Genomic DNA, 72,089 nt, shown 5'->3' on the forward strand with positions numbered 1-72,089 from the left:
AACATTTGGCGTCGTCGTGGGAACGACAATCTAAGTCATCCCAATTCTTTTAAACCAACACGCGAGCGACCATGGTTCAACCAGCGAACTCGACCAATACGACAGATCGAAGGACTCTAGCTGCCAGCGATGCCCACCAGAGGGAGGTCGGAGCAGCAGCGGTAGAGGGGCAAGGTCACGACGGCCTAGCAACGGAACCCCTCCGCAGGTCGGCACGGATCACCGCGCCTGCCCTACCGCCTGCGCACCCGAGGACGTCCAAGGCCACCCGTGGCCGAGGTGGGACCTCTAAGAAGGGCGCCCGGGGTCCAGCCCCAGCTCCAACAAGCGAGAACTTTGATGCGCTCCAGAGAGAAATGGAGGCAATGCGCACACAAATGCGCACCATGGAGGAAATGTATAACGAAATGATGCTAACTGCAGGCGCAGGGTCCCGATCTGAAAATCGAGTGACGCGTGTGGACGTACGCGAGCAAAGGGGTTCCCACCTCAGCCCAGCCGAGGGGGAACGTCCCAAAGACAACGAGAGCGAGGGATACACTCGCCAGAGGGGAGACCTCCGTGAGCATCTCAACAGAAAGAGAGGCTCGTCTCTCCGAAAAGGGCAGTCACCATCCCGCTCACACAGGAGCTCCAACCAGCAGGCTGAATCCTCTCACAATCCCGCAGGGATAATCACAAGGGAGGAGTTCGACCAGCTGAGGGGGGAGCTCGATGCTCAGGTGGAGGCCTTAAAGGCCAAATGTGAGCAGAAAGACGATTCACTGAACGATGGCGACTTGGGAGAATCGCCTTTCACCTCGGACGTTTTGGAAGTACCAATCCCTCCGAAGTTCAAAGCTCCTACCGTGAAGCCTTATGATGGGACGAAAGACCCCAAGGACTATGTTGAGGTCTTTGAAGGCCTCATGGACTTCCAAGCGGCATCAGACGCAATCAAATGCCGCGCCTTTCAGATCGCGCTTACTGGCAGCGCGCGATTGTGGTATCGGAGACTGCCAGCCAGGTCGATCTCGACCTACTCTCAGCTGAGAAGGGAGTTCCTCGCCCAGTTCTCTTCTCGGCACTATGACAAAAAGACAGCGACCCATCTCGCCACCATCAGGCAGAAGGAGGGTGAGACGCTGCGGGAATATGTCACCAGATTCCAGGAGGAGCAGTTGAAGGTTGCACACTGCTCCGATGACTCGGCCATGTGCTATTTTCTCACCGGTCTAGCCGACGAAGCCCTCACGGTGAAACTTGGAGAGGAGGCCCGGCCACCTTCGCCGAGGTGCTTCAGAAGGCGAAGAAAGTCATCGATGGACAGGAGCTCCTCCGAACCAAAACCGGCCGACCTGAACGAAAGATCGGCCGGGGCAGAAGTGGAAAAGATGAAAGGGCAGATCCCAAGTCCAAGGACAAGGGATCCTTTTCCAGCGGCCGAGCTGAGTGTCGAAGGGCGGAGAGCGGACCTACCAGGAGCCGACCTTACGAACACTTCACCCCGACCACGATTCCAATTTCCGAGATCCTAACAAACATCGAGGAATCTGGAATGGAAAAACTACTCAAGCGTCCTGAGAAGCTTCGGGGAGCCCCGGAGAGGCGCAGCAAGGACAAGTATTGCCGCTTCCATCGGGAGCACGGCCACAACACGTCGGACTGCTGGGAGTTGAAGCGCCAAATTGAGGATCTAATTCAAGATGGCTACTTCAAGAAGTTTGAGGGAAAGCCCAGGACCAGCTCAGCAGAAAAAAAGGAGGAGCGAAAGCGTTCAAGGACGCCACCCCGGCGCACCGACCGACCTGCGGTCATCAATACCATTTTTGGAGGGCCAAGCGGGGGTCAGTCCGGACATAAAAGAAAGGAGTTAGCCCGTGCAGCCAGGCGCGAGGAGTGCATCATCAGGGAGTAGGGGCCGACCTGCCTAATCACCTTCGACGGTGCAGACTTGGAGGAGGTCCACCTGCCCCACAATGATGCACTTGTGATTGCTCCCTTGATTGATCATGTGGTGGTCAGGAGAGTGCTGGTAGACGGGGGTGCATCGGCTAACATCCTGTCCTTACCGACCTACCTCGCCTTGGGATGGACGAGGTCACAATTGAAGAGAAGCCCGACACCGCTGGTTGGGTTCTCTAGAGAATCGGTATCCCAGAGGGTTGCATCGACTTGCCGGTCACGCTGGGGCAGGACCGAACTCGGGTCACTCAAATGGCCGAGTTCGTGGTAATTGACGGTAGATCGGCCTATAACGCCATCTTTGGGAGACCCATCATCCACTCATTTCGGGCCATTCCCTCAACACTGCATCAAGTTTTGAAGTATCCCACCCCCAATGGCATGGGCACGGTCCGAGGAGAACAGACCGCTTCGAGGGAGTGTTATGCCTCCGCACTCAAGGGCTCATCGATCTGCGCCCTCGAAACGCTCGCCGGTAGGGATGGGGCGCTCGAGTTCGAGGCCGACCTGCCGAGGAAGGAGTTTGCCGCACCCACTGAGGAGCTCGAGCTTGTTCCTCTGCTTAGTCCCGAGAAGCAGGTAAGCATAGGAACCAAGCTGGGGGCCACCGACAGAGAGAAGCTAATCCACTTCCTCAGATCCAACTCGGACGTCTTTGCGTGGTCCCATGAGGACATGCCTGGCATTGACCCGCGAATTATGACGCATCGCCTCAGCATAGATCCATCATTCCGACCTGTGAAACAAAAGAGAAGACCTATAAACAAGGAAAGGAGTGATGTAATTGTTGAGGAAGTTAACAAACTTTTGAAAGCTGAATACATAAGAGAAATTTCGTATCCCGAGTGGCTCTCCAATGTTGTATTAGTTAAAAAATCTAACGGCAAGTGGAGAATGTGCGTAGATTTTACGAACTTAAATAAGGCATGCCCGAAAGATTGCTTCCCACTGCCGAGGATTGATCAGCTCGTGGACGCCACAGCCGGGCACGAATTGCTCACCTTCTTGGACGCCTACTCTGGGTACAACCAAATCAAGATGCATGTCCCAGATGAAGGTCATACCGCTTTCATAACAGACCAAGGTCTGTACTGCTACAAGGTCATGCCCTTCGGATTAAAGAACGCAGGAGCGACCTACCAGAGAATGGTGAACAAAATGTTCGCCAAGCAGATCGGCGGGAATATGGAAGTGTATGTAGACGACATGCTTGTCAAGAGCAAGCAGTCTAAGTCACATCTCTCCGATCTGACCGAAGCCTTTGAGGTTCTGAGGGCATATCGAATGAAGCTCAACCCCGCTAAGTGTGCCTTTGGCGTCTCTTCGGGAAAATTCCTCGGCTTCATGGTGAATAACCGGGGAATCGAGGCCAATCCCGAAAAGATTAAAGCCGTGACCGAGATGGAGGCACCGAAGACGCTGAATCAGCTTCAGTGTCTCAATGGCAGGATTGCGGCCCTGAGCCGGTTTGTTTCAAGATCGACAGATAAATGCCTTCCTTTCTTCAAAATCCTACGAAAGAAAGGGCCGTTTGAATGGACAGCGGAGTGCGAGCAAGCGTTTCAGCAATTGAAGAGCTACCTCTGTTCGGCACCTTTGCTCGCCAAGCCCATGCTGGGAGACAAGCTCCAATTGTACTTAGCAGTATCTGACAGTGCCGTCAGCTCGGTCCTAATCAGGCAAGAGGAAGCGCGGCAAAACCCGGTCTACTACACAAGCAAGGCTATGACCGAAGCCGAGACTAGATACCCTCAGATGGAGAAGTTGGCTCTCGCTTTGGTCATCTCGGCCCGACGGCTTAGACCATACTTCCAAGCCCATACGGTGGTGGTGCTCACTAACTTGCCCCTAAAAAGCATCTTCCGTAAGCCGGAAGCTTCTGGACGCCTAATGAAGTGGGCAATAGAGCTAAGTGAGTATGACATCCAGTTCGAACCCAGAACTGCGTTGAAAGGACAAGCAGCAGCAGATTTCATAGCCGAGCTCACACCACCTTCCGAGCTGAGCGAGTCCGACCTACCTTGGACAGTCTATGTCGACGGATCCTCCAATGAGAAAGGGTGTGGAGCCGGTGTCCTCTTGCTTGGACCAGGGGGCGAGCGATTTAAGTATGCCTCGCGGTTCGGCTTCCGGACTTCTAACAACGAGGCTGAGTATGAAGCATTTATTGCCGGCCTACGAATCGCTAGAGCATTAGGGGCCTCTTGTGTTAAGGTCTTCAGCGACTCCCAGCTGGTTGTGATCCAGATCAAGGACGAGTACCAAGCCAAAGACACCCGAATGGAGAAATATTTGGGCAAGGTCAGATCATACCTCACCCAGTTTCGAACTTACGAAGTAAGCCGGATTCCGCGAGCAGAAAATTCTAATGCTGACGCCTTGGCCAAGTTAGCATCGACGTACGAGACCGACCTGGCCAGGTCGGTCCCCGTCGAGATCCTAGACAATCCCTCGATCTTAAAGCCAGATTTGATGGAGATCGACGCTCCAGAATCTTCATGGATGGACCCGATCGCGGACTTCATTAGGGGCAACTCACCACAAGACCCAAGGAGCGCAGAAAGTTGGCAAGGCGGGCAGCTCGGTTCGTGGTCCGAGATGGGACATTGTACCGACGTGGCTTTTCCCTGCCTCTATTGAGATCGGCATGCCATCTGACAGAGTAGAGCATTTCGAACCTACGACAAATGAGGAAGAGCTGCTCCTCAACCTCGACTTGTTGGAAGAAAGAAGAGCAATGGCCCAGCTACGCCTGGCGGAATATCAGGGCAGAATGGCCAGACATTACAATGCCCGCGTTCGACCTCGGGCCTTTCAGGTCGGACATCTGGTCTTAAGAAGGGTCCAAACGCATGTAGGTGCCTTTGATCCGGCCTGGGAGGGCCCGTTTGAGATCAAGGGCATAGTCCGACCTGGGACGTACATATTGGCCGATCTGAAAGGAGACGTCCTCGCGCACCCGTGGAACGCGGAGCACCTGAAGCGCTATTATCCCTGAAATGCCAAAAGGATTTTCAATGAATCTGTAAAGACTATTCCAAAAGAATTATGATCGGAATAAATGTGATGATTTAATTTCATGCTTCCGAGTTCGACCAGAAATTAAATGGGGGCCACGGACTCCCACGCGATCACATTCCAGCAGTTGGTTCAAATTCAATCCTCTGAAGCCTAAGGGTACGAGGTGCGATGCCAAAACCACTGACGAACTTAAAACTCAAACCTTCAAGGCTCAAGGCAAAAGGGCAATGTGAAAAGTTCAAAATGATCAAGCCTCCGAACTTGAGGGTACGAGGTGCGATATGAAGAATAGCTACGGACTTAGGATTTTAGCCTTTTAACCTTTTTTAAGTTAAGGGTGCGATGTTAAAAAACCCAGAGTTGGTGCAATGCATTGAACATTAAGAGATTCAAACTCAAACTTACAACTATTTTAATTGAAGGCGCGACCTCAAAGGTAAGAGGTGCGAGGTGACATTGGCTGCAGTTCAAGGAAAAAGCGAAGAAATGAACGATGTTGCCGACACCAAGGTAAAATCGAACAAAGCTTCTTCATTAATGGAGAGCAGAGCCAAGGCTTATAGACCTTGCAGCTCTGCCCTGACACTTACAAACAAAAAAGGAAGAGAAGAGAGACAGAGAAAAGCCTCATGAAGGATGATCGCCTAAGAGTCCGCCTGAGGAGCGCCCTCCTGTGTGGTGCCGACCTGGTCCTCTTCGAGATCGGAGTAGTCAGAGTCCAGATCTCTGACATACTGATCCACCAACGCTTGGGGGCCAGGGGTGCCGCCAGCTCGGAAGCAATGTCCTTCATGAGGAATTTGAAGCCCGCGTCAGAAAAGTCTTTGGCAAATCCATCGAAGTCAGGATGTTGCCTAAACGATTCCTCCAATAGGACTCCATTGCTGAGGCGCTCCTTCGCCGTCTCCAGCTCGGCAGTCGCATGCTCCAGCTCCTTATCCTTCGCATCAAGCGCCTGGAGCATGTCGTCCTTCTCCTTCAGGAGCTGGAACTTCTCCTTCTCCAAGCCCCTGGTGATAGTGTGGGCAGCTCGGAGTTGGGCCTTGTGCCTGTCCTCTTCCTTCTTCAGCAGCTCGGCCTGGGACTCCACCTCGGCCTTTAAAATCTCCACCTCAGAGTGAGCCTTCAGCAGCTCATCCTTCATGGTGGAGGAAGCAGCCTCCAAGGCAGCAGAGAACTCCTCTTTCTCCCTTGCTGCCAAAACTTCCCTCCCATCCAGCTCGGCCTTTACAGCCAGAGCCGATTGAATGAAAGCAACGAACGCCTGAGAAACGGTACAAGGAAAAGGTTAGACCGAGCTACCTGTTAGGCGAAATTAAGCAAAAATGGGGACGCTAGTCTTACCTCGGCGGCGTAGTCGATGGTCCTCTGCAGAACGGACCCAGGGTCGCTCACAAATTTGGACGCCCTCCTTAGGCAGCGGTCCAAACTTGCAGCTCAAATGCGGGACACCTGGTCCCTCACCCCGGAACTTGACGGCTCAACTCTGAACCGTGCCGTCACGTCGGACGTCCCGCCCATCCTGGTCGCAGGATCGTCCACCCGATCTGCGAAACTTGCAAGCAAGACCCTGCAAGCTCCGACCTCCGAGGGGGAGATCGCCTTCTTTTTCTTCCTTCTTCGCTTCAGAGGGGCTTCCTCCCTCACCTCCTCGCCCAAAGGCGGGGGGTCCACCGCCTCGGTCTGATCCCTGGGGCGCTTCTCCCTCGAGGGACCCCCAGAAGACTCCAGCTCGATCACTGAGGCTGGATCTTCCGAGGCAGGCCCTGCCACGGCAGGGGTGGTAAGTTTCAAACTCTGGGCGGCCTCAAGAGCATTGGCTCGGCCCTTGGACTTGCGCTTCACGCTGCTTGCAAATCCGCAAACCATGGCTGCAAAATAAAAACAGGGGTCATCACAAGGTTAGATGAAAAAGGGGGGAGGCAAGCTCGGCATACCAAGTTCAGAGTTCGGCCTTGACGTTTCGATGGGACGAACTGCAGGGTTGTAATCTAGCAGCCCAGACTCAAGCAGCAGCTCGTCGGTCACCAGGGTTCCGACCTTCCTACCCCTCGGAAAGCGCTCCTTGTAGTATTTCAGCGTGTCGAAGGAGGCTTGCGTAAGCTCAGGGACTGGTCGGATTGAAACTGCACAAAGACCAAATTTGAGTTAGACCTGAATGACAGAAAAGAAAATTACAAAAAGCAAGAACTACTCCGTACCCAGGTTCCCAAACCTAGTGGGGACGTCGAAGAAGGAACAACCTGACTCATCCTTTGTGAGTCATTCCCCAGAAGCGTAGAACCACTTCCTCACCCATCCCTTGATGGAGGTCGGCCCTTTAACTATACCGCCTGCACCTTTCCTTGCACACATATAGAACCGACCAGGCTTCTTAGCTATCCTTTTCGCTTCGAAGCACGCGAGGAGCTGGTCTACGTCCAACAGCTCGGCCTCCTCACTATCCCGAGCTCGTAGCCAAAAAAGGATGGCCAAAGCGAAAATGACACCCCACCCATTGGGGGCCACTTGAGCCGGAGCCAACCCCGTCCGGAAGAGAAATTCTTGGACGAAAGGGTGAAGGGGAAGTCTGAGGCCGTACTCAAACATTTTGAAGTAGAGAGTGACCCATCCCTCTGAAGGATTGTCAGCTCTCTCCCCCTCCTCCGGAAGCCTGAGGAGGATGTTCTCAGGGATAGCGAACCCCCTACGAAGGGATCCGAGGTAGTGCTCAGGTATCCTAGAAGGGTATTCCAAACCCTGACCTGAAGTGGAGGCGTCACTATCCTCCCCGTCATCGGAGAATCTAAAGTTTTCTATCTCCTCGAGCTCGGACTCTAACCTACGAGCTAGGTCCTCATCGGATCCTAAGTTGCTGCTAAAAGAGGACGACATGACAACTACGTTCGAAAGAGAAAGTGAGGGAAGGGACCGACCTACCAAGGGTTCGAGCTGCCTTCAGATCGAACTCCAAGAATTCAGGGAACGTAAGGTATGACCTGAAGGATTGGGGGCATTTATAGCCCGTCGGAAAAATTTCCCCGCCGTACACGTGTAATCAACGAGCGGCTAGGATCCTCCCTAAGATCCGAAGCGTCGGAATATTTGAATTTTCCGACGATAAATCTTCCGCAGCGGTTATGTTTTCCCACGAATAGGAAGTCGCCACGCGTCCAAAGCAAATCGAATGAACTTCTCTACCAGGTCGAGATCGGACCAGACAGAGAGGGGGCCAATGTTTGGGGAAGAAAATACCCTGGACACGTGGAGGACCCCTATTGGTGCTCCAAGATGACTCATGAGTCATCCCAGCTCGGATAGCCGAGATGGCCGCCACTAACGTCGACAAATGCTAAGTATGAATGTCGAGGTGAACTTGGCCCAGGTCCGACCTACCGGGGAGCTCGGTAGGGGCCAATGTGAGCAACTGTTAGCGGCGTGATTATCGGGCGTAACCGTCGGTCCCGAGATTACCGGGTGTAACCGTCGCGAGATTAGCGGGACTACCACCCATAAGTAGAAGGCCTCACTCCACGATCAGGTACGATGATTTCTGACCTCGAACTAAACTGAGAATCCGACTTATACTGACTTGATCGTCGGAGTGCTCACCTTTTTGTGCAGGTCCGCGCAAGTGTTCAGATCGGCCCGGAAGCCGAGTTCGAGTTGCAATCTGAAATACGTTGTTGTGCATATTCTTGCATAAACAGTTAGGATACATTGTATTATCCCAATGTTTTTTAAAAAACATTGGGAGAAATATTTAAAAACTTTGATGAATGTGGCAGCCATTTTCAAAGTTTTATTTTTTTTAATTATTACTATTTTCAAAACTAATTTTTAAAATGTTGTAACTTTCAAATTTATTTTAAAATAATGCCCCACATTTTTAGATACATTATGTTATCTCAACCTTTTTATAAAAAGGTTGGGATAAGGTTATTTCTCTTAACCTTTTTAATAAAGAGTTGGGATATATTATATTATCCCGACGTTTTTACAAAAACGTTGTGATAAATCTTTTAAAACGTTGATGAATGTGGCGGCCATTTTCAAGGTTTTATTTTTTTAAATATTACTATTTTCAAATCTAATTTTTAAAATATTATAACTTTTAAATTTATTTTAAAATAATACCCCCGATATTTTTATAAAACGTTGGGATAAAGTTATATCTCTCGACGTTTTTAACAAAACATGAGGATACTTCAACATATCCCAACAATTTTAAAATAATGTTGGAAAAAATTATCATATCTCCCAACTTTTTAAAAAAGATAAGTTATCATCTTCCCACATTTTTTAAAATCATGTTGGAAAGATAGAATATTGGAGATTTAAATCGTTTTAAAAGATTATCTAAAAAAAAAGTAATAAAAGATTATCCCAACATTTTTTAAAACGCTGGGATAAATTACCCCCTCCCTACGTTTTCTAACAAACGTTGGTATGCGAAAATCTCTCCCAACTTTTTATAATGAACATCGGTATCCAATAACCTCTCCCAACATTTTATAATAACGTTTGGAAAAGATGAGATTTAGTAATTTAAAAGATTTCTCCCCATGTTTTCTAAAATGGTTGGGATAAGTTATCTACCCAACGTTCTTAAACTAATGTTTACAAAAGATTGCTTTGCCCCCACAGTTTCTAAAAAATGTTGGGATAAATTATCTTTTCCCAATGTTTTTTTTAAAATGTCGACAAAAGTACAATTTGTGCAATATTAGTATGTTTTAATTTATTGAGCCATTATTGCAACGTTTTCTCTATGACGTCGGGAAAAATCAACTTTTTCTCGACAGGTTTCGAAAAACGTCGAAATATTTATTGTATAACTTTGGTGTGTTTGAATTTGTCCGTCCATATTCGCAACGTTTTTTGTAAAACGTCAAAAGAAATTAATTTTTTCCCAATGTTTTTGTAGAAAACGTCGGCAAAATTTATAATTGTTCATACGATTTTATTTTCGTCGAGAGAAAATTAAAAACGTGGGGATGAGTGATCTTCTTCCAACATTTTTGTAAAAACAATGGGAGGAGTGATCTTTGTCCCACGTTTTTATTCAAACGTCGGAATATTTAATACGTAATTTTGGCGTGTTTAAATTTATCCACCAATATTTACAACATTTTTTGTTAAACGTCAGGAAATCGAATATTTGCTGACATTCTGTAGAAAACGTCGGCAAATATAGACTTTTTCCCAACATTTTTGTGGAAACGGCAAAACTTATAATTGTCCTGTCTTGCTTTAAAACGGTCACGAAACACATGGATAGTCGATTCAGAAGCACATGATAGTCGATTCAGATTCAAGATGGCAAATAAGGCACAAGTCATTTATGCTTAAATGTCTTTTAAATATTTCAAGATTAGTCAAAATTTTATCATGCGCCACCATCCAAAGAAAGTATCTAATTCTATTTGGTCCTTCCCACTTCCAAATGACTTTCCATATCTGGTTTACCAAAGCTGTCAATTTTGCATTCAAACATATGAGACTAAATAATCGACACAGAATAATCCCCATTAGTTGACCCTACCCACACCGGATAATCTGGAGTATTAAAAGTTGCATCAGGTGGTTTTATACTAGCTATCAAAACTAGTGTAGCTTGGTTAATCCTTCCTTCAAACACCCTCCAATGCCACTCCCCACCCCAGAATCTAACACAATCTCTTTTCGAGCGATTTTAATCCAAAACTGGAATATCAACCAGTCCAAGATCCTTAGTCATACTTTTCCCATAGATCCAACGATCAATCCAAAATTTAGCTTGGCATCCATTACCAATACCCCATCCCATCCAATGTTTTATCTCATTCCAGGCCCCGACAATGGCTTTCCAAAGTCGAGAGTCCCCCATTTTGACCCCTAACGTCCAGTCATTCTCCTCTCTACCTTTATATTTGTTAATAAGGACTTGAGTCCAAAGCTCATTAGGCCTTTGAATAACACCCCACGTAATCTTCCCAATGAGGGCTGTATTTAACTCTTTAAATCTATGTAATCGAGTCCTTCATTTTTAGGTCTTGTAATAGTGTTGATTAGATGACTTCTACTATGTAAGCTTGTATGATTCCAAAGAAAATTTCAACATAATTGATCTAATTTGCCACAGGAAAACGGAAAATATGCATAGAATATGTGGGCATTACTTGAAGAACAGATTGTACCAATGTAGCCCGACCCGCAAATGACAAAGCCGTGGCAGACCAATTACTAACCCTCAAGCTGACTCTATTACTATATTATGAAATGAAGCTATACGGATCCTACCATGAACTATTGGGAGTCGTAGATATTTCCCAACATTTGATGTTACCTTAAAACCCCCAATATTTGTAACCCGATTTTGATCCTCAGGCTTAACATCCTTTGAGAAATAGATAATTGTCTTAGCACGATTTACAGTTTGACCAGAAGCATCACAAAATCTTTTCAAAACTGTACTTATTTCTCTAATTTGATCCACAGAGGCTTCAGCAAATAGGAGAATATCGTATGCAAACATAAGGTGGGATATAAGCGAACCGTGCCTTCCACCCTCATAGGCTTCCACTTACCCTCTTGGACCGAGTCAATTATGCAATTAAAAAGCCGATCTAAACAGAGAACAAAAAGATAGGGAGACAACGGACACCCTTGCCGAACTCCCCTTCGTATTTTAAATTCTGTAGTAGGTTCTTCATTCCATAAAACTTGCATGGTTGCCAATGTAACACAATCCATGATAACATTTTTAAGATTAACTGGAATACCGATCAAATCAAGGGTCTCCTCCAAGAATTTCCATGAAATACGATCATATGCTTTCTCTAAATCTACCTTAATCATCATAAACCTTTTGGTTCTCTTTAGTCTATCCATGGTATGAATTAATTATTGTGCAATGATAATATTATCTTGGATGTGCCTATAGGGACAAATAAACTAGCATGATTGGGACCAACTAAATTACCTATATAATCTCGAAGACGAAGAGCTATTAGTTTTGTAATGATCTCGTAGGAAACATTACATAAGCTGATGGGACGAAAATGTAGAATAGATTCAAGAAGCTCAATCTTTGGAATAAGAACCAAAAAAGTACTATTACTGTTAGCCACCGAAAAACCATTCTCCAAGATATTTTTCACAAACACGAGGAACCGACTATAGACCAATTTTGCTGATAAAAATTAAAACATCGTAAAACCCATCAGGGCCAGGAGCTTTGAATGCACCTATAGAGAATAAAGTCTTATGGACCTCCTCCCTCGACACATCTCTCTCTAAATGAGTTAACGCCTCTAAAGGAAGGGGTGGAAAAGAGCATCAAGTCACTAGACTCTCTCCTGCCTCTGTCTCCCCATATAGATTTTGAAAATGGTTAGTAGCTATCTCTCTTAGGGAAGCTTCATCCGTTAACCAAACGTCATTTTGATCCTTTAACGTCTCAATACTAATCCTCTTCCGATTAATTATGGCCTTTGTATGAAAAAAATTTGTATTCCTATCACCAAACCGAACCCACTCACAGCGAGCCCTCTTATACCAAGTAATCTCTTCCTGCAGAAGGATGGAATCTAGTTCTTTGCTTAATTCATTCTCTAGGTTAGAAAGGAATGGGTTATGATTCTGGGGATAATCTTTTGAATATCGATTAATCTAGCAAGGATGATTCTTTTCTTTTTAGAAGTACTTTGAAAGACTTCTTTGTTCCATTGAGTCAATTTACATTTGTGCAGTGGCTAAACAATTTTGGAGGGGCTCCAATGATGGCCAAGAATCCCTTAAAATTTTGAGAACAAACAATGAGTTTGCCATGCTGCCATAAAACAAAAGGGTCTTTGGATCCTAGAACTCCCACTAAAGGCAGCCGTGTCCAAGGTGATGATCAGACTTAATTCGTGGTAGCACTCGGATGTTTCTGAGAAAGCTAACTGCCAACTCACATTTACAATACCTTTGTCCAACCGTTCAAAATTTCTCCTATGGCCGTGAAAGAGGGGACCCCTCCAAGTAAACTTGGGCCCTGAACTTCCAAGGTCCATTAACTGGCATCTATTCATCCAAAAACAATGCTGCTGATCTTGGATTAAAGGGTGCCCTTCCTATTTTTTCCTCCTCTAAAAGAATGTCATTAAAGTCTCCTACAATTCCATGATAAAAAAAAATCATTAAACTAAAGTAGAAGAGTTAAAGACACTTCCCTGGAGGATAACCCCTACGGACTCCATTCCCAACTCTATCCTGCATTCCAATTGCTCTGAATCATAGGGTGCTTCTTGGTCCAACATATTCCTATCAACCGCTTCCGAATCACATGCCATTAGTTGCATACGTTGAGTCTCCAAATTTTCCTTATCCCTATTCCCAACCACCTCGAGTTGGATTGAAGAGAAAGTTCTCACCCCTGGTTCTTGGAAAACATCCCGATCTGAATTACTATCCCTAGGATCTAAATCTCCATCCAACCAATGGGGATGGCTACTGCCCCCGGATCATTGTTATTTCACTGAATCGGAGTATCGAAAGGGGATCCAAAAGCCTTAGAACCTAATTTCGTGCTCCGCTTATTGCTATTATTATTCCACACCCCAAACTTAGCTCTTGCCTCTCTGACTGACCCACCTTTGCGGGTCATCTCCCCATTTTCTGCATCATTAGGGAAATCCATAGCCTTCTTATTTTTCTCAAGCGAACCTGAAGGGTTCCTACAATTTCTGTTTGTCATGGTAGCTTCTGACCGACCCCTCCCTACTCTTGTGTGGGTAAATTTTCCCCCTTTGTTTGGAATTCTCCACTATAATCCACAGCCCATGGCCCGGTGAGGGATTAAGACCTCTATTTTTGGCTTGTCTCTTTTATGGCCTATTCCAGCGAAGTCATCCTCCAATGTAACATGGGCCGACTCTTCAATATTCGCCTCTGCATTTGACATCCCTTTATCCTCTGTCCTACTAGCACACTGAAGAGGGCAATCCTATACTTTATGACCATAAATCCCGCAATTGAAACAAACCAAATGAATCCCTTTATATTGGATTCTGAACCGTTCCCCCAAAACGGTAAAATCAGAGCACAATTTTTTGGTCAAATCCACCTCAACACAATCTTGAAAAATTCTCCATTCCCCAGCTTGAGTCTTTAAATCGATTTTCACGGTTTTGCCTATGAAATCTCCAATTCTCTTCATACCTTCTTCATTGTATAACTCCATCATGTAGTCTGGTATGTGTACCCACAAAGCTACTCGATCTATCGTTGCTTTTGAAGGTCTGAATTTTGGCGACCAACTTCGAACGACCAAATAATGGTCAAGAATTTTCCACAGGCCATCAAGAAGGATTCTGTTCGGGGGTAAAAATACCTAGGACACGTGGAGGACACTTATTCGTGTTTGAAGAATTAAATAAAAGGAATTACCCAGGTCCACCTCGGCCCTGCCGAGGAGACCGAGTTCGCCAATTGAAAAAAGGCTAAGTATAGATGCCAAGGTTCGACCTAGCTGGGACTCGATCTACTCGGAACCCGACAAGTTCGACATGAAAAAAAACATATAACCGCCGATCGCAAGTACTGTCGGATCCACCACCTATAAATAGAGGGTCTCATTTCACGCTCAGGTATGGAATCTCACCTCGAACTAAATACGGAGTCCGACCTATACTGACTTGAGCGTCGGAGTGTTTTACCCTCTTGTGCAGGTCCACTCTAGTGTTCAGGTCGAGACCGGAGACCGGGTTCGAACTTGGTTCGAGAAATATCGTTGTGCAGATCTTTGTATAAACATTTAGTGCAGTCTGTGGGAAGGGACGATATAAGTCATTCCAATCTAAAAACGTGAAAGAAAATGGTTCAGCCAGCAAACTCAACCAACACGGTAGACCGAAGAGCTCTGGCGGCCAATGATGGCCATCAGAGGGAGGTCGGAGCAGAGGTGGTAGAGGGACAGATTAATGAAGGCCTGGGGACAGAGCCTCTCCGCAGGTCGGCACGCATCACCACGCTCATTCTGCCACTAGCACATCCAAAGCCATCCAAGGCCAATCGCGGCCGAGGTGGGGCCTTGAAGAGAAACACTCGAGGACCAGCCCCAGCTCCTACACGGGAGAATTTTGACGCGCTCCAGAAAGAAATGGAGGCAATGCGTACTCAGATGCGCACCATGGAAGAGATGTACAACGAGATGGTGCAAGCTGCGGGCGCTGGGTCTCGGTCTGAAAACCGAGTGGCACGCGATGACGTGCACGAGCAGAGGGGTCATCACCTCGGTCCAGTCGAGGAAGAGCACCCTGAAGGAGGAGAGGATAAGGAGTACACTCACCAGAGGGGTGATCTCCGCGAGCATCTCAACAGAAAGAGAAGCTCGTCCCTTCGAAAGGGGCAATCTCCGTCCTGCTCAGGAACTCCAACCGGCAGGCATAGTCCTCCTACAATCCAATAACACCCGAAGGAGTGATCACAAGGGAGGAGTTCGATCAGCTAAAGAGCAAGTTTGATGCTTAGGTTGAGGCCTTGAAAGCCAAGTGCGAGAAAAAAGAAAGTCCGTTCGATGATGGTGACCTGGGAGAATCGCAATTTACCTCGGACATCCTGGAGGCTCCGATTCCTCCAAAATTCAAGACTCCCACCATGAAGCCTTATGACGGGTCTAAGGACCTAAAAGACTATGTTGAGGTCTTCGAAGGCCTCATGGACTTTCAAGCGGCGACAGACGCAATCAAGTGTCGCGTCTTCCAGATCGTGCTCACTGGCAGTGCGCGCTTGTGGTACCGAAGGCTACCGGCCAGGTCGATCTCGACCTACTCTCAGCTGAGGAAAGAGTTCATCACTCAGTTCTCTTCTCAGCACTATGATAGAAAGACAGCAACTCACCTCGCCACCATCAGACAGAAGGAAGGTGAGACGCTAAGAGAATATGTCACAAGGTTCCAAGATGAGCAGTTGAAGGTCGCGCACTGATCCGATGACTCGGCCATGTGCTACTTCCTCACCGGCTTGGCCGATGAGACCCTCACCGTGAAGCTCGGGGAGGAGGCTCCAGCCACCTTCACCGAAGTGTTACAGAAGGCAAAGAAAGTCATTGATGGACAAGAGCTCATCCGAATCAAAACTGGCCGACCAGAGAAAAAGATCGACAAGGGAAGAGCTGGCAAAGATAAGGAAAAGACTGATTCGAAGTCCAAAGACAAGGGACCATCCTCCTCTAGCAGTCGAGATGATTATCGAAGGTCGGATAGCACTCACAACCGAAGCCGACCTTATGAGCGTTATACTCCAACCACCATCCCCATCTCTGAGATACTTACAAATATCGAGGAAAGTGAGATGGAAAAGCTTCTCAAGCGACCTGAGAAGCTTCGAGGAGACCCAGAAAAGCGTAATAAAGACAAATATTGTCTTTTTCATCGCGATCACGGCCATAGTACATCAAATTGTTGGGAGTTGAAGCGCCAAATTGAAGACCTCATTCAAGATGACTACTTCAAAAAATTTGTAGGCAAACCGAGGTCCAACTCGGCAGAAAAGAAAGATGAGAGGAAGCGTTCGAGGTTGCCGCCTCGTCGAAAAGACCGACCCGCGGTCATCAATACCATCTTCGGAGGCCCAAGTGGGGGCCAGTCTGGGAACAAAAGGAAAGAGCTGGCTCGAGAAGCCAGGCGTGAGGTGTGCACCATTAAGGAGCAGCAACCAACCTGCTCCATTACCTTTGGTGACTCTAATTTAGAGGGGGTCCATCTGCCCCACAACGATGCACTTGTGATCGCGCCTCTCATCGATCATGTCCTGGTTCGTAGAGTATTGGTGGATGGTGGTGTGTCAGCCAATATTCTGTCCTCACAACGTATCTTGCCTTGGGATGGACCAGAGCACAATTGAAGAGAAGTCCAACGCCCTTGGTTGGATTTTCAGGGGAGTCAGTCTCCCCAGAAGGGTGTATTGACTTGTCGGTTACAATTGGGCAGGACAGTACACAAGTCACGCAGATGACCGAGTTCGTCGTTATAGATGGAAGGTCGGCCTTCAACGCCATCTTTGGGAGACCCATCATCCACTTATTCTGGGTCGTTCCTTCAACGCTTCATCAAGTCGTAAAATACTCAACTCTTAATGGAGTGGGCACGGTCCGAGGGGAGCAGAAGACTTCAAGGGAGTGTTATGCCTCCGCGCTTAAAGGGTCGTCAGTATGCGCCCTAGAAGAACAAACAATTTGGGACGAGCTGCAAGAGTCCGAGGCCGACCTACCTAGAGAAGCCAAAAGGCAGTTCTCTGCACCAACAGAGGAGCTCGAGCTTGTTCCCTTGCTTAGCCCTGAAAAACAAGTAAGCATAGGAACTAAGTTGGGGGCCACTGATAGGGAAGAGTTGATCAACTTTCTCAGGACCAACTCGGACGTCTTCGCATGGTCTCACGAGGACATGTCAGGCATCGACCCAAAGATCATGGTGCATCGCCTCAACATAGACCCATCATTCCGACCTGTAAAGCAAAAAAGAAGACCTGTAAATAAGGAGAGGAGTGATGTAATTGTTGAGGAAGTTAACAAGCTATTAAAAGCTGAATATATAAGAGAAATTATGTATCCCGAGTGGCTCTCTAATGTTGTATTAGTCAAAAAATCCAACGGGAAGTGGAGAATGTGCGTGGACTTCACGGTTTTAAACAAGGCGTGCCCAAAAGATTGCTTCCCCATACCGAGGATCGACCAGCTCGTGGACGTAACGGCCGAGCACGAGCTACTCACCTTCATAGATGCCTACTCCGGATACAACCAAATCAAAATGAACTTGCCAGACCAAGATCATACCGCGTTCATAACAGACCAAGGTCTGTACTGCTACAGGGTGATGCCCTTTGGCCTAAAGAATGCGGGTGCGACCTACCAAAGGATGGTGAACAAAATGTTTGCCAAGCAGATCGGTCAGAATATGGAAGTATATGTGGACGACATGCTTGTCAAGAGCAAGCAGTCAAAGTCGCATCTTTCCAATCTGACCGAAGCCTTTGGATACTGCGCAAGTACCAAATGAAGCTCAATCCGACCAAGTGTGCCTTTGGAGTCTCCTCGGGAAAGTTTCTGGGTTTTATGGTAAACAACCGTGGGATCGAAGCCAACCAAGAGAAGATAAAGGCCGTGCTCGAGATGGAAGCGCCCAAAACTCTGAAACAGCTTCAATGCCTCAATGGGAGGATTGCAGCTTTGAACAGGTTTGTTTCAAGGTCGACTGACAAATGCCTTCCTTTCTTCAAAGTCCTAAGAAAGAAGGGACCATTTGAATGGACGGCACAGTGCGAGCAGGCATTGGAACAATTGAAAAACTATCTCTGCTCGGCACCTCTGCTCGCAAAGCTGTTGCCAGGGGAGAAGCTCCACTTATACCTGGCAGTGTCTGACAGCGCTGTCAGCTCAGCCCTAGTCAAGCAGGAAGGAGTACGCCAAAGTCCCATTTATTACACAAGTAAAGCCATGACCGAGGCCAAGACCAGATACCCCCAAATGGAGAAGCTGGCCTTCGCTTTAGTCACCTCGGCCCGAAGACTTAAGCCGTACTTTCAAGCGCACACCGTCGTAGTACTTACCAACTTGCCCCTGAAGAACATCTTCCATAAGCCAGAAACATCAGGGCGCCTGATGAAGTGAGCATTGGAGTTGAGTGAATACGACATCCAGTTAGAACCCAGAACTGCGTTAAAAGGGCAAGCAGTGGCAGACTTCATCGCGGAGCTCACCTCACCACCTCAGTCGACCGAGTCAAACCTTCCGTGGACGATCTACGTCGATGGGTCTTCCAATAAGAGAAGGTGCGGAGCAAGAATCCTCTTGCTCGCACCAGGTGGCACGTGGTTCAAGTATGCCCTGCGGTTCAACTTTCGGACCTTAAATAATGAGGCTGAGTACGAAGCATTTCTGGCAGGGCTACGCGTAGCCAAAGGATTGGGGGCCGTCCACACCAAGGTCTTTAGTGACTCCCAGTTGATCGTAAATCAGATTAAGGAGGAGTATCAAACAAAAGACCCCCGAATGGAAAAATATCTAAGCAAAGTCAGATCGCACCTCGCCCAGTTCGAGACTTACGAGGTGAGTCAAGTTCCACGGTCAGAAAATTCCAATGTTGATGCCTTAGCCAAATTGGCATCAGCATATGAGACCGACCTGGCCAGATCGGTCCCAGTCGAGATCTTGGACAATCCCTCAATCCTGGACCCAGACGTGATGGAGATTGACACTCCATCACCCTCATGGATGGATCCAATCGTGGAGTTCATCCAAGGAAATCCGCCGCAAGAACTGAAGGAGCAAAAGAAGATGGCACGAAAAGCGGCTCGGTTCGTACTCCGAGATGGAGCGTTGTACCGACGTGGCTTCTCCCTGCCCCTGCTTAAGTGTGTAACTCCTGAAAAAGGCCTTTACATCCTTAGGGAAGTCCATGAAGGAGTGTGTGGAAACCACTCAGGCGCTAGGTCGTTGTCGGCTAAGGTGGTTCGACAAGGGTACTATTGGCCCACTGTTGAACAGAACGCAAAGCAGTTTGTAAAAACCTGCGACAATTGCCAGCGCTTCGCAAATATCATCCATCAGCCTCCCGAGCTTCTCACCCCCATCTCGGCCCCATGACCATTTGCGCAATGGGGAGTAGATATCATAGGTTCTTTTCCCCTAGGCAAAGGGCAAACCAAGTTCACCGTTGTCGCTGTGGACTGCTTCATCAAGTGGGCCGAGGCCAAGGTGCTATCCCACATCACGGAATCCAGAGTCACATCTTTTATATGGGCAAACATTGTATGCCGTTTCGGTATACCAAACGCCATTGTGACAGACAACGGAAGGCAATTTGACAATGCAAAGTTCAACAACTTTTGCAGTAACCTGGGAATAAGTCATCTCAGTTCGTCCCCTGCTCATCCGAAGGCCAATGGGCAGGTCGAAGCAATAAAAAAAAATTATAAAATGAGGACTTAAGCTGAGATTGGACTCCAGAAAGGGAAGATGGGCCGAGGAGCTACCCAAAGTGTTATGGTCATATCGGACCACCCCGAGAGAGTCAACGGGCGAAACTCCGTTCTCGCTAGCCTTTGGCTCCGAAGCTGTTGTACCAGTTGAGATCGGCATACCAACAGACAGGGTAAAGCAGTACGAGCCAACGGAGAACAAAGAAGAGCTACTCCTTAACCTTGACTTATTGGAAGGAAAAAGGGAAATGGCTCAGCTGCGCTTAGCAGAATATCAGAACAGAATGGCCAGACATTACAACGCCCGAGTTCGACCTCGAAGCTTTCAAGTTGGACATTTAGTCTTAAGAAAGATTTAGAGTCATGTGAGCACTTTTGACCCGAGTTGGGAAGGACCGTTCGAGGTTAAAGGCATAGTCCGACCTGGAACGTACATGCTGGCCGATATGGAAGGAAATGTGCTTGCGCATCTATGGAATGCAGAGCACCTAAAGCGCTATTACCCTTGAAATGTCAAAATCGTCCTAGAACGGACTTGTAAAAATTTTCAAGGGGAGGAACTTAATTGCTAATAAACAAGTTATTTAATTTCGTGACTCCGAGTTCAATCAGAAATTAAATGGGGGCCACAGACTCCCATAAGACTTACGGTTTACAAATGCAAAAATTGATCAAATTCAAACACTCGAAACCCACGGGTTCGAGGTGCGATGTGAATATTAATTAGGGACTCAAAATTCAACCCTTTGAACTTTTAAGTTAAAGGTGCGATGTAGAAAGTTCAAATTGTTTAATATGGATTTTTAGACTTCCGAGTTCGAGGAGAAATATTAAAGACCAATAAAAGAAACTCTCAAATTCAAACCTTAAGTAAAAGGTGCAATGTGAAAAGAGTTTATCCCACACTCAATCCTTTAAGACTTACGAGTTGGAGGTGCGAGATGAAATTATTCATATGATAGTTCAGAGTTACAAAAGCGAGTTCAAAGCTTAAGGAAAAAATAATGAAAGTAAGAGACAGAGCTAGATACACATAATTACAATCAACTTGAGGAATGAGAATTCATTAATTGAAGGACAGAGCCAAGGCTTATAGACCTTGCAGCTCTGCCCTGAAACTTACAAAAAAAAAAAACAATATACACAAAATAAGCAAGAAGCCTCAGCTACTCCCGAGGTGAGATGACAACTCACCTTGGGAGCCCAGAAGGTTCATCTCCCGAGATCCGCCCTGCTGTGAGGGGACTTCTTCTTGCGTGGTGCCGACATCAGCTAGCTCCTGACTCGGAGCATCTTCACCTTCCATGTTGGAGTAGTCAGAGTCCAGCTCCCTAACATACTTCTCCACCAGCGACTGGGGGCCTGGAGTATTGTTAGGTCCAGAGGCCCACTTTTCAGCGTACTTCCTCTTGAGATTGCTGAGATCGATCTGAAGATCAGGCATGTCGGCAGCAATGCCCTTCATCAAGAACTTGAAGCCCGCGTCACTGAAGTCCTTGGTGAACCCATCGAAGTCTGGGTGCTGCCTGAAGGCTTCTTCCAAAAGAGTTCCGTTGGTGAGGCATTCCTTCACCTCCTTGTGCTTGGCAGCAAGATGCCCTGCCACCGTGTCCCTCGCCTCGAGGGCCTGGAGCATGTCGTCCTTCTCCTTCAGGAGCTAGAATTTCTCCTTCTCCAGCCCTTTGGTGATGGCGTCGGCTGCTCGGAGGTGCGCCTTGTGTTTCTCACCCTCCTTCTTCAGAAGCTCATCCTTGGCCTCCACTTCGGCCCTCAAGATTTCCACCTCGCTCCGGGCCTACAGCAGCTCGCCCTTCAGCATGGTGGCAACCTCTAAGGCAGCAGAGGAGTTCTCCTTCTCCTTCACTGCCAAAGCCTCCCTTCCATCCAACTCGACTTTGATCATAACCTCTGAATGAATGGAAGCAACGAACGCCTGTAAAAAGAAAAGACACGCGAGGGTCAGACCGAGCTACAAGTTGAAAAAGTGAAAGAATAAAAAAAAAAGAGAGAGCAGGTCCTACCTCAGTGGCGTAATCGATGGTCCTCTACAGCACGGACCCTGGGTCACTCACGAATTTGGACGCCTTGCGGAGGCAGCGGTCCAAGCTCGAGGCCGAGATGTGAGACACCAGATCCTTCACCCCGGAGCTTGAAGGTTCAATTTGGAACCGCATGGGTATGTCGGACGTCCCCCATCCTCCCCTTAGGGTCGTCCACAAGTCGGCATGACTCGTGGGCAGCGGCCCACGAGGTCCAACCTCCAAGGAGGAGGTGGTTTTCTTCTTCTTTCTTCTCCTCTTCGAAGGAGAGTCTTCCCTCAACTCACACAGAGGCGACACGTCCAGCACCTCGGGCTCATTCCTCGAACGCTTTTCTTTGGAGCGCTCCCCGACAGAGTCCAACTCGATCACTGGAGTTGGAGCTTCAGAAGATGGTCCAGCCTTGTCTTGAACCGCAGGTCGACCACAGCAGGAGTTATTGGCTCCGAGCTTTGAACAACCTTAAGGGCGTGAGCACGGACCTTAGACTTGCGCTTCACACTGCCGGAGAATCCGCACACCATTGCTGGAAGGCAGACAAAGCAAAATGTCAGAAATAGAAATTGAAATACAAAATTGAAGTGAGGCCGAGCTAGACTTACCAAGCTCGGAGTTTGGTCTCGAAGCTTCAATCGGACGTACCAAGGGGTTGTAATCTAACAACCCAGACTCAAGGAGCAGCTTGTCGGTCACCAAGGTTCCGATCTTCCTGCCGCTTGGAAAGTGATCCTTGTAATACTTGAGGGTGTCGAAAGAAGCTTGTGTGAGCTCGGGAATCGGTTTGATCAACACTAGACAAGACAAATTTAAGGATGTGAACATAAGGGCCTCATACCTAGGTTCCCAAACCTAACAGGCACGTCATAGAAGGGACGACCTGATTCGTCCTTTGCCAGCCATTCACCTGAAGCAAAGAACCACTTACCTACCCATCCTTTGATGGAGGTCGGCCCCTTGACTATACCACCCGCGCCCTTCCTCGTGCACATATAATACCGACCTGGTTTTTTAGCTATCCTCTTGGCCTCAAAGCACCCAAGAAGTTGGTCAACACTTAGTAGCTCGGCTTCGTCCTTGTCCCGAGCTCACAACCAAAAAAGAATGGCCAAGGCAAAAATGACACCCCACCCATTGGGGGCCACTTGAGCAGGAGCCAATCCAGTTCGATTGAGAAACTCCTAGGCAAAAGGGTGAAGGGGAAGTCTCAGGCCGTACTCAAACATTTTCAAGTAAAGAGTGACCCACCCCTTCCTCCGGAATCCTAAGGAGGATGTCGTTTGGAGTTTTAAACCCCCTACGGAGGGGTCCGAGATAGTGCTCGGGCATTTTCGAAGGGTATTCCAAACCTTGGCCCGAGGTGGAAATGTCGTTATCCTCACCATCATCCGAAAACCTAAAGTTCTCTATCTCTTCCAGCTCGGACTCTAACCTAAGGGCTAAGTCCTCCCCAGAATCACTTGGTTTGGGGGACGAACTACTTACAGTCCGACCTGCGCTACCTAGCCTATCACTGCTGGAAGGGGAAGACAAGAAAACTACCATATTTGAAAAAGAAGAGTAAAACGAGAATGACTGACCTACAGAAGGTTCGAGCCGGTTTCAGATCGAACTCCAAGAATTCAGGGAACGTAAGGTTTGACCTGAAGACTCAGAACTCTTTATAGCTAATCGGAAAAACCTCTGCACCGTACACGTGTAATCAACGAGCGGCTAGGATCATCTCGAGATCCGTAACGACGGAATACTTGAAGTGTTCCGATAACCTGGCAGATCGAAACATCTTCCGCAAGGTCATATTCTCTCTACGAATTAAAAGTCGCCACGTGTCCAAAATGGAATCGGATAAACTTCTCTGCCAGGTCGAGATCGAACCTGACAGAGAGGGGGCCAATGTTTGGGGGTAAAAATACCTAGGACACGTGGATGACACTTATTGGTGTTTGAAGAATTAAATAAAAGGAATTACCCAGGTCCACCTCGGCCCTGCCGAGGAGACCGGGTTCGCCCATTGAAAAAAGGCTAAGTATAGATGCCAAGGTTCGACCTAGCTGGGGCTCGATCTGCTCGGAACCCGACAGGTTCGACATGCAAAAAACATATAACCGCTGGTCACAAGTACTGTCGGATCCACCATCTATAAATAGAGGGCCTCATTTCACGCTCAGGTATGGAATCTCACCTCGAACTAAATACGGAGTCTGACCTATTCTGACTTGAGCGTCGGAGTGTTTTACCCTCTTGTGCAGGTCCACTCTAGTGTTCAGGTCGAGATCGGAGACCGGGTTCGAACTTGGTTCGAGAAATATCGTTGTGCAGATCTTTGCATAAACAGATTCTTTCACGGTCCTCCATCAATTCCAGTTTGACAATGAAAAAATCATTGCTCAGACTAATCAATTTGATTCCCCCTTTTCGCTTCCAAATGGAGATCAATCTTCGAAGCAGAATTGATACCCAAATGGTCGCCCTAATTCCTTGATAATCAGGGCCGATCTTGTAAGGACACATTGCACATTGGTGTGTGTGTGTGACGTGTTTTTTTTTTTTTTTGAAAAAGAAAAGAACAGAAAAGGAAAGAAAAGAAAAGAAGAAAGAAAGAAAAGAGAAAGGAAAATAACACAGGGAGAGAAAACAAAGGAGAAGGGGAGAGAGAACAGGGAGAGGATTTGGAGCAGAAGGAAAGATTGAAAGGAAATCAACAGGGTGAAGAAGATTTAGCTTGATTCTGAGATTTTGGTTTAAACTTGGTAAGTAATTATGTTTTGAAATTATGGAAGTTGTGAGAAGAAACCTAGAAAGAATGGAAATTGAAATTTAGCTGAGTTTTTCTTAAATATCTTATATGTTCAAGAATCTTGTTAGAAGAGTTGTTGATAGCAGATTTGTGGCTTAAATAATCAAGTTTTCAGGAAGTTAAGTTTTATTTATAAGTTCTTTGGTAGAATTCTGAAGAAGAACTTGTTGGAGTCATGGATAATGAAAGATGAAAAATGACGTTTAAGCCTATCAGTTTTCAAAAGGAATTGAAGATGTATTAGAAATCAAGTGGAAAGGGGTTCATTGGTTTAGAAAAAGAAAGAAAACAGAGAGGAGGAAGGAAGAGGGAAGGGTAGAGAAACGGAGAAAATCGTGGTTTTGAAGTCTTGAGAAAGAAGAAGATTAATAGTTGTTGAAAGGAAGAGAGAGAAAGAAACTATAGGTTTAAAATTAAATAAGGAAAAGAAAAGAAATTGGATAACAAAAAAAATGGATAATCACGTGGTGTTGCCTGTTGGGAAGGATGAGAAATTGAGTAGGGTAATGGTGGGACCCACTTGTAAGATAATATGAGAGAGAAAAATGTCAGTTTTCAATGAAAAGAGAGAATAAGTTATAAAATTGGATATATGGGTAATTTGGATATAGTGTGATTTATGTTGAAAGTAAGGATAGGTTGAGTTGTATTGGATTAAAGCATGTATTAATTTGGTATTAAATCGATATTTTAGGTTGAGCAAAAATTGGAGCAAAGTATGACCGAATTTAAAGGATTTGTGAGCGATTAATTTACTAAATGTTTTAGATATTATTATTGGAATTTGTGAATGGTTTATTTCAGAAATGTTTTTAGAAATATATTATGATAGAATTTCAAGAAAGTATATATTATGTATGATTTAACATTTCTGCTAAGGATGAAAGAAAATGTGTTTGTTCGAGAATTTAGAAATGTTGATGAGGATTTAAAAATGCTTTATAATTTCGAAGAAATGTTTTAAGCTTATGAAAGGTATTTAGAAAGAGATTTAGAAAATGATTATAGAATTTCATGAAATGTCTTTAGCAAGAAAGATTTTAGAAATGATTTGAGAAAGTTAGAAAAGTTCTTGGAAAGAAGAAGAAAGAATTTTAGAACAGTTTATGAGAATAGTTTTCAAACCACCATGTATAGTATCCAAGTGATTACCCGTATGCTATATGAATGTGTTTCTATAGTGTACCCAGAAATAGAAGGTCTTTGGGATCATTTGACTCTGCGCGTTGAGAGAATTATTCTACTTGCGTATTAAGATTACTCTATGCTAGTAGTCCAGAATTATTCTGCTGTGTATATCGAGATTACTCTACCCCAGTAGACCAGAATAGAATATGGATACATGTGTGGTGTTCAGTTTTATCTATCTGTTTTATGTTTGAAAGAAAAATGTTTTATATGTTTGAAAGAAGAATGTTTTATATGTTTTAGAATGTATTTTATAGCAGGTTGAGAAGTTGGTGTAACTAGGTTACAGGGGACGCAGGGGAATGCCGGGGCGATTAGGGCCAAATATAGATTCCAAATCCTGGTCCGAATCCTGAACTTGGGAGCGTTGTCTTTTCAGTTTGCCTATAAAGAAAATTGTTGTTACAAGTTTGATCTTGAGAAAGTTTATTGAGTTTTTAGTTGCTCATGTTTTATGAAATCTAAATGAGAATGTTGTTACTTCAGTTTATGAAGTTTGTTTTAAGAGTTGAATTTCAGTTGTTTATGAAAGAAGTTTTACGAGAATATTTTCCTATTAAACCTACCACTCACTGAGCTTCCCATCTCACTGTTTATGTTTTGTTTTTCCCCAGGCTATATCTGAGTATATGACCTTTTATGTTTCAAGGGATAGTAGTTCAAGAGTTGCATGATATTTTGTATGCATGTGATTGTTTGTATAAAGTTTTTATTTGAACCATTTGTTAGAAAAGAATGTATAGAATGAATGTATGAATGACTGTTTTGTAAAGATTATTATTCTAGTATGTAGCTATTCAGAAAAAGTTTAGGTCAAGGATAAGAAGAAGTTGACCATAGACTTCGTAGTTAGTCGGGATCTGTGGTCAACGCGACTCGTTCTAAGACTAGTGGGTGTTCTAGAATGGGTCGTGTCCGATCTCCAAGGAGCTTTAAATTTCCTCCACTGCTCTTTCGAAAATTGAACATCATCTGAACTGTTCGAACCCTCTTCGTCATGACTAATCTATTCCTCTACCATGATTTCGTCAACTTTCTCCTGTCTCACACTCGAACCCCCAATAACCATCTCACGATAAAGAAAATTTCCTTTTCCCACCTTCATGGCCGCCGCTAAGAGTCTCTCTTGATGAATCTCCTTGACAATCTTCTCCTTACACGAGGTCTCTTTTCACCTTCCTAGCCTTCTTGATGCTTCTATTGAGTTGATATTTTTCCTCCGCTGAGAGAGATTCCTCGTCCATCACAAAGCAGGTTTTTTTTACCTTTAATTGAAATTTAACATCAAACTACTTTGTAAGATTCTAGTCTTATGACACACTATTTTGTCACCTTTATAAATCGAAATATTCAATATGCTAGACCATTGGGTAATATCACACTACTAAATCTAAATATAGAAAAATGAATAAGAGATGAAGATAAATAAATTATTGTAGAAAGAAGTAGAATGAAACTCCATATATATCTATAAGAGATAGATAAAACGAAAAATTTTGAAGTTTCAACCTTCCATTAGTAATTCTAGTTAAATATAAAATCATAAATTGTTAGAAATAAATAAGTAAAACTTTTTTTATATTCAAGTTCATATTCGCAAGTTCCATGTTATTATTAATTAGGTTATTAAAAATAAAAAGGACATGGTTAGTAAATTTAGAAATGGATACAATTAAAAGACGTAATACATCATGATTGAAAAATATTTTTTCAAGATAGTAGTTTTTTTTAATACATTATTGATATATTGGTTAATAGACATAACAATTGTTTCAGCATGTTAAACATTTAAAATAAAAAATTATGATACTAAGATTGCTTCAGAATTTGTTTTGCCAGGAAGACTTGGAGAAAATTAGAAGATTACTGTTGGATTTGTCTTCGAAGGAGGATGGGTGGGTTTGGCACTATGAGAAGAAGCGGTCCTTTAATGTCGAAAGCGGTTATAAGTTGTTTTTGCAGCTTAAGTTAGATTCTTCTACCTCAAACCAGGACTCTACTAAAAGATTGTAGCGAAAACTCTCGAATCTTAATCTCCCTCCCAAAATTAAGCATTTTATGTGGAAAGCAATAAACAATATTGTGCCCATTAGATGCAACCTTATCTCAAAAGGTTTGTCTATATCAGATGATTGTCCTATGTGCGGTAAGAGTGGAGAGACGATCGAACACACCTTATTGTTATGCAAGCGTGCACGCGAAATCTGGGAAGTGTGTGTCCCCACGGTGATATGGGCTGGCGTTTTGGCTAAATCCTTGATTTCTTTATGGAAGCGTTTGGGCGACATTTTGACATCAGGTGAGTTAGAAGTGGTGGCGGTGATGTTTTGGCGATCTGGAATGATAGGAACAAGCGGATTCAGAACACGCAAATTTGCAAGCCGAATGTGAAAGGGGAGTGGGTTTTGTCGTACCTTGAGGCGTTTCAGAGAACCAAGAGGCGGAGTGATGCTCGACCCTTAAAGGAAATTGGTCCAGCGAAAGTTAGTCTTACTAATTTACCCAGATATTGGCTTCGGGTTTTGGTGGATGCGGCGTGTGCAGCTTCTTCGCCGGTGTTGGGGGTGGGTGTTGCTGTGTGGAATGGCGATAACGAACTTCAAGTTGCAATGGCCAAACGGTTAGAGGTGGGTCTGGAGCCATTGGTGGCAGAGGTGGGAGCAATTAGAGAGGCGATGAGAATGGCAGAGCAAAAGGGTTTTCAGAAGCTTGTGATTTTGTCTAATTGCTTAGAGGCAATTGCTTTGGTCCAGGGGAAGGGATAGAATAGGAATGAGGTGGCGGCATGGATAGAAGACATCTGTGCAGCTAAAAGTAGTTTCACAAAGATTCGGTTGGGCCACATCAATCGGAATTTGCAGCTGATTTTTCAATGTAACCCAATGTGTTAATTTCCATTAATAAAATCTATTTTTCCTTTAAAAAAAATAATAATAACAACAATAGTAATAGTGAATGAAAAAATTAATGTCTTATCACATGATTTCTAGAAGATAGATTTTTTTTCGTAACGATATTTGAGATCAAACTGACAAATACTTATTTGATCAACGATAATTACCATTGAGCTATGCTCGTTTTAGCAATATAGATTTGCAAATGATAACAAAATAACTGTAATTCAAATAAAAAAAATTACAAATTAGGCATCCAAATTATTGACAAATATATATATATATAGGGGTTGGTCAAATATTTCCACTATATTGTAGGCGACTTCCATGAGACCAAAATTTAATTTATATAAATCATACTTCACCAATCCATATAGTTATTTTTGAGAGTGGTTTTCTCATTCATTTATTCCATCTTAGCTTCTACGTTGTGAGTCAAGTCACAGCTTGAACACTTTTTTTTATTGTTTATTGTTATCTTATTTATTTATTTTAAATATATTTTCATTGTTCTGTATTCCTTTTTGTCTTTTTTTTTGAAAGGTAGATATATTAAAAGACAGACCTCACAACCCGAGGTCAAGGCACACAAGACAGCAAGATAGGCCCTGCCAACAAAACAACAAAACCAAACTAGTAACCAGCAACAACAACCACAAAACCCAAATTCACAACCCAAGCAAGGCAACAAAAAGAAAAGCAATCAACATAATAAATCCCAAGGCGAAATAACTATCGACTGGGTGAAAGGATGTGAATCCCGGAGCGGAAGCGGATTTTCGTTGCTGATTTTCGGGACACAAAATCGAAATTGAAAGAGGGAAAAATACAGGGGAAACCATTACCTTTGAAGAACGTTTCTTCAACTTTTCCCAACGAACACCACCAAAATATCTTCCTTGCTATCCTCTTGGGTTTCGAGAACCGTGCTTGTGGGAGCACCTTGTTTGGAATGAGAGGGAGAGTTTGAGAGAGTGTGCTTGAGAGAGAAATTGACAATATCCTCTTTTCTGTTCTATTCTAGTTTTTGTTTTGCAGAATTGCAAAGGAAGAAGCAGTGACGTGGGGATGCCCACTCCCCTGCAATTTTGCAGCGGAGTTAATTATATATTAATTAATATATAATAATTAATACTATATATATTAATTTATTAATTAATCATATTAATTAATAAATATAATTAATTATTAATCCAATTAATAATTAATTAATAAATATATATATAAATCAAATAAATAATTAACACTTAATTTTTTATTATAAAATTAGAATCATATTCTAAAACATTTCTCTCGCATAACCTATAGTTGTAATGTACATCTTATGCATATTATTTTTAACCTATATTTTTAATATGAATCATATTCACGTTAATTTTATTTGAATCTCATTCAAATAATTTCTCTCATAATATATAGTTTTAATTTAGAATTAACTATATGTATCAATATACATATAATCCCTTAAGAAATTTGAACAGTTCAAATTCTTCCAAAAATTTGATCATCGTTTTACCCGTTATGAGCTAGCAAGGGGACCTAATGGACCTACAGATCCGAAGCTCCAACGATGCAAGATTAATCAGTCAAACTCATTGACCGAGTTAATCTAGATTCGTTAACTACGAGTCATTCCACTAAAGACCCGCAGTTGCACTCTTCTCACTGCAGAATGTTTTCGTGTCCATGGATATACGACCATTAATGACGAGTCAATCCTTCACGAGTGTTCGTAACTCAAGTTGGGTCAAATTACCGTTTTACCCCTGAGTTACATCTTACTCCTTAAACACCACTGCTCCTCTAATGAACAACCCGGTTATGGTCCAACCAATAACCGGAAGTCCCTCTCGGCCAATGAGAGGGTGAGGCCCCTTGTTCAAGTCCTGGAGTCAGCATTTAAGGGAACACTCATCTACTCCCCTAAAGTCGGGGAGGAGTGAATTCCATCTTGTGAAGTTATGTTCCCAGCTCCCCACTCGGTCTCGTCCCCAAAATGGTAGGAATGTTGAGTCGGCGACTCGGGCCACTCTCATCCATACAGATCAAAGAACGAGCCCTCACGGGCAGGAGTCCATAACTCACTCAGGATTGAGAATGAGTTGCCCGGTCATCCTAAGAAATGGCAACCTATTAGTTAACAGTGTTACATCTAAAGATTGCCTATTTCGTGGTCCGGTCTTATACAAACTCATTGTATAGGATACCCCCACTCACATGTCTCCACACGAACGACCTGGATCGAGTCGTCTGTAACCTTTACAGAGTGGGCCGTATCCATAGTGTTGCCAGGATAAGGTACCCAGCCTTATCCATATACTATAGACCCTTTAGGTTATTCACGGGACATTATCCATTCATATATCAGGGGTATATCAAATATATACCCCGTATATCAACTATATACCCAGTATATATACTGTCCCGATTACATCAAAAATAACCTTGGATGTTTAGTTTATTGGATTTTGGACAATGCAAAGCTATGATTCAACAACAAATTTATTGAATAAAACTTTATTAAATAGACATTTGTTTTTACAAAATACAAACTACGAGTTTAGGGCAACACACCCAACAAACTCCCACTTGAACGAAACTCGAGTGGGGTGTACATTATCATAAAGCAAAGGGAAAATTCAATAAACTAGGGCATACACCATACCCAATTACATTTCTCCCACTTGCCCTAGAGTAAAGCTCGTAAACCTAGACTTTCTAGATGACCCTCAAACACTTTAGCCGTGAGTGCCTTTGTAAAAGGATCAGCAATATTGTGCTCTGTAGCGATCTTCATGACAATCACATCTCCTCGCTGCACTATCTCCCGTATAAGGTGGTACTTCCTTTCGATGTGTTTGCCTCTCTTATGGCTTCGAGGTTCTTTAGAATTTGCCACAACACCACTGTTATCACAATAAAGTGTGATGGGCAAGTTCATGTTTGGAATGACGTCCAAATCTATTAAGAAATTTCTAAGCCAAACCGCTTCTTTTGCTGCTTCACAAGCCGCAACATATTCAGCCTCCATGGTGGAGTCTGCGATACATCCTTGTTTGATGCTTCGCCAAACTACCGGTCCTCCGTTAAGAGTGAATACTGACCCCGACGTGGATATCCTTGAATCCTTGTCTGTTTGGAAGTCAGAGTCAGTATATCCTGTAAGGATCAAATCCTTAGCGCCATACACGAGCTTGTAGTCCCTCGTTCTCCTAAGATACTTGAGGATTCCCTTAACAGCAGTCTAGTGATCATATCCTGGGTTGGATTGGTACCTACTGATTATCCCTACCGCATAGCAAATGTCAGGCCTAGTGCACAACATAGCGTACATCAGGCTGCCCACTGCTGAAGCATAGGGTATACGTCTCATATCCTCAACTTCTTGAGGTGTCTTAGGACATTGTTCCTTAGACAGATGAATTCCATGCTTGAAGGGTAACAAACCTTTCTTGGAATTCTGCATCGAATATCGAACAAGCATCTTGTCGATATAAGTTGCTTGAGACAGGGCTAACGTTCTATTCTTGCGATCCCATAGAATTTGGATGCCAAGAACATACTGAGCTTCTTCCAAATCTTTCATTTGGAACTCAGTCGCTAGCCACTTCTTTATGTCAGTGAGGTATCCTACATCATTCCCAATGAGTAGGATATCATCCACGTACAACACTAAGAAGGCTACGGTGTTGTTGACGATTTTCTTGTATACACAAGGCTCATCAACGTTTTGGTCAAAACCATGAGATTTGATCGCAGTATCGAACCTTATGTTCCAAGATCGAGATGCTTGTTTGAGTCCATATATGGGCCGTTTAAGCTTGCAAACCTTTTGCTCTTGACCTTGTTCTATGAACCCTTCGGGTTGAGACATATAAATACTTTCTTCAAGATTGCCATTTAGAAAAGTAGTCTTGACGTCTATTTGCTATATCTCATAGTCATAATATGTGGCAATGGACAGAAGTATTCTAATAGACTTAAGCATAGCTACAGGGGAGAAGGTTTCTTCATAGTCCACCCCTTCCCTTTGTGTGTAGCCTTTTGCTACAAGTCTCGCCTTATAGGTTTGTACCTTTCCTTCGGCGTCTTGTTTTCGCTTGTAGATCCATTTGCACCCTATTGGTTTTACCCCGTCAGGTTGATCCACAAGTTTCCAAACAGAATTGAAGTACATCGACTCCATTTCCAGGTCCATTGCTTTGACCCATTTGTCCTTGTCAGTATCTTCCATTGCTTTCTTATAGGTCAATGGATCCTCGACGCCGTCATCAGGTATGACAACTTGAGTTTCAGTTAAACCCACGTAGCGGTCAGGTTGTGACACAATCCTCCCACTACGTCAAGGCACCCTCAACACTTGAGGTGGATGTGACTGACGCGATGTGCTGGCTTCATCAACAACTCTTTTTGTAGTGCCAGTTTGATCAACAACTCTTGTTGACGTGTTTGTAGCCTCTTCGGAAATCTCGTTAATTACTACCTTACTTCGTGGTTTATGATCTCGAACATGGCCTTCTTCTAAGAAAGTAGCATTTGTCGATACAAACACTCTGTTTTCTTTATGATCGAAGAAGAGACCACCTCTCGTCTCTTTAGGGGTAACCTACGAATAGGCATACTTTTGAACGAGGTTCCAGTTTCTTCGGGTTAGTCATGAGCACGTGTGCCGGGCATCCCCAAATGCGAAAGTGACGTAAATTAGGTTTACGACCCTTCCACAGCTCAAAGGGTGTTTCAGAAACACTCTTTGATGGAACTACGTTCAAAATATAAACTGCAGTCTCCACTGCATAACCCCAAAACGAGTTAGGCAACTGAGCATAACTCATCATTGATCGAACCATGTCCAACAGGGTTCTGTTTCTCTTTTCTGATACACTGTTTTGTTGAGGTGTACCAGGGGCTGAGAGTTGGGACGTGATTCCATGTTCTATCATATAGTCCTGGAATCTCAAGTCCATATACTCTCCACCCCGATCTGATCGAAGTGTTTTAATGGTTTTACCTAATTGATTTTCAACTTCAGTCTTGTACTCCTTGAACTTTTCAAGGGCTTTAGGCTTATGTTGCATTAGGTATAAATAACCATACCTTGAATAATCATCGATAAAAGAGATGAAGTATTCATACCCTCCTCGAGCTCTAACATTCATCGGACCACAAAGGTCTGAATGTATAAGTTCTAAGGGCTCTTTGGCTCTATAACCTTTTCCAGTAAAAGGTCTTTTAGTCATTTTGCCTTCAAGACAAGACTCACATGGTGGTAAAGAATCGTCTTCTAACTCACTTAGAATGCCATTCTTAACCAACCTCCCAATCCTATTGAGATTAATGTGACCTAATCTTAAGTGCCAAAGATAGGTATCTTCCTTTTGAGAATCTTTTTGCCTTTTATTTTGAGTTCTAGCATTTTTAAACAACTCGGTATTTAAAACTGCTTTAATTATGGTTGGTCTTAGCACATACAATGTAACGCCCCGAGTCCCTCAGGTTAGTTAGTCTCGAATCAGGAGATTTTTCATTTAATTTTAAATTGATTGTTAATTAAATTTATCTATATTTATCGGGCTCTAAACTCCAATTAAATTAATAATTACCGGACTCCGTGTGGTGGGTCTTGTTTTAAGGGGGATGGACTTCTTTTCTCTTGGGCTTGGACTTGTTGGGCCTCCATTGAGGTAATTTGGTTTTAAAACAAAACAAAAAAAAAAGGAAAGGAAAACCCTAAGCTCCCTCTTCTCCTTCATTCTTACCCTAGCCGCCCACCACTCCCTCCTTCTTGTTGTAAAGTTCGGCAGCCACAAGAGCGTTTCCCGGCGTGGTGCAGCGGTGGCCGACGACGACACGAGGGTGGAGTAGCAACCCACGAGCGGCGGCGCTTCTTCGGATCGAGCAGCAGCAGCAGCGGCGCTTCTTCGGATCGGACAGCAGCGGCGGCGGCGCTCCTTCGGATCGAGCAGCGGCAGCGGCGGCGTGACTTCCCCGACGTCTAGGCGATCTGCAGCAGCGGCGACGCGTTCCACGGCGGTTTGCAACGAACCAGCACCGCTCCTCCTCGCGGCGGCACAAGGCGCCGGGCCAGATCCGCGGCGGCGCACGGCGAACGGGCTGTACAAAGCGAACCGGCGGCGACCTGCTGCTACGATCCGACGAACGACAACTCTAGCGGCGGGATTTGTGCGTTACAGCAGTGTTTAGGACGTTTGGAGGTGACCCACATCCGTTCGAAGCTCGATTTAGGCTACCCACACGTCGGCAAGCTAGATCTAGGTGACCCACATCTATACGAAGTCGGTTTTGGTGGTAATGAGTTATTCGAACCCTTTTTGAATTGATTTCGAAGGCTAAATAGTGTACGTAACTTGCTGTATTTTTCTGTTTTAGTGCTTAGGTGTGAGGTCGACACAAAACTTAAGGGCGCGGTTGTCAGTAAGTAGACAAGGGGCGTGTGCGTGTGTTAATGTATGCTAAATGGTCTCTAACGTGCTGATTTTGTGGCGTTTAATGCTAATTTTGTTACGTCATCGTGCTAAATAATTCTAGTTGTGTTAGTCGATATACTTGGAGTAGTGTTGGATATTTGTCGATGAAAATGGTGAGTTTTCTGCTTTGCTAAACTGTTGAGTATTGCTGTGGTAATGTTTGTTGCCTGGATATGCATGAATTGTTCGGCGTGTTTTGTGAGCTATTATCCTTAGTAATGCTTGTTAAATAATGATGTTGGATATTGAGCATGATTGAGTTATTATCTCTTTATTAGAAAGTTGTCTATGTTGTGGAAGCATGCTGAATTGTACTTGTGAGTTGAAAGATGCAGGGTTAGTGGTATAAGAAAGTATATAGTAAGATTCTGGTGAGAGTTGGATTCTTGGAGGGAATGAATGAGTGGGTGTCAGGGCCTCGGGTATAAATGGTCGGGGGCTGATACGTCACTAATGGAGTGAATGAGTGAGCGTCAGGGCCTCGGGTATAAATGGTCGGGGGCTGATACGTCACTAATAGAGTATCGAGGCCTTGGGTATAAATGGTCGAGGGTCGATACGAGGAGTCCTTTGGAAGGAAGACTATTGGGGCCTTGGGTATAAATGGTCAAGGGCCAATAGATGGTGAAGTCATCGGGGCCTCGGGTATAAATGGTCGAGGGCCGATGTAGCAGTGTCGGGGCTCTGGGTATAAATGGTCAGGGGCTGACTCTACTCGAAGGAGATAACTGTGGAAGGTTAGGATAACTGTGATAAGCGTAGAGGTACTTGCGATGTTAGGGAGGCTAGAGGTTGGTTGTTAACGTGCTTCCTGGTTGTGGTTGTCACTAAATTTTATGGAATGTGTTTATGTTTGAATGCATAATGTATTGAAAAGCATGACTACGAATGTTTCTTGATATAGTTGAGCATGATGTGTGTGTGTTGGTGAGGGCTATTTACGGAGTATGTTTTATATACTCACCCCCCCTATAATGATTGTTTCAGGTGAAGGACTCGTGGACGACCATGGTGATGGGACGGAGGAGACATGACGAGCGAGGACCCTAGGCTGCTTAGTCACTCTTGCTTAGCTTAAGTGATTAGTCAAGACCTTATGTTATGGTCAATAAACTATTTGTTCGTATTTGAATAATTGGGAGATTCCCCCTTGTTGTTAGTTTCGTTTCGGGATAGGTGCCTATTTTTGTTTTATTCCATTCATTGAGTTTTGCCTAGTTTGAATAATAAACTTGCCTTGTGAGGTGGTCCACGAATGTTGTTAAATGATATTCTATGAGATTGATTTATCGTTAAATTGATAAGAATTAGAACTTGATTTTTATATATTTGTTTGTATAGAGAGTTGGCATGACGTATTTGGGGGTTAAGTTTAATTGGTTGGGTAGTTAACGTGACCTAGAATTGTGTGGGAAATTCTGGGTCGTTACATACAAGTTGTTTTCAAGCAAAGCAGAACAAATATTAACACCTTTTCTCGAAATGAACGCTTCATTCATATGAAAAGAAATTGAATACATATGTTCTAACAAACAAGAAATTGAAATTAAGTTCCTTTTAATTTTAGGAACAACGTACACATTATCTAATAATATATACATATTCTTGTTTGTAAACAACTTGAGCTCCCCTACTGCCACAACTGAGACGACTTCTCCCGTTCCGACTGACTGGGATGTTTATGCTGAACGCACGCACTAAGCGTGGTAACAATTATATAGATGCAAGCGCACACCTGTCAGAGTAATATAAAATGGATGAAGTATCCAAGTATCGATCCTCAAGGACTTCTAAACAATTTCCAAACTCTGAAGTTTTAAAGAATAGTGAATGTTGAAATGAGTGATTCTTGTAAATGGGAAGTGGTCACAAATAATGGTTTTGGATTTGGGATTTGGACTTATAATAATAAAACCTAGCCCGATTTACTTCAAGTTAGCCAACAAAGAATCAAGGACACGCTAAGGATAATATGCATTTTACTTTAGAAACTAACGACTACGCTTTTCACTTTACTTATGTCTAAGCAAGTTCAAAGTCCTAAGACATTCCCTAATATGTCTATTATGAGATATATCTTAGTTTTAGGATGGAAATAGTCGCAACCTCGGGTTAAGGTCCTATGTCTAGGCTACTTAAGCGGAACCCTTATGTCTAAGGCGCTCCTCTCCTCGGTTTAATCACTCAACAATGCAAATAAGCAACCTTTTCAGTATTGACTTGTTAAGACTTACAGTGGCCTTCTCTAAATCCTAACTTTTTGGGAAAACATGTTGAGCAATGAATGGAAAGTAAAAACACTACTTCTTAGCAACCCTTTTTAGACATAAAAGGCTAACTATCCATAACCGGGCTAGAGACGGGAATTTAGAAAGACATATTGAAGAAAATACAGCAAGTAAAATGGTTGAATGTGGAATGCATGTGTGAAAAACAAAAGTTAACTAATGGAGAGTTTTTATCGGGATTGAGAGCTTCGCCCTTCTCTTTCAAGCAAGGGAGAGTGTCACGTGCTCTTTCCTCCAAAAACACAACTCTCTTAACTGAAAATAAAGTAAAGGCAAAGAGAGAATAAGCAAAGTGCTAGATTTTTATATATTTGAATAAGTAGAAAATGACTAAGTACAAATGGAAACAAAACAAGCTCAATAAAAGAATGTAAAGTGCTCGGGATTTAAAAACCAAAAGTAACTAATGAAAGAAACTCAAAAGTACTTAGAAAGCAACAAAGAAACACTAAAAATGATCAAGAGAAGGAAGCAAGGCTTGATGATTTTGGTGGAGAAGTTGCTGGAATTTATAGCTGTGCAGAATTGGTTAGGTAGGTCCTAAAACGATGGTGAATCACCCATTTCCAACTCTTTTGACTGACCAAATCGTGCTCAAACTGATAGTGGAACACTTCTTCTACACGTATGCATCGGTTGGAACCACCAAAACGCATTGGAAGACGCGTTTCATTAAGGGCAAAGTTGGAAGAAAACCTGTTTTTCTACAGGCTTCCCAGGCGCCTGGCGCCTCCCATGTAAGTTTTTCCGTCTTTTTGCTTCTTTTGATTAATTTGCACTCCCAAATGGTCCTAAAATGTCATAAATACAATATAAGCCAACCACAAACCATAATATATGAATTTTGCATGAATTGGAACTCAAACGATCGAGAAAAATCTGAAACAAAGCTGAAACATTGTAAAAACAGCATCTAAAACCTTCTTTTTACGCATGTAAACAAGCGTAATCACACCCCCAAACTTAACTTTTTGCTTGTCCTCAAGCAAAACTTAGCAACTTTAATCAGCTTTCTAACACATGGACAAGGAAAAGCAAAAGCAACCGAGATGTTCAATCATAAATTGTCTCAAGGAAAAGATGTCAGTGCCTACCATTCTATTGCCTTTGTAAACTTAGTCACTATAAACCAAGTTTGAAATGATAAAAACTTTTTCTTTCAAAATCTTTTTTCTCTTTCAAAAACAGAAAACGTTTTCAAATACCCCTAAGGAATCTGCACACTCCCTTCTTACACTAAGACTTTTACATCTGAAAGACCGGCTACTAGCCCCTGAGGTTTCCACACACTAACATCGGTTTCAACCACAGCTACTCGTAGAAAGACTTTGAAACTAACAGCTAGGTCATAAAACGACGACAATGAGAAACACGAAGTCACTTATCACCATCCTTACTGCTATTTTCAAAGTCAACACCCAACCTAAAACTAAATGGGTGTCTACAGTAGGACTCGGGAATCATAAATACATTTTCTTTAACTCTCATTGTTTTTACCGCTCTTTTCTTTCTAACACAAGTCTTTTCCCCACTCTTATTTTCTCTCAACAAGACTCTTTTTACTCTTTTGCAATTTTTTTTTTATTGTTTGTTGTGTTTTTTTTTTATTTTCAACACTTTCTTATTTTAATAGCATTTGTTTTTCCAACTGACTCTTTTTCAAAAGAAAATAGCATGATTTTTCAAATATAAATAACACCTTATCTTTCTGAAACAACGACTGACACAACGACTGTCCCCCCCAAACTTAAGAGAGACAGTGTCCTCACTGGGAAAAGACTTTTGCATTGGATGAAAAAGGCTTAACAGTAAAAAGGACAAGGACTTCCTATATAGGGGCAAAGAAAAAGCTTAAAGTCTGTAAAGATCAAAAAGACATAAAAGAAAATGAGTTTATCACATAAACAAAGGAAATAGCTCAAAGCTTAGTCAGGCATAGAACAGAAAACTCAACAATCTCTTATAATCATCATCGACATGAAATCACATGCACAGCACAGATGCTTCAAAATAGGCATGTGAAAAGCTAAACTAAGGTTAAGTGAAGGCATACTTTAAGTGATCAGAAGATAAACGATACTAATTTATTCATGCTTCAACTGAGCTCGAAACATAATCAATACAAAAAAAACATGCGTAGTAATGCTAGAATATGCAAACTACGTCATTAACCAAAAGAAGAAAACACAAAAAATAGCAAAGAAGGAACCTCCCCTTCATGAAGTCGGAGGTTGTGGACTAGGATCAGTGTCAGTGCTGGGAGATGGATGACCAAGGATAGCAGCTAGCGCTGGAGGCCATGAAGGTAAAACCGCAAAATCCAATGAAGCCCTTAAGTTGTAGATATGTTGCACGACTTCTCGAACCTGATCTCGCAGCTGGTGGTTCTCCTCTCGAAGACGACGGATCTCCGATGTAGGAGACATCCCAGTACCTTCCCTTCTTTGTAACGCATGGGCGATAATACGCCGAATATTCTTCTCTTCCACAATTGGGGCATCTCTCTTAATTTGATCCTCAGGGAGCTGTACACCTTGTCGCAAGCATAAAGAAGTGACCAAACGTGGGTGATAAAGCTTACCACGTGTCCGGTGGGCACACTCATGGATACTGGTATTGATCAATTCTCCATAATTCACATCTATGCCCTTTAGCATGGCATAAACCAGCAATGCCCTATCCTGAGTGACATGCTCATCATGCTCCGTTGGCAGAATTCTGTTTTTAACTATGTATAACCATCCTGCAGCAGCTAGGGAAACATCCTCGGGTTTTAGTCGTACCTTGCCATGAGTAGTCAAATCCCAAGTGGCAGAGGGCTTCCCAACACATTCTAGAGCCTCATCAAGCTGTTCCAGAGTCGGAGTCACTAACATCTTATTGCCCACAGCATCTCTGATATTCTCAATGTTGAAGGTGTAGTTGATCTGAGTGGCATCAAACCGTATTTCCTTCCCGCGCACTATGGCTATATGTGACTGGGGATGGACTGCAGCATAGAATTCTCTGACTAACTCCAAAGCCTCACATTGTATGGGCTGAATGAGTGGTCTCCATTCTTTGTCTCTGGCGGTCTCCCTCCAATCATCAGGAACATCTCCTAGAGTGAGATCGAATCCCAATTCTGTCATAATCTTACGGGATTTCATTAATGAAGTTCGAGTGGCTAAATTTGCTGCGTTCCATTTCGTCTCGACCTCCTCTCCCTCAGACAAGTCCAGTTCAATTGTATCAACTGGCCCAGGTGCCACTACCTTCTTCTTAGCTTCAGCTGCTTTAGCTTTCGCAGCTCTCGTTTTAGGTTCATTCACGGGCACTGTTGGCTTCTTAGCCTGAACGGCACGTCGTTTTGAACTCTTTTTCTCCCGCCTCTTGTATTGAAACATTTCCTTTATCGTCTGCGTGTCCTCAGGATCTTCTTCGCTGGTAGGTTCTTGAGTACTATTCTCCCCAACCTTGGATCTACCTGTATCACACCCAAGCGGGTTAACTGTGTGAGCATCCCTTACCCCTGGTAGAGTGGCCATCAGTGTGACATACTCATCCATTGCCACTGGAGTAGATCCAGTTGCCCCAGTAGGCAACTCTTGGTGACTACAAAATGCTCCTTCTGTAGGTGTATCCAATGGGGTAGGTTCCTGAGTATCTGTTCTCACCACTTCGTTCTCGGTATCCTCTGTTTCTGGCATATTTGAACAATGTCCTCGTGAAACCAGTAGAAAATCATCATTACCATCTTCCGGTGTAATAATCAATGGAGATTAATAAAACTGCTCCTCGTCCCTGTTCTCCATAGATGAATCCTTAGGCGTCAGACGCCTACTACTCCCATCTTCCTCAATTTCTGGGTCTATCATCACCTCCTTGCCCTTCCTCTTTTGCCCTATCGAAACCCCGGGCTCTAGCCTATGGCTGTGGCTCTTCTCTTGCTCTCCTCCATGCTCATCTCCTGCATCCATTGGCATATTGGTTGGGGTTGGCATCCTAGGAGGCTCTAAGGGTTTTAGTTGTCCCATGTTGAAAGTACTCGATATGTTAGGGTTCAATTGGGGTGCTTGAGGTCCTCTTTCTAGGAATGGAAGTTGAGGTGGTGGGGAAACTCTAGGTGAAATCATCCCATAATTATGTGGAGGTACCCAATGACCCATTCTATAATAAGGTGGAAGGCTAGGAAATAGAGTAGATGGGTTTGGCATTCCATAAGGATGAACACTAGCTGGAATTTGCATTTGAGACAAGGGAAAATGATATGAAGGAACCGGGTTAAACATAAACGGTTGGTACATACCCGGATTGATCATTGGAGGAAGTTGTTGAGGATTTTCAGCCCTAAACTCACTGTTTTGAGGTATATTAAAGGTGGGTAGTTGCTGAAAATTAACATAACCATGTGGGCTCATTATAGGATGTTGTGTAGGAGCTTGGGATGGAGGACATTCAAATGTTTGAAGCTGGTTTCCTCCCCTAACAGCAGCTAGCCTAGAATCTGAACCCATGTGGTGTTGGAAGTTCTCCAATGGTGGAAAAGGAATGCTTGTGGCATTTGGAGCTTGAGTGGAAGAGGTAGGAAGTGAAGTATGTTGAGAAGAGGAAGCCATAGATGTAAGCAAATGCTGGAAATTTCTTCTTCTCTTTGGTGGTGGCTGAAAATCGAAAACAAGGGTGATGAAGGGAGTGGGTTTTTGCCGAAAAAACAAGGGGAAGAAGAGAGTTGTGTGGGTTTTGGTGGAGTTGTAAAGCTTAGGCAATGGGTCTATTTAAAGCTTTCCCCAAACTAAATCCTAAATGGAAAGGGATTGACATTTAAGTTCAACTAAGTTTCCTAAATCTAAAAGGAAAAGAAAACAAATTTGAATACAAAATAGGATTAGGGAAACAAAATTTGAGTTTGAAGAGAAGTTCTTAAAGCTAAATCATAGAGGATTAATGTTTGACCCAAAATAAAGCCCATGCTATCGAAAATTAAAACCCAAACCGTGAAGGAAAACAAAATTCGAACTGCTGGAAAACAGGGCAGGCGCCAGGCGCCTGCGTGATTTATTTTTGCAAAGGGCAGGCGCCAGGCGCCTGCGTAAAATTTTTTCAATGTTTTTTTTTTTTTTTTTTTTTCATTCTTTCTTTTTGTTTTTCAACGTTTTCCAAAAACATTCTTAATAAGCAAAACTTTTTATAATTAGACAAAAAGAATGTAAGATACAAAAATTTCCTTCCTTTACTTTTGTTCTTTCCAAACGGATAAGAAGGAAAAACATTTTTCGCAAACATTTATTGACCTGAAAGTTGAATAGAGGTTTTTCCTCTATCCACTGGTTCTCCAAAATACGGCTTAAGTCTCTGCCCATTTACTTTTAAAACATTTCCCTTAGAGTCAACTAGATCCACTGCCCCATATGGGTAGACTTTAAAAATTTGAAAGGGACCAGACCATCTAGACTTAAGTTTTCCAGGGAAAAGTTTCAACCTAGAGTTGAATAACAGAACTAGATCACCTTCTTGAAGATTGTTCGGCCGAAGACGCCTATCATGCCACTGTTTAGTTTTTTCCTTAAACAACTTAGCATTCTCATAAGAAAAGTGCCTGTGTTCTTCTAATTCCAACAATTGTAACTTCCTCGCTTCACCTGCAGCCAACAAATCAAAATTTAATTTCTTAGTAGCCCAAAATGCTTTATATTCTAGCTCAAGAGGCAAATGACATGCTTTTCCAAAGATTAGCCTATAGGGGGACATGCCGAGGGGAGTCTTAAATGCTGTCCTATATGCCCAAAGTGAATCATCAAGCTTAAAAGACCAATCCCTACGGTTAAGATTTACAGTTTTTTCTAAAATGTTTTTTATCTCCCTATTAGATATTTCGGCTAACCCATTCGACTGAGGATGATATGCTGTTGCAACCCTATGACGCACATTGTATTTAGTCAGCAACTTTTGCATAGACCTATTCACAAAATGAGCCCCCCCATCGCTTATCAGACAACGCGGGGTTCCATAACGCGTAAAAATGTGCTTTTGCAGAAAACGAATGACAACTTTGGAATCATTGGTAGCAGTTGCAATGGCTTCTATCCATTTCGAAACATAATCTACTGCTAACAATATATAAAGCTTACCATTAGAAGATGGAAATGGACCCATAAAATCTATACCCCACACATCAAATATTTCAATCTCCAGGATCGGGGTTTGAGGCATTTCGTGGCGTTTAGATATATTACCTGTCCGTTGGCATTTGTCACAAACCTGGGCAAACTTATGTGCATCTTTGAACAGAGTGGGCCAAAAGAACCCACTTTGCAAAACTTTGGCTGCGGTTTTGTGTCCTGCAAAATGTCCTCCGTATGGAGACATATGACAAGCGTCTAATATAGCCTCGTGCTCTTCTTCTGCGACACACCTGCGTAAGATATTGTCAGGTCCTAGCTTATATAAAAAAGGCTCATCCCAACGATAACATCGAACTTCATTTAGAAATTTCTTTACCTGTTGCTTGTTGAACTCATAAGGAACTATTCGACTTACCAAATAATTTGCTATATCGGCATACCACGGAACTGAATCAACTCGCAAGAGTTGCTCGTCAATAAACTGTTCACGTATAACAGTTCCATCATCACAGAGCGGGGATTCCAATCTAGACAGGTGATCAGCAACTTGGTTTTCAGTACCCTTCCTGTCCCTAACTTCAATATCAAACTCTTGAAGTAACAAAATCCACCGTATCAAACGTGGTTTAGCATCTTTTTTAGCAAATAAATATTTTAAAGCAGAATGGTCAGTAAAAACAATGACTTTTGTGCCTATCAAGTAAGACCTAAACTTATCAAAGGCGAACACAACTGCTAACAGTTCCTTTTCAGTAGTAGTGTAATTGAGTTGTGCACCGGTCAGAGTCTTACTAGCATAATACACAGGATGCAAGATCTTGTTTTTACGTTGTCCTAACATAGCTCCTATTGCATAATCACTGGCATCACACATGAGCTCAAAAGGTAAATCCCAATTAGGTTCGATAATTATAGGAGCTGAACTTAGAGCAACTTTCAACATTTCAAATGATTTTAAACAGTCATCATCAAAAACAAATGGTCTATCATGTTCTAGCAATTGACACAAGGGTTTAGAAATTTTAGCAAAGTCTTTTATAAAGCGGCAGTAAAATCCCCCATGCCCTAAAAAACTTCTAATCCCTTTGACATTTGTAGGAGGAGGTAGCTTTGAAATGATGTCTATCTTAGCGTGGTCTACCTCTATTCCTTGCTTGGAAATTTTGTGACCCAAAACAATACCCTCTTGTACCATGAAATGACACTTCTCCCAATTTAGGACTAGGTTTGTTTGTTCACATCTCTCCAATACTCTCTCCAAATTAACTAAACATGCGTCAAAAGAATTTCCAAAAACAGAAAAGTCATCCATAAAAGCTTCTAGAATATTTTCTACCATGTCAGAGAAGATGGCCATCATACACCTCTGAAAAGTCGCGGGTGCATTGCATAGTCCAAAGGGCATTCGCCTAAAAGCGAACGTACCATACGGACACGTAAATGTTGTCTTCTCTTGGTCTTCTGGAGCAATAGTAATTTGATTATAACCTGAATATCCATCTAAAAAACAATAGAAATCCTTACCTGCCAGACGGTTGAGCATCTGGTCAATAAACGGGAGAGGAAAATGGTCTTTCTTCGTTTTTCAATAGGATTAGTCACATCTTCCGGTCCTTCTGCCATCTTATCAAGCTCTTCTTCAATCTCTGTAACTAACAAGTCATAAAACTCATCAAACATAACAGGATTCAAGTTAGTTATAGTAGAACATTCTTCAAAGTCTCCTGGTAATTTCATGACGTCTAGAACGTTAAATTTAACTTCTTCATTATTTACCCTCATTGTAATTTCTCCCTTCCTCACATTAAAAACTGTATCCCCAGTGGCTAGAAATGGTCTTCCCAAAATAATGGGAACGTCTAAGTCTGCCTCGCAATCTAGAATGATAAAGTCCGCAGGGAAAATGAATTTGTCCACCTGGACTAAAACATCTTCTATCTTTCCCTCAGGTCTTATGATAGATCTATCAGCTAGTTGGAGGGTAACCGTAGTAGGTCTAGCTTCTCCTATGCATAAAGATTTGAAAACTGATAATGGCATAAGATTAATGCTAGCGCCTAGATCACATAATGCCCTACCTAAGTTTTTTCCTCCTATGGAACATGGAATGGTAAAACTGCCAGGATCGTTACACTTCATGGGTAGCGGGCTGCCTACAGCTTCACTACTACATTTTGTCATGGCCACCAGTTCATGCTCTCCTATTTTTTTCTTCTTAGAAACTATATCTTTCAAAAACTTAGCATAATTTGGCATCTGTTCTAGAGCATCTACTAATGGTATATTTATATGCAATTGTTTTAAAATATCTAAAAATTTTCTAAACTGGGAATCATTATTTTTCTTAACTAATCTTTGTGGAAACGGGGGAGTAGGGGTAAAAGAAGGTTGTACCTGTGGAGGAACACTCGGGGTGTCCTCATTACCTTTTCTAGTATTTTCTTTTTCTGGTGTTGTTGGATTTTCTGGTATCTTTACAGTTGGTTCAGTGGACGGAATCTGTACATCTGTTGTTGGCATTGTTGGTCCATCATATGCCAGTCCACTCCTAAGGGTGACAGCTTTGCACTGTTCTTTCCCTTCTCGTTTTGGTAATTCAGTATGGTCTGGAAAAGAACCTTGTGGTCTATTCTTCAATTCATTGGCGAGCTGTCCCAATTGGGTCTCGAAATTCCCCATTGATGCCGCTTGGGATTGTATCACTGCGTCGGTTCGGGCCATGTACTCGTTCATCATATTCTCAAGATTTGAGCTGTTATTTTGAACTGGTGGAGTCTGTGTTCTCTGATTGTACTGATGTTGCGGCGGCGGGATGTATTGCTGTGTAGGTGGAACATAGGGCTGCTTGTTCTGCTGGCTCTGCCCTTGATTAAAACCGCTCGAACCTCCTTGACCTCCCCATGAGAAATTAGGGTGGTGCCTCCAACCTGGGTTGTAGGTGTTCGAATATGGGTTAAAGTTCCTATTGTTCCCATGTCCTACATAAAAAATGGAAGCAGGGTTATGTGGACAATTATCATAGATATGGTTTTCACTGCAAAATGAACAAATGAGATCGTTGACTTGGCAAACAGGGGCAGGAGTGCAATAATCCGACTGCACAGGTTGTATCGGCGTGGCTAATGGATTTTTTATTCCCAATGCCATCTCTTTCAGCCTCTGGTTCATTGTAACCATCTCTTTTTGCATCGAGGTCGCAATGTCAAGAGCCAAAACTCCAGCTGGATCTTGCTTCTTTGGTGCTGCCCTAGATCTTTGCGAACACAATAGTTCGTTGTGTGAAGCTAAGTCATTTAGGATGTCAACTATCTCGTTGAATGTCTTCTTTGTAAAGGCTCCATTGGCAGCATTGTTTAGCATCATCTTATTCAAATATATAAAAATCCAGCACTTTGCTTATCTTCCTTTTGCCCTTACTTTATTTTTAGTTAAGAGAGTTGTGTTTTTGGAGGAAAGAGCACGTGACACTCCCCCTTGCTTGAAAGAGAAGGGCGAAGCTCTCAATCCCGATAAAAACTCTCCTTTAGTTAACTTTTGTTTTTCACACATGCATTTCAATTTCAACCATTTTACCTGCTGTATTTTCTTCAATATGTCTTTCTAAATTCCCGTCTCTAGACCAGTTATGGATAGTTAGCCTTTTATTTCTAAAAAGGGTTGCTAAGAAGTAGTGTTTTTGCTTTCCACTCATTGCTCAACATGTTTTCCCAAAAAGTTAGGATTTAGAGAAGGCCACTGTAAGTCTTAACAAGTCAATACTAAAAAGGTTGTTTATTTGCATTGTTGAGTGGTTAAACCAAGGAGAGGAGCACCTTAGACATAAGGGTTCTGGTTAAGTAGCCTAGACATAGGACCTTAACCCGAGGTTGCGACTATTTCCATCCTAAAACTAAGATATCTCTCATAATAGACATATTAGGGAATGTCTTAGGACTTTGAACTTGCTTAGACATAAGTCAAGTGAAAAGCGTAGTCGTTGGTTCCTAAAGTAAAATGCATATCATCCTTAGCGTATCCTTGATTCTTTGTTGGCTAACTTGAAGTTATTCGGGCTAGGTTTTACCATTATAAGACCAAATCCCAAATCCAAAACCATTATTTGTGACCACTTCCCATTTTACAAGAATCACTCATTTCAACGTTCACTATTCATTAAAACTTTAGAGTTTGGAAATTATTTAGAAGTCCTTGAGGATCGATACTTGGATACTCCATCCATTTTATATTACTTTGACAGGTGTGCGCTTGCATCTATAGAATTGTTACCACGCTTAGTGCGTGCGTTCAACATAACCTCAGTCATTGCACTTTTCTCACTGTAGAATGTTTTCGTGTCCATGGATATACGACCATTAATGACGAGTCAATCCTTCACGAGTGTTCGTAACTCAAGTTGGGTCAAATTACCATTTTACCCCTGAGTTACATCTTACTCCTTAAACACCACTGCTCCTCTAATGAACAACCCGGTTATGGTCCAACCAATAACCGGAATTCCCTCTCGGCCAATGAGAGGGTGGAGCCCCTTGTTCAAGTCCCGGAGTCAGCATTTAAGAGAACACTCATCTACTCTCCTAAAGTCGTGGAGGAGTGAATTCCGTCTTATGAAGTTATGTTCCCAGCTCACCACTCGGTCTCGTCCCCAAAATGGTAGAAATGTTGAGTCGGCGACTCGGGCCACTCTCACCCATACAGATCAAAGAACGAGCCCTCACGGGCAGGAGTCCGTAACTCACTCAGGATTGAGAATGAGTTGCCTGGTCATCCTAAGAAATGGCAACCTATTAGCTAACGGTGTTACATCTAAAGATTGCCTATTTCGTGGTCCGGTCTTATACAAACTCATTGTATAGGATACCTCCACTGGCATGTCTCCACACGCACGACCTGGATTGAGTCGTTTGTAACCTTTACAGAGTGGGCCGTATCCATAGTGTTGCCGGGATAAGGTACCCAGCCTTATCCATATACTATAGACCCTTTAGGTTATTCACGGGACATTATCCATTCATATATCAGGGGTATATCAAATATATACCCCGTATATCAACTATATACCCAGGATATATACTGTCCCGATTACATCAAAAATAACCTTGAATGTTTAGTTTATTGGATTTTGGACAATGCAAAGCTATGATTCAACAACAAATTTATTGAATAAAACTTTATTAAATAGACATTTGTTTTTACAAAATACAAACTACGAGTTTAGGGCAACACACCCAACAAACTCCCACTTGAACGAAACTCGAGTGGGGTGTACATTATCATAAAGCAAAGGGAAAATTCAATAAACTAGGGCATACACTATACCCAATTACAATGGGTAGATGAGCAACAACTACCAGGCCAATAGTACACCGAAAATAGGAGTCACTATGAATAGCACGAAACAGGATGGATGGCGGTCTAGAAGGCCCCCATGGATCTGTGTTGCGTTCCCACAACTATGATGAATGCAAGTGCAAGTGTACACTATACTCGTCGATTGTAGTACGAACGAGGTCGAATGTACAGGGACTAAGGATGTTAATTTAAGCATGCATTTAAGGTACCAAGAAAATGCAAATAAAATATAACAGGTGGTTGTATAACTGAACTAAGTAAAATGCTATAAAAATGTAGAAATGAAAATCAAGGAGAGAAATACTGTAATAACAGATGCTGGGGCAAAGAAATGCTTTAGCACATAATGCGAATAAGGGGTTAACAGATATAGAAAAAATGGGGAAGATTTATTATGCTTTCACTATGTCCCAACCTCAACTCTAGCCTGAAATCACTCACTATTGTTCAACTTGACACGGTTCCCTTCAGAGACACCCAAACATGGATACCCACAACTCTTATTGCTAAATATTCAAGCAATAAACACAAATTTTAAGCATGATTAGGGGACCCCATTCCTGAGTATCCACGAGCTTACTAGAAAAAAGTAGCTAATCACAAATAAAGCAAGTCAACTATCCATAAGCCCTTCCGGGTCATACAGAAGCTAGCATATTAAGTAAGGTGACCAACAATGTTCAGTAAGATGAAGGAAATATGCACAGCTGTATTTAATAATGAAATGAAAATAGTTAGAGTTTCAGTTGTTCAACAGTTACAACAATTAAATCTCCCCCAAAATGAGATTTAGTTCATGAGGGAAAGGAAAACGAAATGGGTAAAGAAAAGATACAACCCATTCTAGAGAAAGAGAGAAAAAGCAGATGGAGACCACTAGCATGCAAGGGCCAGCAGCAACTCCTCCCTGTCGTCAGCTCTTCCTCGAAATGGGTATGCTCTACTTGACTTCAGCACTGTATTTGGCGTATTTTCTCTCTTGGGATCGATTTCCCCTTGGGGAATGATGAAGAGACAACCCACATCTTATTGCTTTTATAACTTCCCCGAAAACTAGGGCAAAACTTAATAAAACGCGCGTTGTACGGACATAAGTGAAAATCCTGCGTGTGACTGTGCTGCCCAAGAATTTCTGCAGCAAGCAATGCTCCAGCACGGCATGCTCCAGAATTTCTCCTCTAATTCTGCTGCTCGTCAACAATTTTTCCAGATTTTGCACAATTAAGCCAAAATAAGAGAAATAAGAAGGAACTTGCATAAATTCAGTAACATGAGGATTTAGAACATGGTAATAAATTTTTCACTCAATTCCTCAATTAAAGCATGCAATTTAGACAAATGCTCTCACATTAAAGCACAAATTAATCCAAATTATTAATAAAATAACTCTTGATTACGCTTGTTTACATGCGTAAAAAGAAGGTTTTAGATGCTGTTTTTACAATGTTTCAGCTTTGTTTCGGATTTTTCTCGATCGTTTGAGTTCCAATTCATGCAAAATTCATATATTATGGTTTGTGGTTGGCTTATATTGTATTTATGACATTTTAGGACCATTTGGGAGTGCAAATTAATCAAAAGAAGCAAAAAGACGAAGAAAGCATCATGGGAGGCGCCAGGCGCCTGGGAAGCCTGCAGAAAAACTGGTTTTCTTCCAACTTTGCCCTTAATGAAACGCGTCTTCCAATGCGTTTTGGTGGTTCCAACCGATGCATACGTGTAGAAGAAGTGTTCCACTATCAGTTTGAGCACGATTTGGTCAGTCAAAAGAGTTGGAAATGGGTGATTCACCATCGTTTTAGGACCTACCTAACCAATTCTGCACAGCTATAAATTCCAGCAACTTCTCCACCAAAATCATCAAGCCTTGCTTCCTTCTCTTGATCATTTTTAGTGTTTCTTTGTTGCTTTCTAAGTACTTTTGAGTTGCTTTCATTAGTTGCTTTTCGTTTTTAAATCCCGAGCACTTTACATTCTTTTATTGAGCTTTGTTTTGTTTCCATTTGTACTTAGTTATTTCTACTTATTCAAATCTATAAAAATCTAGCACTTTCCTTATCTTCCCTTTGCCTTTACTTTATTTTTAGTTAAGAGAGTTGTGTTTTTGGAGGAAAGAGCACGTGACACTCCCCCTTGCTTGAAAGAGAAGGGCGAAGCTCTCAATCCCGATAAAAACTCTCCGTTAGTTAACTTTTGTTTTTCACACATGCATTCCACATTCAACCATTTTACTTGCTGTATTTTCTTCAATATGTCTTTCTAAATTCCCGTCTCTAGCCTGGTTATGGATAGTTAGCCTTTTATGTCTAAAAAGGGTTGCTAAGAAGAAGTGTTTTTGCTTTCCATTCATTGCTCAACATGTTTTCCCAAAAAGTTAGGATTTAGAAAAGGCCACTGTAAGTCTTAACAAGTCAATACTGAAAAGGTTGCTTATTTGCATTGTAGAGTGGTTAAACCGAGGAGAGGAGCGCCTTAGACATAAGGGTTCCGCTTAAGTAGCCTAGACATAGGACCTTAACCCGAGGTTGCGACTATTTCCATCCTAAAACTAAGATATCTCTCATAATAGACATATTAGGGAATGTCTTAGGACTTTGAACTTGCTTAGACATAAGTCAAGTGATAAGCGTAGTCGTTGGTTTCTAAAGTAAAATGCATATTGTCCTTAGCATGTCCTTGATTCTTTGATGGCTAACTTGAAGTAATTCGGGCTAGGTTTTATTATTATAAGTCCAAATCCCAAATCCAAACCATTATTTGTGACCACTTCTCATTTTACAAGAATCACTCATTCCAACATTCACTATTCTTTAAAACTTTAGAGTTTGGAAATTGTTTAGAAGTCCTTGAGGATCGATACTTGGATACTCCGTCCATTTTATATTACTCTGACAGGTGTGCGCTTGCATCTATATAATTGTTACCACGCTTAGCGCGTGCGTTCAGCATAAACGCCCAGTCAACTCTCTTTTGGAGAGTTATCAATCCGCACATTATGCTCCTTCCAAATATGATAAATATTCGTCGACCAGGCCAGCTACCACACATGGCGACGCAAAGAGTTGCCTGCACTGATGCAATAAACTCAATCAAGCTCCATGGATCAACCTCCAATAGTATGTGAAGAGCCCGACCAACAAATCATAGTACCCCAGACATCTATACTAAAAGGGCACTTAAAAGACAAGTGATCACGAGACTCTGCCCCAGCCGCACACAAAACACACGAGGTAGGTATCAAGGAGACCCACCCATGCAGCCAGTCCCTCATATAGAGGCAATTACTAATCGCCAACCAAGAAATAAAAGAGTGTTTGAGAACATTACCCCCAAACCATAACAATCGAAACCAAGGGACCTGCACGCTACTCGGCCGCACCAGATCCCAAGCACTAGACACTATGATACCCGAAGCTGCAGAGGTTTAGATAAATAAATCCTCCTTCCCAACAGAGGGAGAAATAGGTAAATCTTAATAAGATCGGACGAAAATTGAGGCCACCTCCAAACCTCACAGGTGATGAGAAAATCAGAGACTCTAGCCTGAGAAGAACTAACAGCGTCATAAATCACACAATAACCATACCAGGTAGAATTGGGCCCACCAGGTAACCAGGCATCATGCCACACAAAATATCGACGCCCATCCCCCAGAGAAACCCTAACCAAAGGCCAAAAACGATCATAGACCTTTAGAATATCCCTCTAACACCAAGAGAATCGCAAAGAAATTGGGACAGTCCACAAGCACCATTCGCGGAAAATATAAGCATCCACCCAAGTAACCAAAAGAGAACCTGCCTTCATAAGCAAGAGCCAGAGAAGTTTCATAATAGGAGCACAATTCCAAGAAGGCAAATGATGAATGCCCAACCCTTCTTCACGTAGTGGCAAACAAACCTGAGACCACGCCACCTTCGCTCTTGGAGGGCCATCCACACACCCCTTCCACAAGGAGGAGCTTAAGATACTATCCACCTCATGAAAAACCCGACCATGCAGAATAAAAACACTAGCTCAATAAACATGGAAACTTTGCAGGACATAACGAATAAGCTGCAATCTACCTACATAAGAGAGCAATCAAGCCGACCAACTCTGAATCTGCACTATAATGCGCTCCAACAAAGGCTTACAATTAGGATAGGAGAGACGCCGTGAAAGAAGGGGCACCCTCAGGTACCGAATAGGCAAAGTTGCAACAGAGAAGCCAACTGTAGCTGCTAACCCCTCCACCATAGGCAAAGGGAGGGCCACACAAAAAAAGAGCTCCTCCCACAGTTTGCCCTTGATAAGCCTTGATTAAAGGCTAAAAAAGGGTAGGTTTGCATGCTTAACTAACTTATATTTGGGATGAATGCATATAATTTAGGAAAAATGTGCATAATTTGTGATTAAGGACTTTGGAATTCAGTTACAGGTAAATGAAGGCTAATTTGTGTAAATATGCTTATTTTGTAAGGAAAAATGAAGATTTATGATCATAATGCGTTAGGCACATTGCAAGGCCAGAATTTCTAGCTTACTGGAGGAATGAGCCAGCCAAGTTACTTTGAAAGTTCCAGTTTCACAATGCTTCAGCCACATTCGATGCCTAGATTGTCAAAACGGGAATAATCACTTTTGACCAAGTAATTGGTCCAAGATTTGGTTTTACTCCTAATATCTCTACAACAAGTGATTGCCAACTTCCCTTGAATTTCTCAAAAATCGTTGTTACTTCCATGGCCTATAAAAGGATCCTCCAAGCATCACTTCTACACATCTCATTTTCCATGCTTTTGTTTTCCTTTCTACTTTAGTTTTATAGTTTTTATTTAAGTTTTGTTTTCAATTATTTTTCTACAATTACTCTTGTTTATTTTATTGCAATTCAATTTGTTCCATTTTGTACTTTCTTTCCAATTCTAATTAAAATGCTTTCTTTTGTTATCTTCTCTTGTGTTTTAATTTCTTTCAATTCCATGAGTAGGTAAATTGTTTCTTCAACCCTCCTACGAGTTTAGTTCATCTATTTTAATTACATCTATCGGATAGCACGATGTTTACGCTCAAATTGCTTATCTTGATTGAGTTAATTAATCTAGTTGATTTTACTTGCTGGCCACTTGTTTAAATCACAACAGTTGAGTTTAATTCTGAAAAGGTTAGAGTCAACGGAGTTCAACAAGATAAAACGGGAAGTTACTTAGAAATAAGAATTAAAACAAGATCCTAGACATAGGCTCTCTTACCCGTTAAACGTAAGTTGGCATTTAAATTATTTAGGATTCTAGAGTTGCATAGACATATGTAAACACTAGCCTAAGTTTCTAAACAAACCAAAAGCGGTATGGAATAGGAGTTGAACCAGTTTGCATAAATTGAGTGTAATTACGGGCACATTTGGTCGGTGTAATTCATCATTTTATAGTCCCTGTGGAGACGAACTTGGAATATTTCCAGATTATTACTTGTGACAGTGTGCACTTGCACCTATCCTCTAGCTATTACGCAGAGGCGCAACAACCCTCAACCTGGACAGATACAGACCAACACGAGTCCTTACAGCATGCTTTGTCATCACTCACATGCTTCCTAGTAAACCAACTAAGAGGTCACCCAACCCAAGATTGTTCCAAGTCAAGCACGCTTAACTTTGAGGTTCGTACGATTGAGCCACCGAAAAGGAAGGTGCACCTTGTTGGTAAAGATAGTGACTATCAATTCTTTTAAGACTTTCTTGACTATTCTTCCATGATTTCAGGATCCCTCTCATTCAGATGTGGTATCGGTTCATTCATGTACCCCTCCTCTCTAGTTGGGCATCACATGCCCACCAGCTTCGACCCGACTAGAGAGGAGGGATACATGAATAAATATTTTGTAACGCCCCGCGTTACTCAGGTTAGCTTGCCCCGAGTTCCAGAAAATTTTATAACAAAATGGATTTTTATTTATTGTTTCATTGATTTATTTCATTGTTATTTTTAATTGATTCATTAGTGATCTTATTTAATTTAAGTGTGACATCTCGACTAGTGTGTATTGTTACAGTTTTAGTGGTGAGTTAGTAGCGTGTAGTTATTTATCAAGTTACATTTAGTACGGAATTCCATTATGCGACACTTGTTTGGATCATTGGGCCAATTACGAAACTCTATTGTTGGTTTGTTTTAACAAGGAAGGATTGGGTAAGTGGGCCTTAAACATAAGGAAAAGAACCCAAGCCCAAAGGAGTAAAAGTTTGAAACAAGAAAAGGGAACCCTAGCCACTTGTTATCCTTTTCCCCTTTTCCTCTTTTGTTGAAGCCGTCCGCCACCCCCCTCTACCCGGACCCTCCCTCTCCGACGCAGCAGCACCGACGGCAGCCATCTCCGACGGACACAGCGGCAGCAGCGGCGGCGACAGCAGGTGTAGCGTCGAACAGCAGCAGCGCATGACGGGCGGCGGCGTCGTGCGGCGGGCAGCGGCGATCAGCGGCGGCGCGTGACGTTCGGGCAGCTGCAGGCGGCATCGATACACGCGGGGCTGTGTTCGCGGCGTCCTTTCTCTGATTCAACAAGCCTAACGACCTCGAACAACTTAGATCCGTGAAACCCGGTAACTTTTCTTTGACCCACCTTTGTTCGAAGTTAGATTTGGAGTACCCACACCCAAACGAAATCGATTTAGCATACCCACACCTAAGCAGGGTTGTTTTGTAGCAAGGGACATTGAAACGAAGCCGTTGGAGATCGTATTGGACTTTTTTCGTTGCTGCAAAAACGTGGACAGCAGCGTATTGGTGGTGTTCGGCGATTATCTACATCCGTTGAAACCTGATTTACGCTACCCACGTCTTGGCAAGCTAGATCTAATTTACCCACACCTATACGAAGTCGTTTTGCGGTAACGAGCCCCTTTGAACCCTCTTAAAGATGTTTTTTTAGGCTGAATAGTACATTTAAATTGCTGAATTTTTCTGTTTTTATGCTTAGGTGTGAGGCCGACGCAACTTAAACTCGTGGTTGTGTAAGTAGCACCAGGGGGCGAGTGCGTGCGTTATTTAGCGTTAACGGAATGTTCTTGATGCTGTTTTTTTTTGGGTTTTTCTTGCTAAAATATTTTAATTAAGCATGTAAGGATTGTTGGTTTGAATTGTGAATTTTAGCGATCTTGTTGCCGTATTTCTATCATTGAACACTTTTAAGGAAACATGCTTCCTATTCTTGTTGTAGTAGGTGATTAGTAGATTCTGAACTGTTGTAGTTAGAAGTAATAGGCTCATGACGTTGTGCTAATGGGATGTAGATGAAATGCTAGCTTGGTTATATCGATAATTTAATTCATATTGTCTGGTTGTGAGCTGTTGGATGAATTTTGTTTATTACGTGGAAAAGCATGTTTGTAAACGGTGCAGTGATTTAGAATGTGGGGGGTTTACTTGTAGGTGGTCACGGAAGGGTTAATGGAGTGGTGGAGGGTGAAGGGTAAAGGGACGGGTTGATGAACCGTTAACCCTGGGTGTTCTGACCTGGAAAATGCCTATAAATCGCTTGGAGGTTCAAAGCCTTGAGTAGTGGCCTTGGGGATAAATGACAAGGCCAGACGTAAAATTTCTGTAAACGTGTATTGGGGTCTTGGGGATAAATGTCAAGGACCAATACGCTGGGAAGTCATCGGTACCTTGGGAATAAACGGCAAGGACCGGTGCACAGTTCAGGCCTTGGGAATAAATGGCAAGGCCGAACGTCAAGTTTCTGGAGAGGAGTATTGAGGCCTTGAGGATAAATGTCAAGGGTCAATACGACTCGAGGAGTTAGGCTTGAGGGATTAAAGAAGAGTGGAGTTTGCGAAGTAGAGGTGTTTGGCCTTGGGAATAAATGGCAAGGTCGGACATCAAGTACTGGAGAAGGAGGAGGTACGGTGACTTGGGAATAAATGTCAAGCTATTTGTTCGCTATCTCTCTCTGCTTATTTGTTTGCCTTGCTATTGTTTTGTTCTAAATGTCAAGTTAATTGTTCGCTATTTCTCTCTGCTTATTTGTTTGCCTTGCTCTTGTTTTGTTCTAAATGTCAAGTTAATTGTTCGCTATCTTTCACTGCTTATCTCATCGCCTCGCTATTGTTTTGATCTTTATGTTGTGACTGTGAGCATAATTTATTTTGTGCTAGTTAGGATGTGCTACTTACGGAGTACCTTATGTACTCACCCCCCTTTCTTTTTTTTTGTACCTTTATATGTTTCAGGTGTGAACGGGGTCGACCGCGGTGATGATGTAGAGAGGGCTTGACCGAGGAAGGATCACTAGCTTAGTTAGTAAGGATAGGGGGAAGGGTAGTTGGGTACGAATAGCCTTGAGATATATGTTATTGCTGGGTGTGAACCGCGAAGGAAATTTTGCATTCTTTAGAACTACTTTAATTGTTATGGATGTTGTTGGTAAACGCATCGTTGTTGTCATTGGAGTTTAGGTGCACGGTTGTTTTTACTTATTTAATAATTTTTGCCACTGAGGTGATTTTGAGATGTTGTTGTTTTCTTTTAAATTGCCCACGGAGGGCGGAGTTGTGACAGTTTGTGATATTTATATTTCTGTTAGAATGTATGAAAGTCGAAGCTTTATTTCATCTAAATTATTTTCCAGGAGGTTGCTTATCTCGTGTTTAGAGTTAAGGTTAGCCAGAGGAATTATTTTAGCGTTGCCTAGGATGTTTATATGAATTCTTGGGGCGTTATAGTTGGTATCAGAGCCGAAACGTTCCTGTAGACTGAGTTAGAAACTAGCATACGTAGGAGTAGTGATCTCGGTCGACCTCCTCGTCATCACCAGGTACGCTTCATGCTTGTCCTTGAGAGCTTATACATTTTTCCACGATTTACTTGTGTGCTGCCGCTCTGCGCTAGACATAGAGTGTGTTTATTAAGCGTATCAAATAGAATGTGGTGGATTTTTTTTTCTAGAATGGGGATTTCGACTTCCACTTTTTCCTTTTAGTCTATGCGTGGAGTTTCGTGCTAACGTCTTATCGAAATTTTGTGCCGTTCTTCCAGACAATGCCTCCCCGTCGTAGTATGAGATTGCGAGCTGACGCCGACCCCGCTCCCGGAGGTGAGAACGGAGCGGATCCACCGCCCCCTCCTGCCGGAAATCAGGCAGGAGTAGTCCCTCCATTTCCTCCAGCAGCCGCTCGAGAGCGGGCAGATCCTCCAGCTCCCCCCGCAGTTCCTCAGGTGAACCCCCAATTGGCATTGCTTGTGGCCTTGCAAGCAGTGATCAGTAACGCCGCAGGGATGGGCGGGGTCCAAGCTCCGCCACCCCAAGACCTTCATACACCCCAGAGCGAGGCTCGCTTCATCAAGGATTTCAAGCGCTACGGACCCCCAACCTTTGACGGCGAGAGTGAAAGAGCGACTGCAGCGGAAGAGTGGATCAGAGAAGTCTCCTTTCAACTACCTTCGGGTCGGAGCTTTACGTTTAAAGGGGTTATGAGTAGAGTCCCAAGGATAGTATCAGCGTTGAAGGCAAGACGCCTGTTGCAGAATGGAGCTTGGGGATATTTGGCCAACGTTGTCGACATTAGAAAGACTCCACCTAGTATCGACTCCGTTCCTGTGGTCAGAGTGTTCCCAGATGTGTTCCCCAATGACCTCCCGGGGCTACCCCCTGTTCGTGAACTGGATTTTTGTATCGACTTACCACCCGGGACAGCTCCCATTTCAAAGGCACCGTACCGCATGGCTCCAGCGGAACTTAAGGAGCTTAAGGCTCAGCTGGAAGAGCTCTTAGATAAAGGTTTCATTCGCCCGAGCGTGTCTCCTTGGGGTGCTCCCGTGCTGTTTGTGAAAAAAAAGGATGGATCTATGCGACTTTGTGTTGACTACCGGGATCTGAACAAGGTGACAATAAAGAATAGGTACCCCCTTCCTCGCATCGATGACCTCTTTGACCAACTAAAAGGAGCAAGGGTGTTCTCAAAGATAGACCTACGATCGGGGTACCATCAGTTGAGAATTAAAGACGCCGACATACCTAAGACAGCCTTCAGAACCAGGTATGGGCATTATGAGTTTACCGTTATGTCCTTCGGACTCACCAATGCCCCTGCGGCATTTATGGATCTTATGAATCGGGTTTTCAAGGAATTTTTGGATCTGTTCGTGATCGTGTTTATCGACGATATTTTAATTTACTCCGTTACGGAAGAGCAGCACGAAGAACACCTGCGACAGGTTCTTACCGCTTTGAGGAAGAACAGCCTGTACGCGAAGTTCTCGAAATGTGAGTTTTGGCTGGTTAAGGTGGCTTTCCTTGGCCACATAGTCACCAGGGAAGGTATTGCTGTGGACTCGACCAAGGTGGAGGCGGTCAGTGGTTGGCCAAGGCCTCGCACAGTGACAGAAATCCGCAGTTTTCTCGGTCTAGCCGGCTATTATAGAAGGTTCGTCCAGGATTTCTCTCGGGTAGCGGCACCGTTGACTCAGTTAACCAGCAAGAATGCTACGTTCATTTGGAGTGACGAATGTGAGAAAAGCTTCCAAGAACTGAAGCAGCGTTTAGTCACGGCCCCAGTGTTAACAATACCGGATAGGTCGGGAAGTTTGATGGTGTACAGTGACGCTTCACGAAGGGGCTTAGGTTGTGTTCTGATGCAGCAGGGAAAGGTCATTGCCTATGCATCCCGACAGTTAAAGGTACACGAGCTTAACTATCCCACCCATGACTTGGAGCTCGCCGCGGTAGTTTTCGCCTTGAAGATATGAAGACACTATCTGTATGGGGAAAAGATTCAGATCTTCACTGATCACCAAAGTCTGAAATATTTCTTCACTCAGAAAGAACTTAACCTTAGGCAGCGGAGGTGGTTAGAGCTGGTGAAAGACTACGACTGCGAGATCAATTACCATCCGGGTAAGGCAAACGTGGTGGCCGATGCACTCAGTAGAAGAGCAGCAAGCGTAGCTCCTTTGGTAGTACCTCCTGGACCGGTGTTAGATGAGTTGGACCGTTCTGAGGTGGAGCTAGCGGTAGAAGATGTGTCAGCAGTGCTAGCTCAACTCTCGGTCAAACCCACCCTAAGGCAACGAATCATCGCTGCACAAAAGGGAGACTCGAGTCTGAGCAAGGGTTTCGTGAGGCTGGGCCAAGGAGATTTTTCCCTTTCGGAAGATCAGGCCCTGCTCTATCAGGGGAGACTGTGCGTACCAAGGGATTTTCCGCTAAGGAGGGATTTACTAACCGAGGCGCATAATACCCCATTCTCGGTGCATCCTGGGAGTACCAAGATGTATAGAGACCTTAAGAGACACTATTGGTGGCACAATATGAAGCGTGAGATTGCTCAGTTTGTTAGTAGCTGTTTGACGTGCCAACAAGTGAAAGCCTCCAGACAGAGGCCCGCCGGGTTGTTGCAACCTTTAAGTATACCGGTGTGGAAATGGGATGACGTGGCCATGGATTTCATTACAGGGTTGCCGAGAACGGCTAAAGGTTTCACAGTGATTTGGGTGATTGTGGATCGCTTAACAAAGTCTGCGCATTTCATACGAGGCAAAGCCACGTATGCAGTAGAAAGGTGGGCGGAACTTTATCTGCACGAAATAGTTAGACTCCATGGCATACCAGTGACCATAGTGTCAGATCGGGACTCCCGTTTCACGTCAACGTTTTGGCGGAGTTTACATAAAGCTCTGGGGACACGACTCGATTTTAGTACGGCATTCCACCCCCAGACCGATGGTCAGACCGAGCGCGTGAACCAGGTTCTGGAAGATATGTTGAGGGCTTGCACATTGGATTTCGGTGGTTCTTGGGACAAACACCTGTACTTAGTAGAGTTTGCATACAACAACAGTTATTAGGCGACCATTGGCATGGCCCCATATGAAGCGTTGTACGGGAAAAAGTGTAGGTCGCCGGTGCATTAGGATGAAGTGGGCGAGAGAGTCCTGTTGGGACAAAAATTGGTACAAGAAACTAATGGTGCCATCCAAAGGATTAGAGCAAGAATGCAGACGACCCAAAGTAGACAGAAGAGTTACGCTGATGCTAGGCGAAGGGCATTGGAGTTTGATGTTGGTGACCACGTTTTCCTTCGTGTGGCACCGGTGAAGGGAATCTTACGTTTTGGTAAGAAGGGAAAACTTAGTCCAAGATTTATTGGTCCTTTTGAGATCTTGGAGCGCCTCGGACCGGTCGCTTACCGGTTGGCCTTGCCACCGTCGTTGAGCGCAGTGCATAACTTGTTCCACGTGTCCATGTTGAGGAAATACGTCCATGACCCTTCCCACGTTTTGGATTACGAACCACTGCAGGTGGATGAAACATTGTGCTATAAAGAAGTACCCGTTGGGATCGTAGCAAGAGAGACCAAAGTGCTGCGGAACCAGGTGATTGATTTGGTGAAGGTCTTGTGGAGGAACCACCAAATAGAAGAGGCCACCTGGGAGCGAGAAGACGAATTCAGGGCCCAGTATCCTGAATTGTTCGAGCAACGAACTTTCGAGGACGAAAGTTTTTGAAGGGGGGAAGTCTGTAACGCCCCGCGTTACTCAGGTTAGCTTGCCCCGAGTTCCGGAAAATTTTAAAACAAAATGGATTTTTATTTATTGTTTCATTGATTTATTTCATTGTTATTTTTAATTGATTCATCAGTGATCTTATTTAATTTAAGTGTGACATCTCGACTAGTGTGTATTGTTACAGTTTTAGTGGTGAGTTAGTAGCGTGTAGTTATTTATCAAGTTACATTTAGTACGGAATTCCATTATGCGACACTTGTTTGGATCATTGGGCCAATTACGAAACTCTATTGTTGGTTTGTTTTAACAAGGAAGGATTGGGTAAGTGGGCCTTAAACATAAGGAAAAGAACCCAAGCCCAAATGAGTAAAAGTTTGAAACAAGAAAAGGGAACCCTAGCCACTTGTTCTCCTTTTCCCCTTTTCCTCTTTTGTTGAAGCTGTCGACCACCCCCTCCACCCGGACCCTCCCTCTCCGACGCAGCAGCACCGACGGCAGCCATCTCCGGCAGACACAGCGGCAGCAGCGGCGGCGACAGCAGGTGCAGCGTCGAACAGCAGCAGCGCGTGACGGGCGGCGGCATCGTGCGGCGGGCAGCGGCGGTGTGCGACGATCAGCGGCGGCGCGTGACGTTCGGGCAGCTGCAGGCAGCATCGATACACGCGGGGCTGTGTTCGCGGCGTCCTTTCTCCGATTCAACAAGCCTAACGACCTCGAACAACTTAGATCCGTGAAACCCGGTAACTTTTCTTTGACCCACCTTTGTTCGAAGTTAGATTTGGAGTACCCACACCCAAATGAAATCGATTTAGCATACCCACACCTAAGCGGGGTTGTTTTGTAGCAAGGGACATTGTAACGAAGCCGTTGGAGATCGTATTGGACGTTTTTCGCTGCTGCAAAAACGTGGACAGCAGCGTATTGGTGGTGTTCGGCGATTATCTACATTCGTTAAAACCCGATTTACGCTACCCACGTCTTGGCAAGCTAGATCTAATTTACCCACACCTATACGAAGTCGTTTTGCGGTAACGAGCCCCTTTGAACCCTCTTAAAGATGTTTTTTTTAGGCTGAATAGTACATTTAAATTGCAGAATTTTTCTGTTTTTATGCTTAGGTGTGAGGCTGACGCAACTTAAACTCGTGGTTGTCTAAGTAGCACCAGGGGGCGAGTGCGTGCGTTATTTAGCGTTAACGGAATGTTCTTGATGCTGTTTTTTTTGGGTTTTTCTTGCTAAAATATTTTAAATCAGCATGTAAGGATTGTTGGTTTGAATTGTGAATTTTAGCGATCTTGTTGCCGTATTTCTATCATTGAACACTTTTAAGGAAACATGCTTCCTATTCTTGTTGTTGTAGGTGATTAGTAGATTATGAACTGTTGTAGTTAGAAGTAATAGGCTCATGACGTTCTGCTAATGGGATGTAGATGAAATGCTAGCTTGGTTATATCGATAATTTAATTCATATTGTCTGGTTGTGAGCTGTTGGATGAATTTTGTTTATTACGTGGAAAAGCATGTTTGTAAACGGTGCAGTGATTTAGAATGTGGGGGGTTTACTTGTAGGTGGTCACGGAAGGGTTAATGGAGTGGTGGAGGGTGAAGGGTAAAGGGACGGGTTGATGAACCGTTAACCCTGGGTGTTCTGACCTGGAAAATGCCTATAAATCGCTTGGAGGTTCAAAGCCTTGAGTAGTGGCCTTGGGGATAAATGACAAGGCCAGACGTAAAATTTCTGTAAATGTGTAATGGGGTCTTGGGGATAAATGTCAAGGACCAATACGCTGGGAAGTCATCGGTACCTTGGGAATAAACGGCAAGGACCGGTGCACAGTTCAGGCCTTGGGAATAAATGGCAAGGCCGAACGTCAAGTTTCTGGAGAGGAGTATTGAGGCCTTGAGGATAAATGTCAAGGGTCAATACGACTCGAGGAGTTAGGCTTGAGGGATTAAAGAAGAGTGGAGTTTGCGAAGTAGAGGTGTTTGGCCTTGGGAATAAATGGCAAGGTCGGACATCAAGTACTGGAGAAGGAGGAGGTACGGTGACTTGGGAATAAATGTCAAGCTATTTGTTCGCTATCTCTCTCTGCTTATTTCTTTGCCTTGCTATTGTTTTGTTCTAAATGTCAAGTTAATTGTTCGCTATCTCTCTCTGCTTATTTGTTTGCCTTGCTATTGTTTTGTTCTAAATGTCAAGTTAATTGTTCGCTATCTCTCACTGCTTATCTCATCGCCTCGCTATTGTTTTGATCTTTATGTTGTGACTGTGAGCATAATTTGTTTTGTGCTAGTTAGGATGTGCTACTTACGGAGTACCTTATGTACTCACCCCCTTTCTTTTTTTTACCTTTATATGTTTCAGGTGTGAACGGGGTCGACCGCGGTGATGATGTAGAGAGGGCTTGACCGAGGAAGGATCACTAGCTTAGTTAGTGAGGATAGGGGAAGGGTAGTTGGGTACGAATAGCCTTGAGATATATGTTATTGCTGGGTGTGAACCGCGGAGGAAATTTTGCATTCTTTAGAACTACTTTAATTGTTATGGATGTTGTTGGTAAACGCGTCGTTGTTGTCATTGGAGTTTAGGTGCACGGTTGTTTTTACTTATTTAATATTTTTTGCCACTGAGGTGATTTTGAGATGTTGTTGTTTTCTTTTAAATTGCCCACGAAGGGCGGAGTTGTGACAGTTTGTGATATTTATATTTCTGTTAGAATGTATGAAAGTCGAAGCTTTATTTCATCTAAATTATTTTCCAGGAGGTTGCTTATCTCGTGTTTAGAGTTAAGGTTAGCCAGAAGAATTATTTTAGCGTTGCCTAGGATGTTTATATGAATTCTTGGGGCGTTACATATTTAATCCACCTTAGCACAAAAGTTTCCAACAGATTGAATAAATAATCCGCCTTGGCACAAATATTCAATAAATATTTATTTTATGTTTTCAAACCTCGAGTTTAGGGCATAAAACCCAACAGTTTCCAAGAGACAACAAAAATATGAACATATGGAAGAAAGAAACGAGCGTACCTCTCTACGTTTCGTGGAGGCATTCAACCCTCGCACATTCCACGAACACCAATTAGAGCCCAAGAGAGATATTTGACGGTTCTCAAGAAGATGAGGTAGGTACTTTAAATGAATATTTTGCTAATGAATACCCTTTTGATGTAGGTCCAAGAAGAGCATACATTGGCCAAGGAAGAGGACGATTTCAACAACATCGAGAGAGGCCAAGAAGAGGAAACTACATTGGGAGCATCAAGTTGAAAATCCCAACCTTCCATGAAAAGTTTACACCCGAAGAATTTTAATAATGGGAAAAGGAGATTGAGTTAATGTTTGCATGCCACAATTATGATGATGGCAAGAAGGTAATTCTCGCAATTATCATTTTAAAGATTATGCATTAACTTGGTGGATAAAGTGATGGCTCATAGAAGGAGAAACCATGAAGGACCCATGGCTTATTGGATAGAGTTCAAGGAACTCATGAAGAGAAGATTTGTGCCACCACACTACCATAGAACAAATTCGAGGAAACTTAATAAGCTCTATCAAGGTACAAAGGGAGTTGAAGACTACTACAAGGAGATGGACATGTTGATGAGCCGGTTGCAACTAGTGGAAGATGAAGAGACTACTATGGCTCGTTTCCTAGATTGCCTTAATCCGGACATAGCCGAAAAGCTTGATTTGCAACACTATGAAGACATAGAGAAACTCCTACACCTCGCCGTCAAAATAGAGGAGCAAAACCAAAGGAGAGCTAAAAGATATGTCAAAACTACTCGTAAGACCACTATTAGCAAAACGGAATCCTTAGAGTCAAAGCAGAAAGCTAACTATGAAAAGGGAGAGTCGTCCAAGTCCAAAACCCAACCCGAAATTTCCAAGACTAGGACTAGTAACATTAAATGTTTTAAGTGTCATGGAGTAGGCCACATAAGCCGAAATTGCCTTAATCAAAGAGCCATGATACTTAAAGATGGTGAGCTAGTCACGGATGATGAGAAGGAAGAAAAAGTAGAGGTTGAGGAGAGGAAAGATGAGAGTAGTCAAGAGGAGGAAGTAAAAGAGGATTCCAAGGACATAGCCTTAGTGGCTAGGAGGAACCTCAATGTACAATTTAGGGAAGAACCCTTAGAGGTACAAAGAGAGAACCTATTCCATACTACGTGCATAGTAAACTCCATCCCATGTAGCGTTATCATTGATAGTGGGAGTTGCACTAATGTTGCTAGTAAGGATATAGTGGAGATGTTGAATTTAGCCACTACACCACACCCACGACCTTATAGCCTACAACGGTTAAAAAATAGTGGGGATGTGAAGGTCCAAAAGCAAGTTCAAGTTCCATTCAACATAGGTAGGTACAAGGACGAGGTCACTTGTGATGTTGTACCTATGCATGCTAGTGATTTATTGCTAGGGAGACCGTGGCAATTTGATAAGATAGTGAGTTTTGATGGTTTTCTTAATAAATGTTCCTTTGAGCATCAAGGTAAGAAAATCACATTTGTACCTCTTTCTCCAAAGGAAGTACACATTGATGAGTTAAAATTAGAGGAAAGAAGGTTGGAGGCCGAGAAAAGGGAAGTTATTGAACTTCAAAATAAAAAGAAAGAAAGGGCTTTAAGAAAGAAAAAGAAAGCTGCGACCCTCATGGCTAGAAAAGATGAAATAGAGCGAGCTCTATGTGCTACACAATTGCTTCTTCTATACTTTAATGAAGGTAATGACCTCCTAACTCAAGAAAGAAGAAATACTTTGCCTAGTACTTGTGTCGAGTTTTTATAGAAAATTGAAGAAACAATGCTCGAAGCCATGCCATATGAGAAAAGAAGAATGGAAGAAGAAGAAGGAGAGCAACAAGGAAGCAATTTTGAGCCACCCACTCAAGGATCCCAAATACCTCAAGAGGCCGAACCACATGGGGAAAGCATACATGACCATCAAGTAGAGATCTTTGAGAAGAAGGAAGAAAATGAAGTTTTTCAACTTCATCAAGGTAATAGTCCTACTATAGATGCATATCATTAGGCTAACTTGCTTTGTTTGGATGTAGGTAAACAACTTGATTCGAGGACGAATCCAATTTAAGAAGGAGAAGATGATGTGATCATATTTGACCCAACACTCAAAAATGACACCTACACCAACAAGGAAAAAGAACTTGAGGAAAAACCTTCCAAATGAAGGGGACTTCATTGGACACATCAAATGTTTTTGACTATTTTGATAGCCAATGAAGAACCCACTAGGGTCAAAAGGAAGCGTGGAGAAGAAAAGAGGTCAAGCAAGTGGCCTTATTTCAAGGTTAAGTTTATTGAGAGGCCATTTGCACGCAAGCACTGCTAGGCGCACGCCCTGCGCGCGCGCGTCCCTGCCGCGCACGCCAATGTACCACTAACCTTACAGTACCCATGCCCTACGCGCTGTCGCCCGTCCACGCCTGTGCCAGTCGCCTCTGCTCGCACGCTTACACCCTCTGCACGCTTAAGCGACCGCGCGCCCTACTGCCACCCGCGCCCATACCTGCGCACACTGCACGCCCACCAGCACCCTTGCCGCCCATGGTGCCTGCCTAGCACTCTGCCGTTCAACGCCCACACCACCCGCGCCATGCCACCACCAAGCGCCAGCGTCCATGCTGCCCTCGTGCCAGTGCCTGCCCCAGCGCTTGCCCCCAGCGTCCCGCCGTCCGCCAGCGCCCCTGCCCCAGCACCATGCGCGTGCACCCATTTACCGGCCCAGCCGCCCGTGCGCACCCAGCCCAACATTCATTGTTGCCCACTCCTCCCAAATAAGGAATATATGTCCTTATGATTTTAGTTTATTCTTAGGAGATTTGATTTATGATTTATATTTTATTTATTTGTTTTATTTATCAAATTTAAATTTCATCTTTAGGCAAGTTTTAGACATTTTAGGAATTCATCAATTTTAATTTTTTTTTTAATTTTGTTATTTTCCTTAAAAGGCCAAGGACCTTGGCCTATATATAGGCTTGTAGTCCCCATTTGTAACACATCTTGGAGTTGTCTTTGAATAGAATTGAGTATTTCTCTCATTGCCGTGTACAAACTCCCCTTCAAATTTCGAATCCCTTTGTGTGGTTGAACTTAGGCCTTCGTATTTGATCCCTCGGAGCATGCTTTTTTGATTGCTCATCAAACTCGTGGAGTGTTTCCGGCCTCGAGCATAGTGAGTAATTTGTCTGCTCAAGGTAACGACTGCAAAGGTAATCCCTCTAACCTTGGCCTTTCGGGTTGAACCATCTATACGATTGGATTCAAGTGACTTGTGGCTCGAGTAGCTCAATACGCTTGGGTTGTCACATATCATTAAATGAATATGTAATGAAGTTTTGGTGCATCCATTAGACGAGCAAGTGGAAGAGATGCGTAGACTTATTTGTAAACCACACAAAACTTGGACCGTTTCAACAATGGGAAGCTTTCCTAAAAGCCCCTTGACATCAATGAACAAGCAACAATTTGGACATGTGGTGAAGAACCGGTTGATTCACACTTCTCACGATTCCTCTATTAAGCGCAATAGGACGACGATGGTGTACATACTAATGAAAGGCATCGAGTTCAATTTTGGCGAACTCATAAGGAAAGAGATTCGGAGTTGCTCAGAGAAAATGGTAGGTCCACTTGTTTTCCTGGACTAATAACTGACTTATGTTTGCAGGTGGGAGTGGAGGCCGATGATGCGAATGTCGTGACGCCCAAAAAGTCGGTCACATCCCTAATTAGGGTTTGGGGATATTCGATTGTTCGAGGGGAAGACTCTCCCATTACCGCCGCGGATCCTAAGACCCGAGGAGTGGTAACTAAGGAGCAATATGACGAGCTTAGGCACAAGTACGAGCTTCTCTTGGTTGCTCAACGTGCCACATGTGAGTTCCTCATGAAGATATACGGTGATGAAACACCTTCTTTCTCCTATGAGCTTGCGACTGAGTTACCATCTTCTTCCCATCTTCCTACCGATTCCACCCGCAATGAATCATCAGATGATAGGGGAGTATCTCCCTCTCTTTGCTTTGATATTTGGATCTTGATTTTGTATGTTAGGTTGTTTTTGTTTCTTTTAGTTTGCATGATAGGTGGTTTTGCTTAGTTTTTGTTTTAGGTTAGTTGTTGGGATGTTGTGCTTTTAGTGATGTAAATAAGTTGTGTTTTTGCATATGTTTAAAATTCAAGCTTGCATGATTTCTTGTTCTAGCTATTAGCTTGTCTTGAGCTTATTCAATAGCATCTTTTCGAAACTCTCAACATGTTCATCTTTCTAATGAAATGCTTTATCGTGTTTTTTTTGTATCATGTCGATGACAATATTTAAAGGCATGAATAGGTTAGATTTCCTAGTTTTATGATCAAGCCATTGGTCATTTTCCACTTTTTGTTTTGGTTATAAAACTGTAATCTGCTTCTTTTTGTTTTAAAACCTAAAATTTTTCATTGCTTTGGAAGTCCTTGTCCTTTTTGTGCCAAAATTTTGTACCTCTCAAAATTTCTTTCCACAGTGAGGACATTGTTTCCCTTAAGTTGGGGGAGGGGGATAGTTTGTGTTTTTTTTTTAATTTTAGAAAGAAAATGCTTTTTACATTTCAAAAAAGAATCGAAAAAAGTGCAAGTAATAAAAAAGAGTCTTATGGAAAAACGAGTCATATGCAAGAAAGTTTTTTGAAAAAAAAAAGAGTATGAAAACCAAAAAGAGTTCAAAAGAAGAAAAATCAAGTTAAAAAAAGAGTCTTGAGAGAAAATAAGAGTGGAGGAAAGGAAGGAAAAATAAAAGTGAGAGAAAGATAGGAGTGGTAAAATACATGAGAGGCAAGAAAATGCAGTTACTTTTTTGCGAGTCCCCACTATAGACATTCATTTATCTTTAAATGGGTGGCGTTAGCATCTTGGAGGGTAGTAGCCTGCATATTAAGGTGATTTCGTGAAAACTATTGTAGACATTATTTTATGCCGGGTTGCTACCTAACAAGTTTCTATGAGTGGATGTGGTTTGAAATCGATGTTAGTTTGTGGAAAAGCTCAGGAGCTAGTATTCGATCCATGCGTCTTTTTGGATGTAAAACTTTTTGAATCAAAACGGAAGTTTGCATATTCCTTGGTTTTGTAAAAAAGTTTTGTGTTTTAGAAAAGAAGGAGATGTAGAATCATTTTTATTTCAAAACAAAGGATGGTTTATGGTTCGTTGGCTTGAGATTAAAGTTAGGACGTTAAGCTTGTGGATACTTTCCTGAGACGTATATGATTCATTTACTTAGAACATTTGGATTGTGGCTCATTCATCTTTCTAGCATGTTGATTGTTTTAGATTTGTTGTTGTTGTTTTTGCTTGAGGACAAGCAAATGGTTAAGTTTGGGGGTGTGTTAGGGTTGACTTTTTACTACAGAAACATGTGTTGGTAGGTCTGTTTGACCACGATTTTGACCCCTCTCCCATCATTATTTGTCAAAAAGGATTATATATTCTTAAAGTAGAACATGCATAGAACATTTCTGCATAAAAGTCAAACTATGGTACTTTAGGAAAAATATGAGAAAATTGCGGTCAAAGTTGGAAGAAAATAACAGTTTTCTGTTTTGTAGGAATTGCGTCTGGCGCAATTTTGAACAACAATTTGGCAAAACGTGGGTTTTGATTAATGAAGGGCGAAGAGGACATTTCCTATGTGTTTGAATCAAAAGTTATAATTGTGAGTCTAAGTCAAATGGGAGTGGTTAGGTATATCTCAACTCATTTCGACCTAAAAAGGTGGGAAGTTCAACAACTCCAAGGGCCTATATAAGAAAGCTATCTCTCCAACAGCAAATCATCTCTTCCAAGCTCGTTTTCAGCTCTATTTGCTTTCTCCTTCGTTGTAGAACTCGTTCTTAGGCTTTAGATTTATATTTTAGTTATTATTTCCTTGTATTTTCATTACTTTTGTGCTTTTAATACAAGTTCTACCGTTTGTTATGCATTTATTTTGTTCTTCTTAAGTTCTTTAGTGAGTTTACACTCCCCTCACACTCGAGAGAGAAGAGGGTCAAGTTAGAACTCATTGTACGACTCGTTTATTCGTTTTAATTCAATGAAAAATATTTCCTTTATATTTTCGTGCATTTTCTTTCCTTTAAAAATGTTCTAAATTAGTTATCAACCTCTTTGTGGAATGCCTTAGTCAAAATGATTTGATTTTCAACATGCTCGGAAGTTGCCTAGAATTGGGCCTGACACTTTTTTGGGTTGGTTTCTAAAAACTTCTCTTTATGTCTTTTTTCCATTTGACCAGTGGAAACTTGATTTATACACTAAAGCCCAGTGGTAAAATATTAGGAAACTAATATGGGATGTGATTTAGACATAAGCGCATAAAAAATGGTCCTAAACATAGATCCTCTGACCCATAATGCATATGAGTTGATAAATATTCTCTAGGATTATAATGACCCAGGATTTTCAACATCCCAACGGGGACCATTACTAAAAGCCACCTAAAAAGTCCCACTTGTACTAGAGAATTAAACCACTAGACATACAAACTATGACAAACTCTCACCACGCTTCCGCTACGCTACTTTGATTAATAACACTTACAAAGACTTGCACCAAACAAACAAAACACCACTAAAGTTCTAACGAAACTCAAATTTTTCTCGGTTAATAATTTAGTAACAATATAACCTTATAGAAATTTTGCACCAAAATCTCCACTAACCATAAACTATCCACTACACAAAACTAACTTTCTCGAATAGCAGCGAAGCCAAGGCTAATTCAAGTCCAGCTTGAACAAATGTATTATCCTGATAAATAACCTCAATAGATCACATCATCAAAGTTCAAGTAGCTAAACAAAATTAATGTTCTCAAAGGAATAGTGAACTGTCAGCCCTAAAATATTCTTTAAAAATGGAACTTAACGACCCAATTTAATAAACTAACAACAGACTCAGTTACAAATAAACAACTATAACTATCCTATCCAAAGCGAAACTTAACAACGCAGCGTTAAATGGTCTCTCTAGTCAAGTCTCCTCCTCGCCATCACCATCCAAGAGCTAGCTCGATACCTGCAAAACTGGAGGGGGAAAAAGAGGGATGAGTACAACCACAGTACCCAGCAAGCAGCCTTTATCTGAAGGGTCACGCACAAATAGCATGCTTATAAAGGATACAACGTGTCATGCTTATCAAAGAATCAACACATCATGCTTATTAAATGAAAGAAACATATTTCAAGAAGCAGTTTATGTAAAAGTTTAACTAAAAATGTACCATGCATGTCAACCTCAGCCTCACATCTTAACTCACTAGTGCTCTTTCTTGATTCCTCCAAGACTTACTCCTTCGAGTCGAATCGACCCCTGACCTCGCGTAGCTAAAGCAATGACACCTCTCTACAGTGCTCGGTGTTGGACCTTGACATTTATCCCCAAGACCTCAACTACTACTCAACGTATTGGTCCTTGATCTCCAAGCAACTTCTAACCTTTCACGTTATGTTAGTCCACCAAGTCTAATTCCTCGAATCGTATCGACCATTCCCATTTATCCCCAAG

At 42.9% G+C, this 72,089-nt stretch overlaps 2 protein-coding genes across 2 annotated transcripts; both read right to left on the reverse strand.

Annotated features, from left to right (window-relative positions):
* Positions 1-6,402: 6,402 nt before the first annotated feature.
* On the reverse strand, positions 6,403-7,113 carry LOC148209084 (uncharacterized). The gene is made up of 2 exons (XM_088117961.1): positions 6,903-7,113; positions 6,403-6,836 (listed from the first exon to the last, which is right to left on the reverse strand). The coding sequence occupies exon 2, from the start codon at positions 6,832-6,834 to the stop codon at positions 6,403-6,405; it is 432 nt and encodes a 143-aa protein (XP_087974087.1). The 5' UTR covers positions 6,835-6,836; positions 6,903-7,113.
* A 13,757-nt stretch (positions 7,114-20,870) lies between these two features.
* On the reverse strand, positions 20,871-22,182 carry LOC148209085 (uncharacterized). The gene is made up of 2 exons (XM_088118111.1): positions 21,909-22,182; positions 20,871-21,820 (listed from the first exon to the last, which is right to left on the reverse strand). The coding sequence occupies exon 2, from the start codon at positions 21,521-21,523 to the stop codon at positions 21,050-21,052; it is 474 nt and encodes a 157-aa protein (XP_087974237.1). The 5' UTR covers positions 21,524-21,820; positions 21,909-22,182; the 3' UTR covers positions 20,871-21,049.
* Positions 22,183-72,089: the final 49,907 nt, after the last annotated feature.

The sequence above is a fragment of the Momordica charantia genome (genome assembly GCF_013281855.1).
Source record: "Momordica charantia cultivar OHB3-1 chromosome 9 unlocalized genomic scaffold, Mcharantia_2.0 BLBB01000009.1, whole genome shotgun sequence".
Taxonomy (NCBI): Eukaryota; Viridiplantae; Streptophyta; class Magnoliopsida; order Cucurbitales; family Cucurbitaceae; genus Momordica; species Momordica charantia.

Bases quoted from the DNA above. Each gene is read 5' to 3' on its own strand.
- LOC148209084 (XM_088117961.1), bottom strand. From the start codon at position 6,834: ATGGTTTGCGGATTTGCAAGCAGCGTGAAGCGCAAGTCCAAGGGCCGA.
- LOC148209085 (XM_088118111.1), bottom strand. From the start codon at position 21,523: ATGCTCCAGGCCCTCGAGGCGAGGGACACGGTGGCAGGGCATCTTGCT.